This window comes from Musca autumnalis, unplaced genomic scaffold (assembly GCF_047663935.1).
Source record: "Musca autumnalis isolate F117 unplaced genomic scaffold, ASM4766393v1 scaffold_4, whole genome shotgun sequence".
In the NCBI taxonomy this organism is placed as follows: Eukaryota; Metazoa; Arthropoda; class Insecta; order Diptera; family Muscidae; genus Musca; species Musca autumnalis.
Window position 1 is genome coordinate 59,039,015 of NW_027411977.1, and position 60,948 is coordinate 59,099,962.

The 60,948-nt window shown below is 37.5% G+C and overlaps 1 protein-coding gene across 1 annotated transcript; it reads left to right on the forward strand.

The window, feature by feature from the left end:
- Nucleotides 1–20,170: 20,170 nt before the first annotated feature.
- On the forward strand, nt 20,171–60,741 carry Notum (palmitoleoyl-protein carboxylesterase notum). The gene is made up of 4 exons (XM_073987562.1): nt 20,171–20,852; nt 57,646–58,318; nt 58,393–58,899; nt 58,973–60,741. The coding sequence occupies exons 1-4, from the start codon at nt 20,751–20,753 to the stop codon at nt 59,989–59,991; spliced, it is 2,301 nt and encodes a 766-aa protein (XP_073843663.1). The 5' UTR covers nt 20,171–20,750; the 3' UTR covers nt 59,992–60,741.
- Nucleotides 60,742–60,948: the final 207 nt, after the last annotated feature.

The following is a 60,948-nucleotide window of genomic DNA, read 5'->3' on the forward strand; positions in this document are numbered from 1 at the left end:
ATTTAGACCACAAAAAGCTTCCATAGAAGACCTCCTGAGGTCTACTATGGACCAAAGAAAGCCTCTTGAGATCCTTTTGATATCTTTATCTTGGTTTTCTTCTGACAGAAAAATACCCCCAGAGGTGTTCTATAGGCCGAAGTAAACCCCTTGGGATCTTCTATAGACCACAGGAAAACTCTTGAGGTTTTGTTTAAACCACAGAAGAAAGCCTTTTGAGTTCATCTGCAGACAAAAGAAAGTTTCTCTTCTAAAGACAAACGAAGACCTCTTGAGCTATGCTTTGGACAAAAGAAAACTTCTTGAGACGGAGGCAGTCTTCTTAAAAGAGAAAAACCTTTTGAGGTTATGTATAAACAGATGATGCCAAAGAAGACCTCCTGAGGTCTTAAATATACCGAAGAATAGTACTGACTTCTTTTTTAGACAGAAAAAGACCAGCTGAGATCTTCTACAGGCAGAGAAAGACCTATTGAGATCTTCAATAAACAAAAGAAGACATCTTGAGGTATAGTATGGACATAAGAAATCCTCTTGAGGCCTTCTATATATAGAAGAAAGCCTCTTCAATATTTCTGTATACAGAAGAACTCCTATAGACCAAAGAAGACCTATTTAGGTCTTATACAGACAGAAGGAAACATCTTGAGGTATTTTATAGACCTCTTGAGCTTTCTTATAGACCTCCAGAGGTCTTCCTTACGCCAAAGAAAACCTCTAGAGGTCTTCCGTAGACCAAAGAAGAGCTCTGGATGACATATATAGACCGAAGAAGAGTACTAAAATCTTGTTTAGACAGAAAAAGACCAGCTTAGATCTTCCATAAACAAGAGAAGACATCTTTAGGTCTTCTATAGACAGAAGAAGTCCTCTTGAGGTATTCTATAGATAGAAGAAAACCTCATCAGAAATTCTACAGACAGAAGAACCCCTATAGAGCAAAGAAGATCTATTTAGGTCTTCACTAAGCTACCGAAAACCTCCCGAGGCCTTCTGTCAACAGAATTGAGGTTTTTACAGACCAAATAAGACCAATTGAGGTTTTTTATAGACAGAAGAAGACCTCTTAAGGTACACGAAACCCTATTTAGGACTTCTATAGACAGAAGAAGGAAGACCTTTTGAGACTAAAGAAATTTCTTAAGTTGTATAGACCAAAGAAAACCTCTTGAGCTCTTATGTAGACCAAAGAAGACTTTTTGAAATCTACTATAGACGAAGGAAGGCCTCTTCTAAAAACAGAAAAACAACCTTTTGAGGTTATGTATAAACAGAAGAAGACAATTTGAGGTCTTCTATATATAGAAAAGATGTCTGTAGGACTTCTATTGACAGAAGAAGAGCTCTTGAGGAAACCTATTAAGGTCTTCTGAAGAAGACCTCTTGAGGCCTTCCATAGACCAAAGATATCCTCCTAAAATCGTCTATAGACAGAAGAAGAGTTCTTGAGGTCTATAATAAACAAAGAAGACCACTTAATGTCTTCTATATACCGAAGAAAACTTCTTATGGTCTTCTGTAGACCAAAACCGATTTTCTGAGATCTTATATACGGAAGAAGACCTCCCGACGTCTTCAATAGACGTAAGAATACCTCCGAGGTCTCCCTTAGACCGAATAAGACCTCCCGAGGTATTCTATAGAACGAAGAAGACATCTCGAGTAGAGTGGGGCGATTTGAACATCATCACGGGCGCCTGGAGATTCTGATTTTTGGGATTGTACTGAGCAAAAAAGTCAACTAGACCATATGTCTACGGTGAAAATCGAGCCCCCCGGATTTTGACTTGAAGTGTTTTTTCAAGGATTTTTGGACATTTTGGCATATAACAACCAAACCACTGAGATTTTCGATCCAACACAAAGACAACAATTGTAGCCAAGACAATAATAAAGAACTCTCTAGTACATCGCAAAAGCATTGGAACGCTCCTTCAGGTAGTTATGGCCTCGAAAAAGTGCACGTTTTTCGGAAAATATCGATAAAAGACACTGTGCTACAAAAATGGAACTCAAAGTCAGTGGGTGGAAAATTTCTTTTGGAGATGAAAGCCCTTGGTGAGTGTACTGAGAACCCAAAAGGAAATTTTCACCATAGGTCAAGTTTCCGAGATATTGCGTGATTAATGGTTTAATTTTGGCCCCTTAATTTGTGAACAAATAGCTTTATATCTCTCTAAAGCGTTATTGTAGCTTCATTTTGACATTACATGTCTTCAGTCAAATCGAATGGTGAATCTTTTTGTAGAATATTTCATCCCTCTAACTCAATTCCTTTCATGTCCTTTTCGTCCTTTATTTTTTGAACCGTAGTAAAAGTACCACAAGGCGAGATTTTACAGCATCCAAATATTCTACAAAAATGTTGTTCAGAAGATTTTAGGTACGGTTCTCATTGATGACCAGTCAATATTTCCCCGTTTTCATGGTCCCTTTTGACATTTTACCGGTTTTTGTTCAGAAAACTATGTTTTGTTTTTATGTATATTCGTTATTGGTCTGTGGTGCTTCTGAAATACTTACCATAAATAGCTATTGTAATGACGAACACGTTAATAACAAATTTTATTGGAGGAAAGATCCGGTTATCTAAATTTTTGAACCGGATATTCTAATATTAAAACCGATTTTGGAACCGGTTTTAAGTATCCGATTAACCGTATATGTATATCATTAGAAAGCTAATAAAATGGTCAATCAAATGACAGCAAGTAGCTGATTACAACTTTGTTGGTTACGAAGCTTTTCAAAATAAATATTGAACAAAACAAAAAACATTATAGTTTTGAATAAAATGTAGGAAAAATAAGAAATAGACTACTTACTTACTTACTTTACTTTGCATGATAAAAAACAACATAACACAAATTCATCTCGCCATAACTCAGAAGTTTGACCTATGATATAACTGCCTTTCCAGATTTATAATATTATCTTAATCGACTTTCATTGCCAAAAAGAACCCAGTGATATTTTACATCAAAATCGGTTTAAGAACGCGGTTTTTTTGTTCTAGCTTCGTAACCAACAATGTTGTAATCAGCTACTTGCTGTCATTTGATTGACCATTTTATTAGCTTTCTAATGATATACATATACGGTTAATCGGATACTTAAAACCGGTTCCAAAATCGGTTTTAATATTAGAATATCCGGTTCAAAAATTTAGATAACCGGATCTTTCCTCCAATAAAATTTGTTATTAACGTGTTCGTCATTACAATAGCTATTTATGGTAAGTATTTCAGAAGCACCACAGACCAATAACGAATATACATAAAAACAAAACATAGTTTTCTGAACAAAAACCGGTAAAATGTCAAAAGGGACCATGAAAACGGGGAAATATTGACTGGTCATCAATGAGAACCGTACCTAAAATCTTCTGAACAACATTTTTGTAGAATATTTGGATGCTGTAAAATCTCGCCTTGTGGTACTTTTACTACGGTTCAAAAAATAAAGGACGAAAAGGACATGAAAGGGAATTGAGTTAGAGGGATGAAATATTCTACAAAAAGATTCACCATTCGATTTGACTGAAGACATGTAATGTCAAAATGAAGCTACAATAACGCTTTAGAGAGATATAAAGCTATTTGTTCACAAATTAAGGGGCCAAAATTAAACCATTAATCACGCAATATCTCGGAAACTTGACCTATGGTGAAAATTTCCTTTTGGGTTCTCAGTACACTCACCAAGGGCTTTCATCTCCAAAAGAAATTTTCCACCCACTGACTTTGAGTTCCATTTTGTAGCACAGTGTCTTTTATCGATATTTTCCGAAAAACGTGCACTTTTTCGAGGCCATAACTACCTGAAGGAGCGTTCCAATGCTTTTGCGATGTACTAGAGAGTTCTTTATTATTGTCTTGGCTACAATTGTTGTCTTTGTGTTGGATCGAAAATCTCAGTGGTTTGGTTGTTATATGCCAAAATGTCCAAAAATCCTTGAAAAAACACTTCAAGTCAAAATCCGGGGGCTCGATTTTCACCGTAGACATATGGTCTAGTTGACTTTTTTGCTCAGTACAATCCCAAAAATCAGAATCTCCAGGCGCCCGATAACACTTTTTTCCTTCCATACAAATCGCCCCGGCCTAATCTCGAGGTCTTTCATTGACCGAAGAAGACCTCCCGAGGTCTTCTATAGACCGAAGAAGACCTCCTGAAAATAAAAACCACTTGAGGTTTTATAAAGACAGAAGAAAAGGTTTTTTACTGACAAAAAAGATACTTCTTGAGGTCTTCTATAGAACGGAGAAGACCTTTTAAAATATTCTGTAGAAGCTTTTTAGGTCTTGTTTATACCAAAAATAATCTCCTGACGCCTTTTCATTACAGAAGAAAACCTCTAGGAAACTTCAATATACAGTAGAAGACCCTTGAGATACGTAAAATAAGATTTCTAGAACTCTGCTATGGACAGAAGAAAACTTTTTGAGGTCTTCTATACACCAAAGAAGTAATTTAGAGGTATTTTGTAGACCGAAGAAAATCTACTGAAGTCGTGTATTTACAAAAGAAAACATCCTAAGGTATTTTTTATTCAGAGGTCCTCCTGGAGCCTTCCATATACCAAATAAGGCCTCCTGAGGGCTTCCATAGACCAAAAAGGACCTCTTGAGGTATTTTTTTAGACCAAACAAGACCACTTGAGCTCATCTATAGACCAAAAAATACCTCTCAAGGTCTTTTGTAGATCAAACAAGACCTCTTGAGCCATTTAGACCACAAAAACTTCCACAGGAGACCTCCGAGGTCTACTATGGACCAAAGAAAGCCTCTTGAGATCCTTTTGATATCTTTACCTTGGTTTTCTTCTGACAGAAAAATACCCCTTGGGATCTTTTATACACCACAGGAAAACTCTTGAGGTTTTGTTTAAACCACAGAAGAAAGCCTCTTGAGGTCATCTATAGACAAAAGAAATTTTCTCTTCTAAAAACAAACGAAGACCATTGACCTTTGGACAAAAGAAAACTTCTGGAGAAGGAGGCAGTCTTCTTAAAACAGAAAAATCTTTTGAGGTTATGTATAAATAGAAGAAGACAATTTGAGATCTTCTATATATAGAAGAAGACCTCTGAAGGACTTCTATTGACAGAAGAAGACCTCTTGAGGAAACCTATTAAAGCGTTCTACAGACCTCTTGAGGCCTTGGGGAAAGAGTCTTGAGCTTGGTTTTTAGCTGACAGAAAAAGACCCCCAGAGGTGTTCTATAGGCCGAAGAAGACCCTTGAGGTATTCTATAGATAGAAGAAAACCTCATCAGAAATTCTACAGACAGAAGAACCCCTATAGAGCAAAGAAGATCTATTTAGGTCTTCACTAAGCTACCGAAAACCTCCCGAGGCCTTCTGTCAACAGAATTGAGGTTTTTACAGACCAAATAAGACCAATTGAGGTTTTTTATAGACAGAAGAAGACCTCTTAAGGTACACGAAACCCTATTTAGGACTTCTATAGACAGAAGAAGGAAGACCTTTTGAATGTAGACCAAAGAAGACTTTTTGAAATCTACTATAGACGAAGGAAGGCCTCTTCTAAAAACAGAAAAACAACCTTTTGAGGTTATGTATAAACAGAAGAAGACAATTTGAGGTCTTCTATATATAGAAAAGATGTCTGTAGGACTTCTATTGACAGAAGAAGAGCTCTTGAGGAAACCTATTAAGGTCTTCTGAAGAAGACCTCTTGAGGCCTTCCATAGACCAAAGATATCCTCCTAAAATCGTCTATAGACAGAAGAAGAGTTCTTGAGGTCTATAATAAACCAAAGAAGACCACTTAATGTCTTCTATATACCGAAGAAAACTTCTTATGGTCTTCTGTAGACCAAAACCTATTTTCTGAGATCTTATATACGGAAGAAGACCTCCCGACGTCTTCAATAGACGTAAGAATACCTCCCGAGGTCTCCCTTAGACCGAATAAGACCTCCCGAGGTATTCTATAGAATGAAGAAGACATCTCGAGGTCTTTCATTGACCGAAGAAGACCTCCCGAGGTCTTCTATAGACCGAAGAAGACCTCCTGAAAATAAAAACCACTTGAGGTTTTATAAAGACAGAAGAAAAGGTTTTTTACTGACAAAAAAGATACTTCTTGAGGTCTTCTATAGAACGGAGAAGACCTTTTAAAATATTCTGTAGAAGCTTTTTAGGTCTTGTTTATACCAAAAATAATCTCCTGACGCCTTTTCCTTACAGAAGAAAACCTCTAGGAAACTTCAATATACAGTAGAAGACCCTTGAGATACGTAAAATAAGATTTCTAGAACTCTGCTATGGACAGAAGAAAACTTTTTGAGGTCTTCTATACACCAAAGAAGTAATTTTGAGGTATTTTGTAGACCGAAGAAAATCTACTGAAGTCGTGTATTTACAAAAGAAAACATCCTAAGGTATTTTTTATTCAGAGGTCCTCCTGGAGCCTTCCATATACCAAATAAGGCCTCCTGAGGGCTTCCATAGACCAAAAAGGACCTCTTGAGGTATTTTTTTAGACCAAACAAGACCACTTGAGCTCATCTATAGACCAAAAAATACCTCTCAAGGTCTTTTGTAGATCAAACAAGACCTCTTGAGCCATTTAGACCACAAAAACTTCCACAGGAGACCTCCGAGGTCTACTATGGACCAAAGAAAGCCTCTTGAGATCCTTTTGATATCTTTACCTTGGTTTTCTTCTGACAGAAAAATACCCCTTGGGATCTTTTATACACCACAGGAAAACTCTTGAGGTTTTGTTTAAACCACAGAAGAAAGCCTCTTGAGGTCATCTATAGACAGAAGAAATTTTCTCTTCTAAAAACAAACGAAGACCTCTCGAGGTATGCTTTGGACAAAAGAAAACTTCTGGAGAAAGAGGCAGTCTTCTTAAAACAGACAAATCTTTTGAGGTTATGTATAAATATAAGAAGACAATTTGAGGTCTTCTATATATAGAAGAAGACCTCTGAAGGACTTCTATTGACAGAAGAAGACCTCTTGAGGAAACCTATTAAAGCGTTCTACAGACCTCTTGGGGCCTTCCATAGACCAAAGATAAACTCTTAAAAACTTTTATAGACATAAGATGAGTTCTTGAGGTCTTCCATAGACCAAAGAAGACCTCTTAATGTCTTCTATATACAGAAGAAAACTTCTTATGGTCATCTGTAGAACAAAGACGGTCTTCTGTGCTCTCATATACCGAAGAAGACCTCTCAAAAGCTTCTTGAGATCCTTTTGATATCTTGATCTTGGTTTTCTACTGACAGAAAAAGAACCCCAGATGTGTTCTATAGGACGAAGAAGACCCCTTGAGTTTTTCTATAGATCACTGGAAAGCTTTTGAAGTTTTGTTTAAACCAAAGAAGAAAGAGTCTTGAGCTTGGTTTTCAGCTGACAGAAAAAGACCCCCAGAGGTGTTCTATAGGCCGAAGAAGACCCCTTGAGATCTTCTATACATTACTGGAAAGCTTTTGAGGTTTTGTTTAAACCAAAGAAGAAAGCGTCTTGAGCTATGCTTTGGACAAAAGAAACTTCTCTTGAAGTTTATCATAGGGCGAAGATGACCTACTGAAATTTTCTATAGACCGATGAAGACATCTTTAGGTCTTCTTTAAACCAAATAAAATTTTTTAAGACCTCCCATAGACAAAAGACGACTTCCTGAGGTCTTCTATCGACCGACTAAGATTTTTTGAGGTATTTTTATACCTCTTGAGACCTTCTATAGGCAGAAAAAGATCTCTTTAAATCTTCTATAGGCAGAAGAAAACCTGATAAGATCTTCTTTGGACCGAAGAAAACCTCTTGATGCCTTTCGTAGACTCGTATTGAGCTCTTCTATAGACAGAAGAAAGCGTTTTTTCTGGTATTTTATAGACCAAATATGACCTCTTGAGCTCTTTTATAGACTAAAGAAGAGCTCTTAGAGTCTTCTATAGACCAAAGGGAACCCCCTAATGTCTTTTTCAGACCACAGAAGACCACCCTGAGGCCTTCCATAGACAAAAGAAGACTTTCTGGGGTGTTTTATATACTGAAAAAGGCCTTCTCTCGAGGCTTTCCCTTGTAGACTACTCTTGTATCGACATTTCGGTATTTTGGTTTTTTCTCGTTTAATCTAAGTCTATTAAAATCGGCTTCCTGATCGATTTTAGGGATTTTTATAAATATTGTTGCCAACAGAGGACGTCATTCTAAAACATGTCCTATGAAAAATAGTTCATGAGGACAACAGAACAGCATCGATCTTGGAAAGTCGAGCCTTGGTTTTTCTGCATCTACATATATTGATTTTTAGGTTACCCCAAAAAGGCTTAATGGATTAATTGAAAGTCGACTTCCCCAACTCTACTTCTTACCGCTCTTCCCTTATACTGTGCATTTATAATTTGCTGAAATTTATTTTTATTTCTTCTTCTGATTAGAGCAACTCTCTTCAAAGGAATTGTGGGAATCCCTACCGCCCACAACATTTCACTTTTCCTCCACTGATATCTTTGAATTGCTCCTTTATTGTGTGTTTTTCACACAATTAGGCATTTCTTTATCGTTGTTTCGTTTCACATTGTACTTCCTAATTTTATGGCCTTTGTTTTGTGTATGTTCGTTGTTTTAATGTTATTACTGCTGCTGCTGCTGTTTGTTGCAGCGGCTTTGTCTTTTTTTTTTTTTTGGGGCAAATGAGAAATGAGGCAAAAGATGGAATGGCACATGAATCAATGGCTTGATTTTAGTTGCTTCAGCTGGGCTATCAATTCGAGTTTCGGTTTTGTTTCGTTTCAAATCGTTTGTCTGGTGATGTGTTGTGCTGTTATTATTTCGATACCGGCGGCTATTACTTTTGATCCTGGCATTCTATTGTTCCGTTTCAAAGACCACTATTATGTAAACAATCGGCTTCTTTGATGTTGTGGGCTTCAAAGTGTTGCCGACACGTTTCATTTAAGCCGCTCTTCTCTACGGAATACTACGACTTTACTACGCTACTCTACGCTGCTGCTGCTACATGCCAACATACATGTGTACATACGTAGATTCATACTACTTTTGGGCAAAAGATGAAGAGTCCAAGACCATGTCCAAGGCAATGGCAAAAACGGGGGATCCCAGGGGGGCTGGGACAATTGTCAGCACTGCGCCACTGTGAACGATGATGATCATGACGATTGCTGGCTATGACGATGAAGAAGAAAATCCATTGACGAGTCGTTGATGAAACGCCAACAAAACAGAAGAAAAAATAAGAGGAACGAACATCCATCCATCCAATTCAAGACGTCTGTCCGTTTACCAACATTTCTTTTGGCTTTATTGCTTCAATGTTTTTCAGAGTTTTTCTGTTTTTGTTTTTTGGTTATTTGCTCTCTGCCTTGGCTGTCATGTCTGTCTGTCCGTCTGTCTAGCTTTATGGAATTACTGTTGACTGGATGACTAACTGTCCATTGTCTGTGTGTCTCAGTGCTCGTCCGTCCGTCTATCTGTCTGTCTGCATGTCTCTTACAACGTTACGGTTCCAGTTTTACAATGTTTGTATTTATTTTTCGCAGTCAAATAACATCTGTGCGCGTGTCTCTTGTTATTGAATTTATTTATGGATGTATGTACGCTGAGGATAGGCTACGACGCTCAGAAACCACCAGAGTACGCATGCGCCGCTCAACGCTTTGGCGGCATACCACTTTGAAATGTTGGCATTGGAAATAACGGTGGGAATTCTCCTAGTTTCCATGGAGATCGACAAAGGAAAAACTTCACTGGGATGCCGAATCATAATAACTTATACGGAAGACAATTTAACAGATTTATTCTATAGAAAAAATGCAATGAAAGATATGAAAAGGGAATTGATAATCATATGTGTACTAAAGAAGAGATTTGAGGTTGAATATTGGATTGTTGTGCAAATGGAACTCTAGTAATATAACAATTTTTGGAGAGAGGAAGGGTCTATCGAAACACCCTTTCCTTCAGAACGGGTCTATTGAAGCACCCTTCTTTCAGAAAGATTCTATTGAAGCACCCCTTCTTTCAGAAAGATTCTATTGAAGCACCCCTTCTATCAGAAAGATTCTATTGACCCCTTCTTCCAGAAAGATTCTACTGAAGCACTCTTTCTTTCAGACAAGGTCTATCGAAGCACCCCTTCTATCAGAAAGATTTTATTGACCCCTTCTTCCAGAAAGATTCTACTGAAGCACTCTTTCTTTCAGACAAGGTATATCGATGCACCCTTCCTTTCAGAAAAAGTCCATCGAAGCACCCTTTCTTTTAGAAAGGGTCTCTCGAAGCCCGCTTCCTTTCAGAAAGGGTCTATCGAAGCGCCCTTTCTTTAGGAAAGGTTATATCGAAGCGCCCTTTCTTTCAGAAATAGTCTATTGAAGCACATTTTCTTTCAGAAAGGGTCTATCAAAGATCCCTTTCTTTCAGAAAGGGTCTATCGAAGCACTCTATCTTTTAGAAAGGGTCTATCCAAGCATCCTTTCTTTCAGAAAGGGTCTATCGATGCAACCTTTCTTTAAGAAAGGTTCTATCGAAGCACCCTCTCTTTAAGAAAGGGGCTCTCGAAGTACCCATTTTTCAGAAAGGGTCTATCACCCTTTCGGGAAGCACCTTTTCTTTCAGATAGGGTCTATCGAAGCACCCCTTCTTTCAGAAAGATTCTATCGAAGCACCCCTTCTTTCAGAAAGATTCTATTGAAGCACCCATTCTTTCAGAAAGGTTCTATCGAAGTACTGTTTCATAAAGGGTCTATCGAAGTACTGTTTCATAAAGGGTCTATCGAAGCACCCTTTCTTTCAAAAAGGTTCAATCGAAGCACCCCTTCTTTCAGAAAGATTCTTTTGAAGCACCCATTCTTTCAGAAAGGTTCTATCGAAGTACTGTTTCATAAAGGGTCTATCGAAGCACCCTTTCTTTCAAAAAGGTTCAATCGAAGCACCCTTTCTTTCAAAAAGGTTCAATCGAAGCACACTTTCTTTCAAAAAGGTTCAATCGAAGCACCCTTTCTTTCAAAAAGGTTCAATCGAAGCACCCTTTCTTTCAAAAAGGTTCAATCGAAGCGCCCTTTCTTTCAAAAAGGTTCAATCGAAGCACCCTTTCTTTCAAAAAGGTTCAATCGAAGCACCCTTTCTTTCAAAAAGGTTCAATCGAAGCACCCTTTCTTTCAAAAAGGCTCAATCGAAGCACCCTTTCTTTCAAAAAGGTTCAATCGAAGCGCCCTTTCTTTCAAAAAGGTTCAATCGAAGCACCCTTTCTTTCAAAAAGGTTCAATCGAAGCACCCTTGCTTTCAAAAAGGTTCAATCGAAGCGCCCTTTCTTTCAAAAAGGTTCAATCGAAGCACCCTTTCTTTCAAAAGGGTTCAATCGTAGCACCCTTTCATTAAGAAAGAGTCTATCGAAGCACCTTTTCTTTCATAAAGGGTCTATCAAAGCACCCTTTCATTCAGAAAGGTCTATCGAAGCACACTTTCTATCATAAAGGGTCCATCGGAGCACCCTTTTATCAGAAAGGGTCTATCGAAGTACCCTTTCTTTCAGAAAGGGTCTATCGAAGCACTCTTTCTTTCAGAAAGGGTCCATCGAAGCACTCTTTCTTTCAGAAAGGGTCCATCGAAACATATCTTCTCTAAGAAAGGGTCCATCGAAGCATGCATGAGGGCAGCTGCCCCTCCCGTTTGTCCTCATCGGCTAATCTATTGACTCTCAATGTCAGCTCTCTCACTGGAATCTGGAATAAACGAATCTCATCACCCGTCGCCTTTGCTGGAAAATCTTATTTCAGGTATTCGACTAGCAGGAATATGGCGAGCGGCTGCAGCAGTGATAATGTCTTGGAAATTCATCTCTGCTACCCGAACATGAAAGGGGTTGTACAGTTCTCTAATTGGCTTCCCCACGGTTAATGAAAGTACGACGTCCTTAATCAGCCCAGGTGGGAAAGTCCTCGTTCATAGTGCAAAATGTGGGGTTATCTAGCCGCTCAGACAACGATATGCAGTTCCGGCAATTTCCGACAATTTAATTCCATTCATTAAAAACTCCTAGTACCAGTCGGTAATCACCGTTCAATAATGACCTGATGTCAGGCGAATAACGCGGGGTTCCACACTTGGCCGCTACCAACATACATATCAACTATGGGTCACTAGAGTCAAGCTCAAGCGACTGTACTTGGCATATTGGTGCAATAGGATTGCAATTCCACAATTTCCACTTCTCGTACGATTCAAGCGTCTTGTTCAGTTTCGTTCGTTTCCTGAATCATCGCATCGATCTTCGAAGAGTACTTACTTACTTAGCTGGCCCATTACAGAACATTTGTTCCATAAGCCGAACTAAGAAAAGATCTCCAATTCTCTCTGTTTTACGCTTCGGTTCTGCAATACCGCGCCTTTTCATCTCTTCATCCACTTGTTTGCTCCATCTAAGCTTAGGCCTGCCAATTCAGCGAGCACCGGCATGTGGCGCGTATTTATACGCCTTTTTAGCGGGTTCATCGCTCATTGTTATGATATGGCCTAGCCCACGCAATCGTTGCATCTCAATACGTTTATCTATTCGGATGTCGCTGTATAGCAGATACAGCTCATGGTTTACATGACGTCGATATTCACCATCAACGCAGATTTATCCATAGATAATTCGAAGAATTTTACTCTCAAACACACCAAGCACTGTCTTGTCTGCTTGCGCAAGTACCCAGGCTTCGGAACCATACATTAGCACGGGTAGTATCAGTGAGATGGGGCTTTACTCCTAAACTGCTTCTCAGACTGAAGTAACATCTGTTGGCCAACACTATTCTTCTTCGTATTTCACAACTGGTGTTGTTGGTTATGTTTACGGCGGTGACGAGGAAGACGAAGTCCTTTACTACCTCAAAATTATAGGAACCAACGTCAACAGTTGGACCGATCTCTATGGACGTATTGCGCGTAGACACCATCAACTTGGTCTTCTCGCCGTTTACCGCCAAACCCACTTTAGCAGATTCCCTTACGACTTTTTCAAAGGTATCAGTTACTTCCTTTACCGATCGACCTATGATGTCAATGTCACCGGCATAAGCAAGTAACATGTGACTATTGGTGTAGATTGTGCAACTTCTTTTGACCTTCGCATCTCGTATAACCTTTTCCAGCAGAATGTAGAATAAGTCACACGAGAGGCCGTCTCCTTGCCTGAAACCTCTTTTGGTACTAAACTCTTCGGATAGGTTCTTTCCTATTTTAACTGAGGACCAAGTATCAGATAATATCAGGACAGGTCACAGGATGCTAAGGTTCCAATCGTCGGGTACTCGTTCATCCTGCCAGATGGGTACACCTTATCAACATGTCGCCTCCGGTTTTGAACAGCTCGGCTAGTAAGCCATCGGCTCCTACTGCCTTATTATTCTTCAGCCGGTTTATTGCTGTCTTTACCTCATCTTGGCTGGGCGGTATACATTCAATACCATCTTCTGGGATTGGATCTGTGGTATTTTCTTCGTCATCCCTACTATCGGATACCAACAGGTTGGAAAAATGCTCTTTCCATATCCTGAGCACAGTATCAGTATCAGTTACCAAATTATCTTTTTGGTCTCTACAGGAGGATGTTCCAGTACCAAAGCCAACAGTTTGATGTTTCACTCTTCGGTAGAACTTTCGGACTTCATTCACTTCATTCTGGCTCCTGTACATCTCGGTTTTTTCACATCCCCGCCTTTCCATTTCTCTCTTTTTCCTGCGGAAAAGACGTTTCTCTTCTCTCATTTACTCCCAATACCTCTCTCACTCTCGTGCGCTACGCGTTGCTACTGATTGTTGAGTAGCCCTATATGCCGCATTTTTTCTTTTCGGTAGCAGCACGACACTCCTGGTCATACCATGGATTCCTTCGCGAAGGTCTCTGGTATCCAAATATGGATTTTTCGGTTGTTTGCATCGAGTGGGCAATATTTTGCCATTGTGCTAATATGTTATCGGGACGAGGAATGCCTTCATTAAGCAATTGGGCTAGTTGAAAGGAATGTATTGTGGCTATCTGTTGTGCGTTCACACGCTCAGAATTTCTTCCATTTATCACAACATTATCAATTTGATTTCTTGTTTTCCGATCTGACTTTCTCTATAAAGAGCGCGAACACTCCAGGTGCAGGCTCACAGATCATGGTCCTTAAAACGTTTGCGGGGGTTCTCAACTTCGGAATCATACCTATGCTTTTAATTTTTTTGTAAAAATCAAATTTAAAACAAATTCGCTTTGTTACGAAACATTCGTTTCAAAAACAATTTTTTACAAAAATACCCTTCACCACGAGTTGTATTAAAGTAAAACTGAACAATTAGTTTCCTTTCGTTTATGAAGAAGACTAAATACTAAATTTCAGCAATTTCGGTAAAACAATGTGGCTAACCTTCAAAATACCGAAATTCGGGTGCTACCGGTCTATGGGCGCTTTCAGGTGGAAAGTTTTGCACCCACAACGAAGACTAAACACCGAATTTCAGCCATTTCGTTGAAATATTGAGTCCAAAACCTTCAAAATACCGAACATTTGGATAAAGCGTTCTATGGGGGCTATACGAAGACCTATACCGACATATTAAAAGGGGAAAACTGAATACCCCCAACGAAGACAAAATACCAAATTTGATACATTTTGATGGATTATTGTGGCCATAACCTTGAAAACACTGAAAATCGGGAGGTACCGTACAGTAAAGTTTTATACCACCAACGAAGGCTAAATAAAACGTTTCACCCATTTCGGAGGAATATTGAGGCCACAACCTTCAAAATACCGGAAATCGGGAGGCACCATTCTATGGGTGCTGTATGAAGGCGTTGACCTACACCGAAAAATTTCATATGGAAAGTTTTACAACCAAATGAAAACTAAATACCAAATTTCAGCCATTTCGGAGGAATGTTGAGGCCACAACCTTCAAAATACCGCAAGTCTGGAGGTACCGTTATATGGGGACTATATGAACCCAGCAAAATAAATTGGAAGTAGTGCAATGTAGATTTGTTCTTTCACGGCATGTTTTTATGCAGTTTAAACCGAGTCGTGAAAAAGGCACTCCATTCCTCACATTTTAACCGCATTTGGATGCAATCCAAAGAATCACATCCATTTGTCACATTTTAACAACATCCGGGGGCAGTTCAACGGAGTCGTGAAAAAGGCACTCCAATTCCTCACAATTTAACAGCATCCGGATGCAGTGCAAACGGAGTCGTGAAAAAGGCACTCCGTTCACTACATTTTATTAGCAGTTGTTAGAGATCCCTACATGTACATAAATCAGTTTGTACATCTCTACAGGCAGCGGAATACATTTCCAAAAAGAGATAAATGGGAATGGGATGAATGGGATAATGGGAAGACAAATAATAAAATTATTAATATTTTTGTTTTACACAAATAATAAATACATTTTATTTTGTTATTCAAAACACGTGCTCTGGACTGCCTCCTATTCTACCCCAAAGGGTCAGTTAAAATGCAATGCCAAAGGGACAGTTAAAATGCAGTGCCAAAGGTTCAGTTAAAATGCAATACCAAAGGGTTAGTTAAAATGCGGTGCAATGGAGTGCCTCTTTCCGGGGTCACTCCCTTGTAAAAATCATGAGTGAAAATGCATAATTTGATGCACTTCCAAATCACTTGTACATATCATTTAACTGCCTCTTTGGAGGCAAACTTTTCGCTGGGAATGCGTGTGCCAATACCGACAAATTTCATATGAAAAATTTTGTACCCCAAATGACTAAATGCCAAAATTTCAGCCATTTCGGAGGAAGGCCACAACCTTCAAAATACCGCAAGTCGGGAGGTACCGTTCTATGGGACAGTATAAAGTCGTGGACCTATACCGACAAATATCATATGGAAAGTTTTATACCCTAAGTGGCTAAATACCAAATTTCAGCCATTTCGGAGGAAGGCCACAACCTTCAAAATACCGCAAGGCGGGAGGTACTGTTCTATAGGACAGTATAAAGTCGTGGACCTATACCGACAAATATCATATGGAAAGTTTTATACCCTAAGTGACTAAATACCAAATTTCAGCCATTACGGAGGAATATTGAGGTCACAAACTTCAAATACCGAAAATCGGGAGGCGCCGTTCTATGGGGGCTGTATGAAGGCGTGGACCTATACCGACAAATTTCATATGGAAAGTTTTATACCCCACGTGAAGACTAAATACCAAATTTCAGCCACTTCGGGGGAATATTGAGGCCATAACCTTCAAAATACCGCAAGTCGCGGAGTACCGTTCTATGGGGGCGATATGAAGGCGTGTGCATATACCGGCAAATTTCATATGAAAAGTTTTGTACCCCAAGTGACTAAATACCAAATTTCAGCCATTTCGGAGGAATATTGAGACCACAACCTTCACAATACCGAAAATCGGGAGGTACAGTTCTGTGGGGGTAATATGAACCACCTTCAAAATACCGAAAAGCGGGAGGTACAGTTCTATGGGGGCGATATGAAGGCGTGTGCCTATACCTACAAATTTCAAATGACAAATTGTATACCCCAAATGAAGACTAAGTACCAAATTTCAGCAATTTCGCTTAATGGGGGCTATATGAAGGCGTGAACCTATACCGACAAATTTCATATGGAACGTTTTATATAAGACTAAATACCAAATGTCAGTCATTTAAGAGGAATATTGAGGTCACAACCTTCAAAATACCGCAAATCGGGATGTACCGTTCAATGGGGGCTATATCAAAACGTGGACCGATATAGCCCATTTGCAATACCAAACATCCTAGGAGTAATAGAAACTTCTTTACCAAATTATAAAACTCTATCTTAACAAGTGAAAAAGTATCAGTCGGCTTTGCCGACAGAGATATACCCTCAAAATCTTTTTCCCCAATAATTATGTATTAGCAGGTTGCAGATATTGTGGCCTTTTGGGCGTATGAACTAAAGCTCGTTAATAATTCGCAGGAAGTACCTGAAGGAATGGATCGACATACTCCATTTTGGAAGTAGATCTTTTTAAACTTTGGACCAAATCGGTTGATCATTTCGAGAGTTATTGCGCTCCCCAGTCACTACATATGGTGCCATAGGGTTTTTTACGCCTTTCGGGCTGTTTTTTCAAGAAGTATGGACTTGCCCCTGACAACGCTTTTACCGTCGTTATTGCGGCAGCGAATGCAAGTTGCTTCAATAAAAATCAAAGTGATTCGAGAGCAGGGCTTAAGGTGAACTTGTCCAAAATTTTCTGTGGTTGGTACCCGAAGGAGTAGACAAATATAGTCCATATTCGATCTTGATCTATATCTGATAGATATATTAGGATGTGTAAAGTATGGAACAAATCGGTCACTCCCTTCAAGAGTTATAGTGAGCACAATTGTTACCGAAAATTTTTGAACCTTTGTGCGGGAGGTACCTGAAGGAGTGGACCAATATGGCTTATCTTCGAACTTATGCTAAGTTTGGACTAAATATTACGAAAGCCAAATTTTATCCCGAATCGCCAGATCCGTTCGATAGTTATCTTGCGCACTAACCACTACACACGGTGTCATAGGGGTTTTTCGCAGCTTTCAGGTTATTTTCTTATGAAGTATGGACTTGCCCTTAATAAAACTTGTACTGTCGTATAGGGGACAGTGAATACAATTTGCTACAACAAAAATCAAAGAGATTCGAGAGACGGTCCTAAACCGAACTTTTCCCAAATTTTTTGTGGGAGGTACCAGAAGGAGTGGACCGATTGAGTCCATATTATAACCACATCTAAGTCTGGTAGAAATTTCACGATGTGCAACGTATGGACCAATTCTCTTACTCCTTTCAAAAGTTATCGTGCGTTCAAATTTTCCGAACATTTTTGAAATTTTGTGGGGGAGGTACCGGAAGGAGTGCACCGATATAACCCATATTCGAACTTAAACTAAGTTTCGACAAAATATTACTAAAGCCAAATTTTAGACCGAATCGGTTGATCTGTTCGAGAGTTATCGTGCGCTCCAGCCAGCCAGACAGACAGACGCACGGACATTGCTAAATCGATTCCAAATTGTCTGAAACACATTTCGTCCAAACATACCTGGGGTCTAAAACCATTATTTCGATGAGGCACATTTTGCCCGTATGAAAGTGTATCGTTAGCATAAATGCTGAGGGTATAAAAATTGCGAGCTTTATCTTGATTTCACGGACGGAGGTACGGACAGGCGGACATGGTTATATCGACTTAGAATTTTACCCTGATCAAGAACATATATATTTTATAGGGTCTCCGATGAATATATCGATGTGTTACAAACGGAATGACAAATTTTATTTTACCCTCCATATTATGGTGGAGGCTATAAACAAGCTGTATGTGAAATGTAAATAGTTTTAAAGGGTACGTATACTTTTCTGTGTTGTGAAAATTGAATTTCTTTAATTGTAATAAATATACGTATTATATTAAAATAAAGAAAAGGGGTTTATCACCTAGGAACCACACAGTTCAGTTGTTGCTTTAAAAAAACAAACGATGTAGCCTGAAATTCATTTTTGAAATTCATTTTTGTATACTTATTTGTGCCACTGTACACATTCAAACTTTTTCTACAGTGCTTCCAAAGTGGCCTTATAGCACAAACAGTACATCGTCGGCATATGTTAGAAGCAGTTCTTCTTCATTGTTCCCTCTGATTCATTGTCGATTATGTTGTATTACCACCCTGTGGTAAGGGCATTATGCGTTATTACATTTGTATGTAACATGCCTAGAGAAAAGATATAGACCCATAGTTCCTTCTAGGGATATGCATAGAATCACTTTCTGAGTCGATTAAATGAAGAACGGTATTGCTTTTGGTGAAAATCGACTCAGATTTGGATATAGCTCCCATATATATTTTCGGCCGATTTGAGGTATTTGATGCACCAACCCCGCTGTATCTGTTAAATTTTTATGAAATTTGGAATGTGTGATGGAATTAGGTCTATAGATAAATGTGCCAAATTATATTAAAATCGATTCAGATTTGGATATAGCTCACATATAAATTTTCGGCCGATTTTTGGTATTTGGTGCACGAAAGACGTTATACATATATGTCCGATCTCAATGAAATTTGGAATGTGTGATGAAATTTGGTATAGAAATAAGTATGCCAAATTATATCAAAACCGTTTTAGATTTGGATTTAGCTCCCATATATATTTTCGCCCGATTTAAGGTATTTGATGCACCAAAGACGCTATGTATGTCTAATTTTGATGAAATTTGGAATGTGTAACGGTGTTTGGTCTAGAAATATATGTGCCAAATTATATCGTAATCTGTTCACATTTGGATTTAGCTCCCATATATATTTTACCTATTCACAGTGGTGTAGGGTATCATATAGTCGGCCCCGCCCGAATTTGATCCTTTCCTTACTGGTTTTATAATTTTTAGTGGCTTTTAAAAAGACGGTTTCAAAAATTTAGGTTAAAAGAAATTCAATTATTGAAAATTTTGATGCCCACGAAGTCTGTTTGACCATTTTAATTTTTTTTTGTGGTTCAAGATTCCAAACATATTCATATTGTTAAATCTGCTCAGATATACATAGAGCAGATAACAACTTTTTCCTCTTTTTATAAAAATAGAGAACTACAAACATTTTTCTTTCCTTAGTTTTCCTACAGGAACGAAACATCTACGCATTACAGCCACCCACAAACCGCCACCATGCATAGCAGTAGTACTACAACTACCCATCATTTTCGTAATCAAATACTATTTTTTCTCCATTTCTCTTTTAGCATTCAATTATTATTTTTGTTATTATTTCGCTCATTCTAAACAAATCGTTTGACCGACCTGGTGTGAGTGTGAGAAAAACTGAAGGAAATGGAGGCAAAAAGAAGTGCAACAGATTTGTTTGAGAATGAGTATGAACAGTGTTTCATTTACCATTTTATTTTCTGTGAGATGTTTCCATTTCCAATAATTCCCTGCATTCTTCATTCCTAATCTCTCTATCTCCCTGTTGTCGTTTCCAATGAACCAAACAATCTCACACTTTACCTGTGACGGCTTGAAGTCGACGACAACGATTTTCTTGCTGTTGGCATGAAATGAAAAGATTACCGATCAATGCCGCCTTCGTTTTTGTCTGATCTTTTGGGGTACTTTGGTTGTTTGTTATTCGAACGTGCGTCGTCGTCGTTGGTAGACAACTGCACGAAGCTACCAGTGTCTTTCATTCCGTAACGATTGATCGAGCTGAACGGATGTGTGTTCGGTAGAAATTGTTCTGCAAAAAAAAACGTTAACTTTTTTCCATAAACAAAACAAGAAAAACGCTTTCGATTCGCCATAACGTATTCGCTTCGCGGCAACGGAAAATAAATCGTTTGATGTTAAAGTGTTAATTGATCTACTTTCAAACAAAGCAAATAACAACAACAAAAAAACGTCTACTAATTTGCAATGTAAAGAAGAAAAGTGAACCAAGAAAAAAAAACAAAACAACAACTTCAAAGGAAAATTTGAAATTTTGTCGAGATTTAATGTGCAAAAAATAAATGAAAGGCATCTGAAGAAAATAAATCAAATAAAAAAATTGATTGTTTTATAAAATGAAATTATGTCGTTTGAATTGAATTACTAAAATGTTAAATTGGTGGTGATCATGTCTGAAATATTTTGAAAATAAAATTGAAAAATTTTATTTGAGTTAAAAAAAATTATATCACAAGAAAAAGGAATATTCACGGAGAAATTATGACAAATTTAAAAGAATTTAATAACACATCAACTCGCAATTGTAACGAGATGAATCCCGACACTTGCAAATGGATTAAACAGCATAAAAATAATTTAAAGGTAAGAATGGTTATACGATTATGATGGGTTATATTAATTGCTATATTGAAATAAAGATTACTTTGAATGATCATTTGGATTATTTTCTTATAAGAAAACGTGACATAGAACCATATATGGAATTGGCGCCATAATTTTAGGTCTTCGAAATCAAGAAAATTTCTTAAAGAATGTAACATTCAAAGACCTTAACAATAGTAGATACTTTCCAAAAAAGTCTAAAAACATTTTTGATTTTAAAATAAAAACATTGAGATTTAATTGATTTATTTCTCAAAAAAATGATATGACATTGTCGACCTACTTCATATCTAGAGATGGGAAATGGGTAAATACCCAAATGGTAAATACCCATTAAAATGTGTAAATTGGGTAAAAACCGAGGTATTTACCCAATATGTGGATAAACTACAGAAACTTAAATCATCCAATTAGATGCGAAAACACAGTGTTTTAGCAAATTTTAACTATGAATAAAATTGCCTTTTTTGGATATGGGGCAAGTTAAAATATGTCCAATTTTGGTCCAAATATTGGTAAATCTTTCATGTATTGTGAAAGAATAATTTTTGATATTTGAGAGCTTTTAGAGCGTTTTGTTGCTGTTCTCCTAGCAGGATCGAGATCTAAATTTTATCATTTATCAGATGGATTAACCCATGATTTCAGTGGATAATCTTGAGATTTAAGTCCTCCTCGACAAAGCTATAGTTTTTAAAATTTTGTCTTTTTGGAATATTCAGATGAAAATATTTAAGTATTCTTAATTGTCGACAATTTTAGAAGCTACTAGGCAAAAAAATCCGTACCAATTCGGACTTAAAAACGTATGGGTAAACAAGAAATAATTGCATGGTAGAACAAATAATGTAAAATAAATACTACAACAGATACAAATCAATAATTTTTGTTTTTTTGGTAACGTTAGTGTCGCCGATATATGTAAACAAAAAAGAAATGTCTATACATTATTGGAATTTAAAAAAAAAACTAATATTTTGGCTTAAATGTCGTTTAGGGGCACCTCTCGGATTGGGCTGAAATTTTTACAGTAGATAGCCATTGGCATCCTGAATACAACGATATGTAATTTTCCGGGGGGAAGTCCATACTTCCCGAGATATGGGTCTTGACATTTCGGAAATTTCGTACTTTCACACCTTTAGGTTGTTTATGGGCACCTCTCGGATCGGGCTGACATTTTTACAGTAGATAGCCCTTGGCATCCTGAATACAACGATATATAATCCATCCCTCCCGAGATATGGGTCTTGACATTTTACAATTCTAACGTGGGCAATATGGGCATCGCTTTAAAGCTTACGGAGAGTACTTTTATGCACGCGACCTATTTTTACACCTGTTTATAGGAGAATGTATTAAATTCCTGTTCAAAGCCGGCTACTTAGGAAACTTTAAATTTACAAGAAATGCATAATTTCATAAAGTAGAATTCTTGCAAAAATGTTTGGGATTGCTGGAAAATCATTGAAAAAGAAGAAGTTGTTTGAATATCCCATGTTTATTAGGGCTTTAGTTTTTTTTTTAATTTTACAGAATACCACACATATTAACAAATGTTGTCCCGCCTCCATAAGCGGTGTTTTAGTGTGCGGCACGTCGTTCAGACTTGGAGGAGGTTACATGGCATTAATATGAAAAAGTCATTATGGGAAATAGTTTTTATCTGAATGATATATTTTTTTCTCAAAAAATATACATTCATATATCCCTAATATAAGTTGAACATAGAAATAAATATATGTATATGTAAACTGTCGTATGGAATTTGACACTAACATTACAGCACAGTTCAGTCAGCTGGGTATTGCTGTTACCTTATATTGTTCTATCATGAAATGATTGTAAGCATTGTTAATGCAATTTGTGGAGTTATTGATTTTAACTTTTCCGATCTATATCATATATCCTATCCTATATTTATATAAAAAAGTGAGTCACTTGTGCGATTTGAGTTTTCAAAATTTGGTAGTAAGGTTTCTTTGAATTGTCATTAACAGGTAATAGGTCTGTACGATAACCGAAAAGTTTGTACAAATTTGCACAAACTTTTACAAGATGCTGTTCGATAACAAAATTGTAAAGTAAAAGAGAGCGAATTTGGAGACAATTGTGAGAGAATTTTGGAGAGTTTTGTTGAATTTTGTTTACAAGTTTTTGCAAGGAAAATTTTTCTTGTAAGAATTTGCAAGTTTGATCAGCTGATTTAAATTCGAATGTATTGCGGTGGACTTCTTGGCAAAAATATAAACAAACGTTTGTTTACAAAATAAATAGAAATAAAAAAGGGAAAAATTAATAAATTATAGAAAACGATAGCGTAAGTAAAATAACTTAAGGCCTGGGACATAAGCGGCTCGGCTTTCTTGCTTAATACATTTCTGGTAAAAGACCAAAGACCAAATTCGACCTAATTGAAATGTGATTCTGACATTTCTTTATTTCTTTACCAGAAATGAATTAAGCAAGAAAGCCGAGCGGCTTGTGTCCCAGGCCTTTATTTTGTAGTTTGTGGTGACTATTTTTTTATTTTAAAGGTATTAAATCCCAGCAAACAGCGGTGCATCCATGTAGTAGGAGATATACAATGTAGACGGCCATGTATTCCCAACGATATCAATTGGTCTGTTCCTTTACTTTTGAGTTTTTACTTTTAAAAGTTGTAAACTGCTCCCATATGAATTGTATGGTGTCAAAAGTAAAGGAACACTTTTCGAGTAAAAAGTGGTCAAACTTGAGGATTTTTGCACGTAAAGGAACAGAGCTAATAAATATATGTATATGCCAAACATCGCACTGCGTTCCATTTTCCTCTTATTGCTCATATTTTTCTAATTTTAAATGGAAAAAAAAATTGGTAAACACCTTTAATTGTTGAATTTAATCTTTTCCGCCAACTTCTTCTTCTTCTTCTTGTTTATCAAATCAGCTGACTTCTTACAAATATTAGCAAATTGCTGTTCGATAACAATCTGCAAATTCTTAGTTTCGAGAGAGTAAAATTAGTGGAGAGAGGTTACTGAGGACTTGCTGAGTATTTGCAAGTACTTTTCACTTGCGAAGTTATCGTACAGACCTAATGAAAAGCAATAATCGATTTTTCGACTTTCCCATAGTTCCAAATATTTCCGAAACCGAAATAGTTCACCGAATCTTTCTCTATCATCGTTCTTTTTATTTCCTTCGTTCCAAATAGTACCGAGACCGAAATGTTTTGATGGTTTCGTGGATGAATTGACATAAAAATAAATACATTGTAGCGAATAAACAGCAACGACGAAAGATCGACGTAGGCGTTAAATTTAAGGAACGAGAAGAACGAAAGGAACCATATAAACGCATGAGCTGGATATAGTTCCAATAGTTCCTTTTCCGGAATAGTTCCTTTGAACTAGTTCGTTCCGGAACTTCAAAACTCTGGTAATGACATCAGTTGAGAACGACTGGACCGATTTGGATAATTCTCTTTGTGAAATGTTCGCCATAAACCGACTTAGGTTTTTATGCAAAGAACATTTAACCACACCCACTTTTTCAATTTTCAATTGTTATTTTTTCTAGAAAAATTACTGAACCAACTTTTTGTAAAATTATCAAAAATTAATATGGACTACAAATTTTGTTGAATTTAGGATCTTTAAATAAATAAATATCAAATGTCGTTCGTTCGTAATGGCATCAGTTGAGAACGGTTGGAACGATTCCGATAATTATTTTTGTGAAATGTTCGTCATAACCCGACTTATTTGACCACACTGTTTTCAATTTTTATCTTTCCTACAAAAAACTACGGAACCTATTTCTCTGCAATTGTCAGAGAATGTACAAGGGTGACCCTCGGTTTAAATGAGCTAATAATTTTGTTGAATTTCGGAAGAGGCGAGGTACTTCCCCTATACCATATTTCGTTAAAAATGCTATATTTAAAATAGAGACAATTGTGGTTGTGTCATCTACCTTACCTACTTTTTTAGGACCCAAAGACTTGACCACGCCTACTTTTCAAAATAAGTTACTTACTTACTTACTTAGTTGGCCCATTACAGAACATTTGTTCCATAGACCGAACTAAGAAAAGATCTCCATTCCTCTCTGTTTTTCGCTTGACTTTTTGGAATACCGCGCCTTTTCATTTCTTCATCCACTTGTATGCTCCATCGAAGCTTAGGCCTGCCGATTCTGCGTGCACCGCCATGTGGCATGTATTCATACGCCTTTTTAGCGGGTTCATCATCGCTCATTCTCATGATATGGCCTAGCCAACGCAATCGTTGCATCTCGATACGTTTAACTATATTCATTTCTTTGTATAGCTTATATAGCTCGTGGTTCATACGACGTCGATATTCACCGTCAACGCAAATCGGCCCGTAGATCTTTCGAAAAATTTTCCTCTCAAACACACCAAGCACTGCCTTATCTGCTTGCGCAAGTACCCACGCTTCGGAGCCATACATTAGCACGGGTAGTATCAGCGTTTTGTATAGTGTTATTTTTGTTTGACGAGATGTGGCTTTGTTTTTAAATTACTTGCTTAGACCATAGTAGCATCTGTTGGCCAATACAATTCTTCTTATTTCACAACTGATGTTGTTTGTTGTGTTTATGGCAGTGCCGAGGTACACGAAGTCTTTAACTACCTCAAAATTGTAGGTACCAACTTCCACAGTTGGTCCGAGCTCTATGGACGCTTTGCGCGTCGACACCATCAATTTGGTCTTTTCGCCGTTTACCGCCAGACCCACTTTCGCAGATTCTGCTTCGACCTTCCTAAAGGTATCAGTTACTTCCTTTACTGATCGTCCCATGATGTCTATGTCATCAGCATAGGCAAGTAACATGTGGCTATTGGTGTAAATTGTGCCATTTCCTTTGACATTTGCATCTCGTATTACCTTTTCCAGCAAAATGTTGAATAGGTCACACGAAAGGCTGTCTCCTTGTCTGAAACCTCTTTTGGTACAAAATTCTTCGGAGAGGTTCTTTCCAATTTTAACTGAGGACCTAGTATCAGTTAAAGTCATCTTACAAAGCCGGATGAGCTTTGCGGGGATACCAAATTCAGACATTGCATGGAATACCTTTGATCGGGGGGACTGTCGAATGCTGCTTTATAATCGACAAAAAGGTGAAATGTGTCGATCTGCATCTCTTGGGTCTTCTCTAGGATTTGCCTCAGGGTAAATATCTGGTCAATGGTGGACTTGCCAGGTCTAAAGCCACATTGGTATTAGAGATGTACAGTTCATGAACGAACTAGTTCAATTGAACGATTCATTGAAAAGAGCGTATGAACTAGATCAGTCGATATAGTTCATTATAGTTCAATACTTCACTGAACTATAATCAGTCGGTGACCGTACGATCAACGAACGATTCACAATCTAGTTCAACATGTCGCTCACAAATACATAAAGTGACGGCGTCGTCTATGTTAAGGGATGCCTTCGTAATGTGATCAGTTTGTTTATGTTTTGGATCAAGGTACATGGAATAGCTGTCCGAAAAAAAAAAGATTTCTACAAAAACATACGAGACATAACATATTACAATATGTCGAATCCATTAACTATTGAATCTTCCTTTTTGGATAGAAAAAAGGGGGAAAAAGAAACACACAATTTCTACACACACACAACATACGATTTTTTGCCAGCCACCTAAATGAATGATGTTTTTCTAAAATTAATTAATCTTTCTTTAAGAATGCAATAAAACTATGCAAATGTAATATTTTTGTTATGGAGTAGTTAAATTATATTAGTCTTTTGTTTGTTTGTATTTGGTGTATGTATGCGTTTACATCAAACGACCGATTAAGAGCCGGTGAACGATTTGGATCCGAATGATTGAACTGGACAGTGAACTATGAACTAGATTACTGACCTAGTTCAGTTTAAAGAGCTGAGCTATTGAACTAGATCTTTAAAATGAACTAGATTGCACAACTCTAATTGGTATGGTCCAATTATTTCGTTGACCATTGGCTTTAGTCGTTCGCACAATATCCCTGACACTATCTTAAAGGCAATAGGGAGAAGACTTATGCCCCTATAGTTGGAGCATACAGTCTTATCTCCTTTCTTGTGGACGGGACATAGGATGCTCAGGTTCCAATCGTCGAGTACGCGTTCTTCCTGCCAGATGGTGTTAACTAGCTGATGCATACACCTTATCAGCGCGTCGCCTGACCAAACTGGTCACTTCAATTCACAATTTTTCCGAACATTTTTGAACTTTTGTAGGGGAGGTACCTGAAGGAGTGGGCCGATATGGCTTATCATCGAACCTAAATTAAGTTTGGACAAAATATTACGAATCCACATTTTGGACCGAATCGGCAGATCCGTTCGACCACTACACATGGTTTCATATGGGTTTTTTACATCTTTTTTACATCTAGCTATTTTTCAAGAAGTATGGACTTGCCCCTGATGAAACTTGTACCGTCGTATGGGAGGCAGTGAATACAAGTTGTTACAACAAAAATCAAAGTGATTCGAGAGCAGGTCCTAAACTGAACTTTTCCGAAATTTTGTGTGGTAGGAACCCGAAGGAGTGGACCGATTGAGTCCATATTGGAACCTTATCTATGGAACCTTAGTATGGACCAAATCGGTTACTCGCTTCAAGAGTTATTGTGCGCAAAAATTTTCCGAACATTTTCGAAATTTTGTGGGGGTGGTACCGGAAGGAGTGGACCGCTTAAAGAGTTATCGTGCGCACAAAGTTTCCGAACATTTTCGAACTTTTGAGGGGAGTTACCGGAAAGAGTGGACCGATTTAACCAATCTTCATATTTTAAACTAAGTTTGGACAAAATATTACGAAGCCAGATTTTGGATCGAAACCGTTGATTCGTTTGAGAGTTATCTTGCGCTCTGGTTAGACAGAGAGACATACGGACATGTTCGTCTAAATCAACTCCAAATTGTCTGAAACGGATTTCGTTCAATCATACTTGGGGTCTAAAACCATTATTTCGATGAGTCACATAAATGCTAAGGGTATAAAAACACCGAATAACAACAGTTTCTTAGTCAGGGATGAGCAATGTATCATACGACTGATAAAACAGACCGTTCCTTAGTGTTCCCAAACTCGCAGTAATTGCAGAAAAGTATTTGGAAAACAATAATGTCCTCATACTATAAAAAAATGTAATGTATGAAGCTAAAATCAAAAGGCTAAGCTGGGAATCAAAAGAGAGCATTAATTCAAGGACTTTTTCATTTTGAAGAAACAAAAACGTGTTATTCATAGATGATTTTAAAATATCCTCTACCAGCTTGTAGAGAACAGTTGGGTCTACAAAATTGTCTGCACTTTTACCAGGACAGCTATCCTAAACATGAAGGTTGTACAACGCAGTCATGGCTATCACATAAGCTTTGTTCCTTTACGTTAAAGTTTCTCCATTTTTACCATTTTACCATTTTTAACTCGGAAAGCGTTCCTTAACACAAAAAAAGTAAAACTTGAAGCAAACTTTAAGAGAGAGCATGACAAAATGGATTTCACCTTAAATACTTCCTCCTCGACAAATTTCGTGGTGTAAAAAGCGAAAAATCTGTCAAACTGCTGATTTGACATTTATTTGACAATTAAGGCAAAAGAAAAAAAGCGCACTGTCAAATCAAAATAAAAAGAAATAAAATAAATTAAATATAAATAATAAACAATTTAAACCACTGAAATTAATTTAGTTTGTTGTAATTTTTTAAGCAGCCATGTTTGTTTATCTGTCATTGCTGCCAGATCTACTATTTTTCCGTTCCTTTACTTTTGTGCAAGACTTGTTACGTTAGAACAATTTTCACAGTTCTCTCTTTTGCTACTAAAAAGTAAAGGAACAAAGCTGAAAGCTAAAAGATGACTTCTGAGAGCAATCAAAATCCAAAATTGTCACAATTGAAATGTAATATTGCCTCTGTCATATCTCTGTCACATTAGCTAATAGAATTATAAAAATTGGTATCATAATTTTCAACCATATATCAAATAGTTCAATAGCAGTTGTTACGTTTTTTGTTTTTAATTTTCCAGCTAAAAAGCATTTACCGCAACAACAACAACAACAACAACAAATACAACTGCTGCTGGTTGTTGCTATTCACTAACGATCATATTTCAGCTGTCATGGAATTTATGAATATAAATATAGACAACTTAATTTGAAACTATTATTAAAAAGCTTATAGGCATCAATAGTTTTCATAGATTAAGCGAGTGGTTTTCTGCTTCAAAGGCTTTCAAATGACGCCGCCACCGCCGCCAATAACTTTGAAAAATCAAAGCTAACGATTTAGAGGTGCGCGGCGGTATGGTAGACAACCAAACAGGCAACTATCAGATTGTACATATAGACAGACGACCATAATAGATTGAAGGCAAGTGGTTGGTGGGTTGTTCGCCTGCTTGTCGGCTTGTTTTGGGCTTACTTGAATGTTTGCAGTCACGGGGCCAATAGAGAAAACCACAAATTGTATAGATTTCCTTTAAAAAATAATGACAGCAGCCGTCACCGCAGCTACATTGCAATGATATTATCTCGAGAGCAGTCAGCATGCTTTCATTCACCAAGCTAGCAGCAGCAGCAGAGAAACAAAAAATTAGGTAGCAAATCCCTTAAATTATAATCAATTTAAAGGAATCCGCGCATACTAAATATTTTGCGTGCAACTTTATTATAAACAACTCAACTTGGCGGCAAATAACAAATCAACTGACCGGCAAAATACAAAGTGGAAGCCGCAGCAATAACCTCAAAACAATACTGATAACAACAACAAAGTATTGGGTATCAGAAACGAACAGAACAACAAGAAAAAAAACCAACGACAACGAAACCTAGCAGAAGGTTGGTTGGTTGGTTGGTGGAAAGAAGAACCCTCATCACAGCAGCCAGCCAGCCAGCCAGTCAAACAAACCAAAATACCTAAGGATGTTAAGCAGCAACAGCAGTAAGCCAGAAGTCTCATAAACCAAGTCAAAGCCATAATAATAATAAGAAAAACAATAAAAACAACAACACAAAACTCGCTTGCGCTGAAAGTCAGACAAACGTCCAACAATATCGCCAAGTCTTGATGTTGAAGTTTATTTGTCTCGTTGGACGATTTTATGTCTGCATAAAAGCACACACACAAAAAAAGGTTAAAGCCAAAAAGGCAAAAGGAAGGAATAAAAGTTATGATGGTATGGAGCAAAAAACAAAACACGAAAACAAAACCCTTCCAAAAGGAAAACAACAGATACACCGACCATCCGACTAACGTGTGTAGAGCAACTGAACCTAACCTTCTCCAAAGCCACCGACCGAACGACCGACCGTCTGAACGATGATGATTCGTACAAACAACCAACCAACCGGCCATCCAGCCATTCAGCCGACAGCGATAGCAGCTACTGTTTACCGCCAAAGAAAAGATCAATGGGCGCATGCGCCCATTGATATATACGACAACCGTAAAGATGAGGATGGCGATTACAATGACGAGATGTTTTCTCGTTTTATTTCTTTCCTGCTGTTGCAGCCGCATGCTGGCTGGCTGGATGGCATGCAGGCCAAGCACTCTTGTAGTCTTTGCCGCTTATACATTTTTTCCACTCTTGTCCACTTGACTTTCTTTTAATAATAATACAGCATTGCATTGCATTTTAAGCGGCAGTTGTAAATGTGCGCAAAAATGGCAGTCCTCTAAAGGAATGCCATCGCGTTATGGATGAGTGAGAAAAATCGCTAACAAAAGGGTTTGTATTGGCATACGAAGCCTTCTTATGGTGATAGCAAAGATAAATTCGGACTTCTAGTATGCAGATTCTTCTCTGAAATATATTTTTTTCTTTTGGAAATTGAATTGGTGTATATTCTTTCTCAATGTGAATATCGTAAGACTGTTAATGTCTGATTCTTGGGGTCGGACGCCAACTTGGGCGCCACTCAGATTTTTTTTCTGAAATATATTTTTTTCTTTTGGAAATTGAATTGGTAGATATTCTATGTCAATGTGAAGATCGTAGGATTGTTTATGTCTGATTGGTGGGGTCGGACCCCACCTTGGGCGCCACTTTATGACGCAAATATAAATTCTTCCTTTCCGCATGAAGATTTTTCTCTGAAATATATTTTTTTCTTTTAGAAATTGAGTTCGCAAATATTCTATCTGAAGATCGTAAGACTGTTAATGTCTAATTTGTGGGGTCGGACCCCACCTTGGGCGCCACTTTATGACGCAAATATAAATTCTTCCTTTCCGCATGAAGATTTTTCTCTGAATATATTTTTCTTTTAGAAATTGAATTGTTGGATATTCTATCTCAATGTGAAATCACAAGATTGTTTATGTCTGATTGGTGGGGTCGGTCCACACCTTGGGCGCCACTTTATAGCGCAAAGATAAATTCATCCTTCCCGCCTGCATATTTTTCTCTGAAATATATTTTTTCTTTTGGAAATTGAATTGGTGTATATTCTTTCTCAATGTGAATATCGTAAGACTGTTTATGTCTGATTGTTGAGGTCGTGTCTCACCTTGGGCGCCACTTTATGGGGAAGACCCGAAAGTATAACAAGGACAGATTATCGTTTATGCCTGCAGGTTTTTCTTCAAAATATTATTTATCTTTGACAAATTTAATTGGTATATATGCCCAATGTGAAGACCATAACACTATTAATGTCAGGTTCTTGGGCGCCACTTCATGGTGAAGATCCGAAAGTATAACAAGGATAAGTCATTTCTTCTCGTCTGCAGATTTTTTCTCTGATATATAAAATTTCGGGAAATTTAAATTAATCCACCTCAATGTGAAGATCGTAAGATTGTTTATATCTGATTCTTGGGGTCGAGCCCCACGTTGGGCGCCACTTTATGGTGAAGACCCGAAGGTATAACAAGGGCAGATTCTCGTTTATAATTACAAGCTATTTCTTCTCGTCAGCAGATTTTTTTCTCGGATATACGTATATAGTTTTCGGAAATTTAAAGTAATCTATCTCGATGTGCAGATCGTAAGACTGTTTATGTCTGATTGTTGAGGTCGTGTCTCACCTTGGGCGCCACTTTATGGGGAAGACCCGAAAGTATAACAAGGACAGATTATCGTTTATGCCTGCAGGTTTTTCTTCAAAATATTATTTATCTTTGACAAATTTAATTGGTATATATTTAAGCACAATGTGAAGGGCATACGACTGTTAATGTCAGGGTCTTGGGCGCCACTTTATGGTGAAGATCCGAAAGTATATCACAGATAAGTTATTTCTTGTCGTCTGTAGATTTTTTCTCCGATATATAAAGTTTCGGGGAATTTAAATTAATCTATCTCAATGTGAAGACTGTTTATTTCTGATTCTTGGGGTCGGACCCCACCTTGGGTGCCACCTTATACTGAAGAGCCGAATGTATAATAAGAACAGATTCTCATTTATGCCTGCTGATTTTTTCTCAAAATATAATTTCTCCTTGGAAAATTTAATTGGTAGGTATTCTTGCTCAATGTGAATACCATTTGACTGTTAATGACAGGATATTGGGCGCCACTTTATGATAAAGAGCCGAAAGTATAATAAAGATACATTATTTCTTCTCGCCTGCAGATTTTTTTCTCTGATATATGTATGCATAATATTTCGGGAAATTAAAATTAATCTATAGTAAGACTGTTAATGTCATGGTTTTGAGCGCTACTTTAAGGTAAGACCCGAACATTTTACAAGGATAAGTTATTTCTTCTTGTCCGCAGATTTTTTCTCTGATATATAAAGTTTCCGCAAATTTAATTGGTAGATATTCTCGCTCATGTGAAGACATTAAGGCTCTTTATGTGAAGGTCATACGTTCGGGCATCACGTTGGGCGCCACTTTATGCTAAAGACCCGAAAGAACAAATTCGTCCCTCTCGTCTTTAGTTTTTTTTCTGCCTTCCTATTTGGGAAATTTAGGTCATAAGACTGTTAATGTCAAAGTGCTGTGTTCGGGTATCACGTTGGTGAAGACCCACAAAAATAATAGTAAATCTAAGGTTCAGTATATAATAAAGCGATATAAAGTGAAAACGCCTTAAAATAAAAAAGGCTTACAGCACAATGTTCTCAGTTAGTGATCAGCAATATATTTGGTGATTGGCCAGAACCGTTCCTTAGTGCTTCTAAACTCGCAGTAATGGCTGAAAAATATTTGCGGAAATGTTGCCCTGAAACTATGAGAAGTGTACTATATAAAGCTGATGTAGATGGTAGATAAGCCAGAAAAAACCCACAAGCGACATCAAAAGGCTAGGATGCGAATCACTAGAGACCATAAATTCAAAGACTTTTCATTTTAGAAAAACCTGTTATTCACGATTCAAATCTGTTTAGTTCCGATGATAAATCATACGTATGGAGAAAACCAAATAAAGAGCTCCTACTTAGTTCCATCGTCAAAGCGGTCAGTTAGTGGCCCACATTGGGCGCCACTTTATGGTGAAAAACCATAAGTAAAACAAGGACACAAATCTTGCACATTTTTTTCTCTGTTCAATATTTTAGCTGCGGGAAATTAAATCTCTTGGGTTTAGTCGATACGTTGGGCGCCACTTCCTTTTCGTCTGGAGATTTTCCCCTAACATATATTTATTCTTTGGAAATTGAATTGGTTGATATTTAGGCTCAATGTGAAGACCATAAGGTTGTTAATGTCAAGGTCTTGAGTTCGGGCCTCACATTGGGCGGCATAAATTGAAGACCCGAAAATATAACAAGGACAAAGGCATCATTTTTCGTCTACAGATTTTTTCTTTGATAAATAATTTCTATTTGGGAAATATAATGGGTAGATATTCATGTGTATGGAAAAACCAAATAGAGAGCCCCTACTTAGTTCCACCGTCAAAGTCTTGAGTTCGGAGCCCACATTGGGCGCCACTATATGGTAAAGAACCAAAGGTAAAACAAGTACACAAATTCTGCAGATTTTCCCTTTGTTCAATACTTTGTCTAAGGGAAATTAAATTGGTGGATACTCTAGCCCTTAAGATCGGACCTCACGTTGGGCGCCACTTTCTTTTCGTCTGGTGATTTTTCCCTCATTATGTTTTTTCTTTTTTGCAAATTTAATTGGTTGATATTTAGTCTCAGTGTAAAGACTATAAGACTGTTATTGTCAAGGTCTTCAGCTCGGGCGCTACAAATTGAAGACCCGAAATTATAACAAGGACAAAAGCATTCCTTTTCATCTGCAGATTTGTTTCTCTGATGTACATTTTATCTTTAGAAAATTTAATTGGTTGATTTTCGGTTAATGTGAAGACCATAAGAATGTTAATGTCAAAGTGTTGAGTTCGAGGCCCACATTGGGCGCCACTTTAATGTGAAGACCCAAAAATAATGGTAAATCTAAGTCGATTTACTGTTCAATATGTAATAATGGGGTATCCAAGTGATAAACTCGTTGAAAATAGAAAAAATTTTCAACAACATATCAGGCCACAGATCAGAACTTTTGCTTAGTGCTTCTATGCTCGCAGTACCAGCAGAAAAGTTTTTGGCGAAAAAGTTCCCCTCAGACTATTAGAAATGTACTGTATAAAGCTGATTTACGTGGTAAAAGAACCAGACAAAAAATCCTACATTAGTAAGCGATATCAGAACGCAAGGCTGCGAATCGCTAGAGATCATACAAATCTTTCAGAAAACCCCCTCTTATTTACAGATGAAAGCAAATTTAATCTGTTTAGTTCCAATGATAAATCATATGTATGGCGAAAACCAAATAAGTAGGTCATACTTAAACCCACCGTGAAAGTCTTCAGTTCGTGGCCCACATTGGGCGCCACTTTATGGTGAAGAACCAGAAGTAAAACAAGGATAAAAATTCTGCAGGATTTTTTATCTGTGAAGTAGTTTATTTGGGGGAAATTAAATTGTTAGATATTCTAGCTCTTGGGTTCAGGCCCCACGTTGGGCGCCATTCAAAAATAAACAAACTAATATTGTCAACAAGTGTATAATATCGAAAACATGACCCATTCAAAATAGTTTGTCGTTGAAAATCAATATAAACATACATGAAAAAGAACTGGCTTCGATTTTCATGGGTTTCAACAATAATGCGCTCTGGAAAATCGGTCCGTTGTGAGTAGCGTCACGCGCTAAAAACAACAACAACATGAAAACTTCAAACGAAAACTTGACATTACTTCCACTTTTTTCGTGTGGTTGTTGTAACGCGGCACTCAATGTAACCATTGGGCCGAAACCTAAGGGCTTTGAAAAATCGACTACTAAGAAAATGGACTCAAACCTTCCTTCTTGACCCACTTTTAATTTTGAAAGTATTGCCCTAATGTTTTCATTCCTTTCAAACTCTGAGCCCTGATTCAACAACATTGAAGATCGTAAAGTTAAATCTTAAATGTTTTACGAGACCATGTCATTTTCTTCTTCTTTTCTACACACACGTCCCAAAGGCCAGCCAGCGCACTAACAAAGAACAACACCAAACAGAATACAATGGCAACAACAACAGCAGCAGCAACAACAACATTCTGTGCAATCATCATGCTCGTAATGTAGCACATACTACCGGTAAACATTTGAAATTTGCCAAAAGCGGACAGTAGGTAACCGCATGGAGAGATATGTTAGATCAGAAACCTTTAAAAATTGGATACGGTTTGAAACGGTTTAAAATTAGTAAAAATGTGGTTCCTAACTGAAAATTTTTCTAACATAGGGCAGATTATGAGGAGTAATTGCTGGGTATGATGACCACAAGGATCCCACAGGATTGGTCCCATAGGGAACTTTCAACAGACTGTTCCTTTAAAAACTTGATCACTGTAGGAAAAAAACTCCGAAGAATATAAAGATTTGCGAAACCCAATACCAAAAGCAACACCTAAACAACAACAACATTGTCCACTTTGTTTTGGGACACCAGTGCCCACAATGGACAATATTTAGCTGTAGCCGCTTTTTGGATTTCCAGTTCAAGTTGTGGCGATGATGATGCTCTTGTTGTTGTTAGTTATTTTCTGTTATTATTGTTGTGTTACGTCCATATAACTCAATGTGTCTGGCTTTCGTTTGCCATTTTCATTTTTGTTGTTTTGTTTTTGTTCTTTTTCTTTGTGCAACATGCCGCCAAACAGGCGGTATAATACAAAGTAGAAAAACGGCACGGGTTTAGCGCGTTCAGCTTAAGTTATATCTTTGAACCTCTTAATATTGTGAAGACAAAGAAGAAAAAATCGCGCATGCACACACACACTCGGCTACAAAACGCGTGCGCACACACATTCATGTGGTCTAAACGGTTTTTTCGAGGTTCAAAAATATCTACGGCAGAAGCAAAACAATGGCAAGGCAAATGAACCGAAAAAAAAAAACAAAATAAGATGGAAGGCAAACAAACTGAATTGAATCTCAATGGACGGATGTACTATCCAGGGTATTATGAATGTATAACAACAAACACACACAGGCTTTCATTTTAGAAATGTATCAGCTTCCGAATTACCTGTTCCACAGGGTTTCTTTCCACACTACTAACATGAGCAATGGTAACAACAACAAGAACACCAACGAAAAGGATATGTTGGTGGGTATTTTCTTTTTGCCATAGCCTTGAGCTTTTTGTTGTTGTTTTTTTGCATTTCTAAGGAAACCAAAATAACATCGTTATCTGTTTTTGTTTTCCAGCATTGCGCTCTAAGGGTAACAGGTGTTTTTGTTATGTTGTTGTTATTTAGTCCCATTATTACCTTGTTTCTGGAGAATTTAATTTAAGCCAAAAGCAGCGAGCAAAGAAAACAGATTCAACAGATTCAAAATAAATCTGGAAATTCTATTAAATTTAGGTTAGGTGAAGAAATCTTTAAAGGATGGAAAATGATTCTTTTTCTATCTTCCACCATAGTAGGGAGAGTACCTATATTAAGTTTGTTTTTTCTATTTGTAACACATTGAAATCAACATTTGCAACCCCATAAAGTATATACATATATTCATGATAAGGGTAAAATTCTGAGTCGATCTATACATGTCCGTCTGTAGTAATCACTCTAGCGTTCGCAATAATTGAGATAGAATGCTATCTGTTTGCACCTGAGCTTATTTTTTTCCATAATTCGGTCAAGTTTGAAGTGAACTATATCGATCCATTTCTAGTTATGGCCCCCATATAATGGTGTTTCCGGATTTTAGGTATTTTGAGGATTTTGACTGCATTGTTTTGGTACGAACTAACTGTAATTTGGCATTTGAGGTTCTTAAAGGTCACAAAGTGTCTCCAGCAAAAATTGTCAACATAGATCCATGTTTAGGTATAGCGCCCATATAACGGAACCTCCGGATTTTAAGTATTTTAGAAATTTTGGCTGCACTTTTTGTCCTAACTGGCTGTAATTTGACATTTGAGGTTCCCAGTGGTCCCAAAACTTCTCCACAAAAAAAAGTCAATATAGGTCCATATTTTCATATAGCCCCTTATATAACGGTAACTTCCGATGTTAGGTATTTTGAGGATTTTGGCAGATTTGTTTGTCCGAACTAGCTGTAACTTGAGGTTATCAGTGGCCACAAAACTTCTCCAACAAACATTTTTAACATAGGTTTATGTTTTGGTACATCCTCCTATATAACGGTACCTCCGGATTTTAGGTATTTTGAGGATTTTGGCTACATTTTTTTGTTTGAAATAGCTGTAATTTGACATTTGAGGTTTTCATTGGTGGTAAAACTTTTCCACCAAAAACTGTCTATACCCAGCAAAAATCCTCATTACACACCTCCTTTCCCACCCATTACTTTAACAAGGGCATGTCGCGCGAAATATCTGGTTATTTTGTAACCACTGAAATAAGTAGTCAGAATCTACTCAGTATCTACTTATTTCAGTGGTTACAAAATAACCAGATATTTCGCGCGACATGCCCTTGTTAAAGTAATGGGTGGGAAAGGAGGTTTGTAATGAGGATTTTTGCTGGGTATAGGTCCATGTGTTGACCTATAACAGTACCTCCCGATTTTGGGTATGTTTTTGAGATAATAGCTACATTTTTCGACCGAACTAACTGTAATTTAGAATATAGTCCATATTTACATTAGGCAATTTTCCTTGCGGCCATTGTCAGTTTGTCAGTGAGAGAGGGTGTTGAGATGCAAAGGGTTACCATATTCCTCAACCCTCTCCCACCAAACTGACAATTGCCGCAAGGAAAATTGCCTAATGTAAATATGGACTTAGTTTAAGTTCGACTATGGCCCATATCGGGGGTTCCTCTGTGGTGCAATGGTATGCACACCCGCCTTGCACGCAGAAATTTGTGGGTTCGATTCCCCGGTCAGGCAACATCAAATTTTCAACGGTGGCAAAATACCCCTCTGTAATGTTGGCGATATTTCCTGACTATTTCAGCCATATAAAACTTCTCTACAATTGGTGTCTTAAGACACGCCGTTCGGACTCGGCGAGAAACTGTAGGCCCCTTTTAATTGAGCTAATATGAATCGGGTTGCACTCATTGATATGAGAGAAGTCTCCCTGTCCCGTCTGGGATGTTTGTGGAACAATTATATAATTATTATGGGTCATATCGGTCCTCTCCCCCACAAAAGTTCAAAACTTTTCCTTTAAATGGTTCGCACAATAACTCTCGAAGGCAATAACCGATTAAATCAGTTTCCAATGTGGACTATATCGGTCCACAAAAAATTCCGGAAAAGTACAGTTTAAGACCTCTACTCGACCTGCTTTATTTTTTTTTTTTTTGCTTCAACATTTATTCGCCTCTTCCATTACTACTGTACAAGTTTTTAGGGCAAGTCCATAGTTCCCTCTAAAATGGTTCTAATGCCGGGCATACACTATGGGCATGCAGGACAGCAACCGATGAACCCTTGTGTAAGTGTGTGATTGAATAGTGTGTGGCATTCCTTCAATCCATATTGCAAAAATGATGAATTTTCCTCCAGAACTCGATTTTGGGTTGAAGTTTTCTAAATTTTTAATTTCCTCACAAATAATATTTGTTGTTTTCAAAAATTATTTGTTGGTTACTTCGAAAATAAACAAAATTCATCGGATTGAAAGGGGTTCATTTACAAAATCAAAACTATTTTGATTTCAATCCTGCCAAAACTACTCCCAAATACATTGACAAAAACTTCAAAATTTACTAATACTATTACAAATGCTGTCCTGCATGCCCATAGTGTATGGGCCGCATAAAGCTGTAAAAAAAAACTCTACGATCACCTCCTGTAAAGGCTGGTAAGCCTGACGACCCTCGAATCGTATACTGTGTTGGTCCAAATCAGGGATGCCAACTGTTTCGAAGTAAAAATCGCTACAGCCACATACGCACCATAGGTCTGTAGCGATTTTTTACCTTAAAACAGTTGACATTCCTGATTAAACAGTGGTTTTTGTACGTCAAAAATCACCACAAGTAGCGGGAAAACCACCAGCTTAGCACCGCTGACCGTAATATTTCTGCGTATCTTAGATAAAGTTCCATGATGATGCCATCGGGCCACTCCTTCGGGCACCTCCCACACAAACATTAAAAAATATTCGCTAAAATGCTACGTGCGAAATCTCTTAAACGGAGCAACCGATTTTGTGCAAACTTTGGACCTCGTAATATTATGTCCAAATTTAGTTTAAGTTCGGAAATTGGCCCTACCGGTCCAGTGCAGTTTAAGATCTGTTCGAGGATCCTTTGGAAATGTTTACCGAAGGTACTTGTTATGGTCTTGTTTAAAGCGATATTAAGTTTTTCGTGGGGCGAGTCTCACAGACTGAGGGCATCTCTTGGTCGGCAATACCGACTGATTATTTTTATACCTTACACCACTATGTGGGGGGATGTTATTATAAGTTGATTTTGGCCAAAAAGTTTGTAACGCATCGAAATAATGGCCGTAGACCCATACTTATATATACCAAAATGAATGTCTCGACGAGCTGAGTCGATCTGGCGATGTGTGTCCGTCCGTCTTCCGTCTGTCCATCTAAACCTTGTAATCACGCTACAGGTCGCAATTTTAATCCGATCGCCACCAAATTTTGGGTTTTGATGAAGGTCCCGGAGGGAAGAAGCCTATTGATTTTGGTGATGGTAGGATAATATTCATGGGTCCAAATGGGCAAAAAACTTAGTTGGAGAAAAGGCCCAACGTTTTATTTCAAAGCGATTATCTTCTGTAAGAGGTATATCGAAAGCACCTTTAGAACGATGTGAAGTAGGTTGTCGTAGGTGGTCAAACAACAAATATATCGCAATAATCGGTAAGGCATTACCTTTTCCATACTTACGTAACATACTTTCGTAACAAAAAGAAAATTAATTATTCCATATAAGTTCTGAAATATTCTGATGGAGGGTAAAGTTTGTGCCCGACCGAACTTAACCCCTTTCTACTTGTTTCTTTATTTGCCTAATCATTAAAGGAATGTTGGCCATAATTTAAAAAAAAAAATATTTATTTTTGAGTTTTCTTCGACCTTTTTATTTGGTTCAGCTAAACCTCAAGGTGGAATAAACTTTATTTATCATTAAAAAAAATTAAATAAATGAATTGTGCAAAACCTCACTTTAAAACAGACGAAATCACCCTCTCCAAACCATAACAATTTAAATGTGTTTTATAAATTTCACTTTCATTGATGAAAATCAAATAAATTTATTTCATTTTTTTCTAATTCTTTGAAAAAATTAATTTGAATTCAAAACAACTCTGGGACTACTGGTTTTATTTTCCAACTGTCATCGATTATGATGACGGACGGCATATGTTATTAATGCATATTCACTACCGAATTAAGTATCTACGTTTTGAATGTGGTTCCATAATTAACACGAGTAGCATTTTAGGTTATCACCAAAACCTAATTTAATTTATTTTTTGTTTCATTTTTACCAATAAACATTTATAGGCTTTGATCTTTGTGGGGCATATTTAAATAAAACATTGGAACGCCTTCAATCAAGCGCCATGTATAGTATTATTTAGGAAGGTGGATGAGGGGAAGGTAGTGGGGAATGGGGAGTGGAATGCCTTTATTTATCTGTAAATCTTACGTTACGTCTTGTCACAGTAGTTTCCATATAACATTTACACAAAGTTGTCTTAATTAACTTGGACAAAATGCACAAACACACACACACACAACACATACACATTTCTTCTAAGGCGGCCCATTTTTTTCTAACTTTGATTTTTACCGCCTTTTCTCGCAATTGTTAGGTTAGGTATTGATGGTAATTATTATATTCCAAAACCAAAACAACGAAAAACAATCTCCATACCAGATCAAAAGGCCTACCAAAAATGAAAAGAAAAAAAAATAATTAAAACTATAACAACAATTAAGCAAAGCAAATAGCCCACGCCACAGCCACAAAAGCGCGGGCGATCAGTTTGATCAATATCAAGCAGCCAGCAGTAGCAACAATCAAATACAAAGTAAATATCTGCCCATAATGGGTTTGCCGGCTGGCTTGATTTGACAAGCGTCAGAGTAGCACAATTTCAACGCATCAAATTTAATTTAAATAAAATTCAAATGAACGTCGTCTGCCAGACATTCGAAATTGATTTCATAGCGCCAGTGATTAGGCAGGGTGATAACTCAACAACGACGAAGCCGCCCTTTTTTCTGATTTAACTTTAAAGAGGCCGCTCAATCATCTGGATGAGATGATGGTTTACAGTAGCTTTTTTTGTTGTTCGTAAACGTTTTTGAGCCCTTTGCAAAAAAACTACAACAATAGCAAACGTCAGGGTAGATACGTGATTAGTTTTAATTTTTGTTGTTGTTATTGAAACAAATGTTTTTATTGTTTCTGTTCAGAGGCTAACCTTTGGCTGGCTTTGATGTTAGCCGCCAAAAATAATAATAATTTTTAATAAACCTTGTCAAAAATTATCAGTAACGGAAAGAACATGCAGATCAAGAAGAAAATCATTTGATAAATATGACAATATCCGGTGATTAGAAAGGGCTATATTAGAACTTCCGACTTCAACAAGTAAAAAGGAATCAGTCGTCTTTGCCGACAGAGATATATCCTCAGTCGGTGTGAAACTCTCCTTTCATTTACAAAAAAAAATATATCTATATTTAGGGGGTTTTCAGAATTTTGGACGTATGAACTTGCCGACAAAAACATGTATTTTAATTAAAACTCAAAAGAGTTGCACAGGAGATACCTGAAGGAATGGACCGATATAGTCCATTTGGAATGTGGGTCCTATTTTGGTAGTCACTGCTTTCGATAGATATCGCGCCTTTCAGTTGGCCACCATAAAATTCAGAGTTTTTGGGTCATTATATCTGGAAGCATGGACTTGCCCACAAAAAAAAAACATAATATAGACGTAAACAGGACCACAAGGAGTACCTTTGGTAAAAATGTTCAAATGATCTTCGAACAGCCGTGCAGTTTAAGGGCTGTTCGAAGATCATTTGAACATTTTTACCAAAGGCAAAAATTATATAACCAGATAGAAAATTGTCGCGCGCACCAGCCACTACGGGTTTTTAAAGCCTTCGGGTCATTTTCTCAGGAAGTATGGACGTACCTCTTAAAAAACTTGTACCGTCGTAATGGGGGCAGCGAATACCTGTTGGTGAAAAAAACAACCAAAGCTATTCGAGTGCTGGTCTTAAACTGTGTTATTTTCCAAAATTTTGTATGGGAAGTACCCGAAGAATTGGACCGATATGACCTATCTTCGAACTTGTGGTGGAACAGTTTCGAACTTTTGTGGAGGAGCCACCCGAAAAAGTGAACCAAAATTACCCATCTTAGAACATAAACTGAAGGCGTCCTCTATTCTATAGAAGACCCCCTGAAGGCGTCTTTTATTCTATAGAAGACCCCTTGAAGGCGTCTTCTATTCTATAGAAGACCCCCTGAAGGCGTCTTCTATTCTATAGAAGACCCCTTGAAGGCGTCTTCTATTCTATAGAAGACCCCTTGAAGGCGTCTTCTATTCTATAGAAGATCCCTGAAGACGTCTTCAATTCTATAGGAGACCCCTAAAGGCGTCTTCTATTCTATAGAAGACCCCTTGAAGGCGTCTTCTATTCTATAGAAGACACCTTGAAGGCGTCTTCTATTCTATAGAAGACCCCTTGAAGGCGTCTTCTATTCTATAGAGGACCCCTTGAAGGCGTCCTCTATTCTATAGAGGACCCCTTGAAGGCGTCCTCTATTCTATAGAGGACCCCTTGAAGGCGTCCTCTATTCTATAGAGGACCCCTTGAAGGCGTCCTCTATTCTATAGAGGACCCCTTGAAGGCGTCCTCTATTCTATAGAGGACCCCTTGAAGGCGTCCTCTATTCTATAGAGGACCCCTTGAAGGCGTCCTCTATTCTATAGAGGACCCCTTGAAGGCGTCCTCTATTCTATAGAGGACCCCTTGAAGGCGTCTTCTATTCTATAGAGGACCCCTTGAAGGCGTCTTCTATTCTATAGAAGACCCCTTGAAGGCGTCTTCTATTCTATAGAAAACCCATTGAAAGCGTTTTCTATTCTATAGAAGACCCCTTGAAGGCGTCTTATATTCTATAGAAGATCCTTGAAGGCGTCTTATATTCTATAGAAGATCCTTGAAGGCGTCCTCTATTCTATAGAGGACCCCTTGAAGGCGTCCTCTATTCTATAGAAGACCTCTGAAGGCGTCTTCTATTCTATAGAAGACCCCTGAAGGCGTCTTCTATTCTATAGGAGACCCCTAAAGGCGTCTTCTATTCTATAGAAGACCCCTGAATGCGTCTTCTATTCTATAGGAGACCCCTAAAGGCGTCTTCTATTCTATAGGAGACCCCTAAAGGCGTCTTCTATTCTATAGGAGACCCCTAAAGGCGTCTTCTATTCTATAGGAGACCCCTAAAGGCGTCTTCTATTCTATAGGAGACCCCTAAAGGCGTCTTCTATTCTATAGGAGACCCCTAAAGGCGTCTTCTATTCTATAGGAGACCCCTAAAGGCGTCTTCTATTCTATAGGAGACCCCTAAAGGCGTCTTCTATTCTATAGGAGACCCCTAAAGGCGTCTTCTATTCTATAGGAGACCCCTAAAGGCGTCTTCTATTCTATAGGAGACCCCTAAATGCGTCTTCTATTCTATAGGAGACCCCTAAATGCGTCTTCTATTCTATTGAAGACCCCTGAAGGCGTCTTCTATTCTATTGAAGATCCCTAGTAAGGCGTCTTCTATTCTATAGAAGACCCCTGAAGGCGTCTTCTATTCTATAGAAGACCCCTGAAGGCGTCTTCTATTCTATAGAAGACCCCTGAAGGCGTCTTCTATTCTATAGAAGACCCCTGAAGGCGTCTTCTATTCTATAGAAGACCCCTGAAGGCGTCTTCTATTCTATAGAAGACCCCTGAAGGCGTCTTCTATTCTATAGAAGACCCCTGAAGGCGTCTTCTATTCTATAGAAGACCCCTGAAGGCGTCTTCTATTCTATAGAAGACCCCTGAAGGCGTCTTCTATTCTATAGAAGACCCCTGAAGGCGTCTTCTATTCTATAGAAGACCCCTGAAGGCGTCTTCTATTCTATAGAAGACCCCTGAAGGCGTCTTCTATTCTATAGAAGACCCCTGAAGGCGTCTTCTATTCTATAGAAGACCCCTGAAGGCGTCTTCTATTCTATAGAAGACCCCTGAAGGCGTCTTCTATTCTATAGAAGACCCCTGAAGGCGTCTTCTATTCTATAGAAGACCCCTGAAGGCGTCTTCTATTCTATAGAAGACCCCTGAAGGCGTCTTCTATTGTATAGAAGACCCCTGAAGGCGTCTTCTATTCTATAGAAGATCCCTTGAAAGCATCTTCTATTCTATAGAAGACCCCTTGAAGGCATCTTCTATTCTATAGAAGACCCTCCGAAGGCGTCTTCTATTCTATAGAAGACCCTCTGAAGGCCTCTTCTAGTCTATAGAATACCCCTTGAAGGCGACTTCTACTCTATAGAAGACTCCTTGAAGGCGTCTTCTATTCTATAGAAGACCCCTTGAAGGCGTCTTCTATTCTATAGAAGACCCCTTGAAGGCGTCTTCTATTCTATAGAAGACCCCTTGAAGGCGTCTTCTATTCTAGAAGACCCCTTGAATGCGTCTTCTATTCTTTAGAAGACCCCTGAAGGCGTCTTCTATTCTATAGAAGACCCCTGAAGGCGTCTTCTATTCTATAGAAGACCCCCTGAAGGCGTCGTCTATTCTATAGAAGACCCCCTGAAGGCGTCTTCTATTTTATAGAAGACCCCTTGAAGACGTCATCTATTCTATAGAAGACCCCCTGAAGGCGTCTTCTATTCTATACAAGACACATGAAGGCCTTCTATAGAAGATCCTTTAAGGCGTCTACTATTCTATAGAAGATCCCTTAAGGCGTCTTCTATTCTATAGAAGACCCCTGAAGGCGTCTTCTGTTCTATAAAAGACCCTTGAAGGCGTCTTCTATTGTATAGAAGACCCCTAAAGGCGTCTTCTATTGTATAGAAGACCCCTGAGGGCGTCTTCTATTGTATAGAAGACCCCTAAAGGCGTCTTCTATTGTAAAGAAGAATTCTATTCTATAGAAGACCCCTAAAGGCGTCTTCTATTCTATTCTATAGAAGACCCCTAATAGCGTCTTCTATTCTATAGAAGACCCCTAAAGGCTTCTTATATTCTATATAATACCCCTCAAGGCGTCTTCTATTCTATAGAAGACCCCTAAAGGACCTATAGAAGACTCTAAAGGCGTCTTCTATTCTATAGAAGATCCCTGAAGCCGTCTTCTATTCTTTAGAAGACCCCTGAAGGCGTCTTCTATTCTATAGAAGACTCCTTCTTCTATTCTATAGAAGACCCCAGAAGGCGCCTTCAATTGTATAGGAGACCCCAGAAGGACTCTTCTATTGTATAGAAGACCCCTAAAGTCGTCTTCTCTTGTATAGAAGACCCCTGAAGGCGTATTCTATTGTATAGAAGACCCCTGAAGTCGTCTTCTCTTGTATAGAAGACCCCTGAAGGCGTCTTCTATTGTATAGAATACTCCTGAAGGCGTCTTCTATTCTATAGAAAACCCCTGAGGGCGTCTTCTATTTTATAGAAGACCCCTGAGACCTCAATTTGCACTTTGTAGAGAGTTTTTTTCTCTTTGCGGATATGTGTATGTTGGACTTATAGACCAAACTTCTCCTGACATTTTTTTTATTTTTTGACCACAGATTTATGTGGCCTAGTATATGAACAGATTTCTATTATATAAAACCTCAAAGTGTTAAAGTGTGAATTCTTCAAGTCGTCGGGCAATCTCAAAACAACAAATAAATATTTTATTTATGAGCGGTGTGTTTAATTAAGCGAAAACAAAAACAAAGAAAAGAGATCAATCGAACAATTTGCAGTGACGTTGTTGCTGTTAAACGAAATGAGATGCTGGCGGCGGCTACCAAATGAATGCACTACAACTGTCAGAACCCAACTGGTCCATGTAGTGTGTAATTAATGACACATGGGAGTTGTAGTGGTGGTAGATGGCGCCATCAGGAACAACAAATTGCTTTAATTAAACAAATCACGATTACATTTAAAGCTGCCGCCTTGCTTATGTCTTTGCTTTAAGCCGACGCCGCCACCAGCGTCACTACAAAGCTAGCTAACATTAAAGATCAACAAGCACCCCGTCGATTGGTAAGGGGTACCTACTAAGGTCCAGTTTATTGTATCACATATCAATTATAAATGCTGTACTATAAATTGTTAATAAAATTTTAATTAATATAATTTATTATTAGATTGGTGGGGAAGGAAGGAGAGGAAGAAAGAGGGATAGAAATCCAACAAGACTCTTTGACACATTAAAATCATTTACCATAATCAATAAACAGACTTAGACTTTGTTCTTTGTTTTGTTTTTTTTTTCTTTTCTTGTTGTTGTTGTTTTTGTTGTTGAACAAGCGCCATTTAATTAATACGCCTTAGTTGTCGGCCTGCCAGGGGATCAAAGAGTTTGTGGCGATGACGGTGCTTGCATTCATTCTGTCAGCTAGCTAGCTGGCATGCCAGCCAGTCGGTCAATTATTAAAACAACAATTTAGCCGATCAGTGATTGATGTTGATTGTAAATGTGATCGAGCAAAACAACTTGATATTTTTTTATTATTTATTTTCTCTTTTCTCTCTCTCAGAATCATTTACTACCAATCAACTTTCCATTTAGCTATTTCTCTTAGTTTTATGAAAAAAAATGTAAACATCTAGTAACATGTCAAAATGTCTCTCCACTTGTCCATTTGTCTGTCTGACTGCATGCTTCTACTTCAAAAGAATGTTGTAAATTACCCGGGGAACCTAAGTTCGGTTCGGTTTTTATTGTCAAATGGTAATTAAAATGTCACAATTATGGAACAACTACAATGCAAAGTGAGATAGGGAGGGAAGGAGAGAGAGTGGATATACTTAAGTTTGTTAACATTCAGTCGAGATGACAACCAAGTGGGTGGTTAGTGAATAATGTTCGTTCTCTATTGTGTACGATATCAGCTGTTGACTACTAATGAGTAAGTAAAGCCATAGCTTGATTGTGAGCAAAAATAAATATGAATGACAAGATATGGGTGGCGTTACAAAATCCCTGATTATTTGTTGCATCTTTCACCAAAAGATGGAGGTTATGTTATGTGGCGCCCAACATGGGATCATTACAAAAGCCTAACCTTTTACATTTTCGTCTATAACAAGTTGACATTCTATAACGATCGGTGGAAAATAATATTTAACAATAATATAATAACAGGTCCCGTTTTTGATATATACTGCTTTAAGAAAATTTACTAACATCCTCTGATTCTCAAACCTCCTTAAATACTTACGAACCCATTTGTTCCACAATAAGGTTAATTATTTATTCCACAATAAGGTTAATTATATAGTGGCGTCATTACAACATATTGAAATATTCGTCTAAATTTATATAAATTTGAAGAACTTTAGATTCTGTGTCCATTTGTGGTAAACAATATGAAAATTATAATTTAATAATAATAATTAACAACAATAACTGTTCATAACAGGTCCAAGTTTTGGTACATACAGCTTTAAGAAATCTTAATCCCATTTATCAAATTGTTATGCTGTAAACTAACCTCCTCTAACCCTCAAACCTTCTTAAATGCTCTCGAAGCCATTTGTTCCTCGATAAAGTTAATTATATAGTGGCACCCAACGTGGGGCCAGTACAACACCTCAAAATATTCATCTCAAATTATATTAATTAAATTAAAACAATTTCAGATTCTGTGTTGATCTGTGGTAACCAATATTTACAATAGAAATTTCCGTACCAAAACACGTCGATCACAGGACCATGTTCTGCTCCTTACCGCATTTAAATAACTTCAATTGATTTTTTTAACTGATTACTATGTGATATAGCTTCCTCAAATCTATTTTCAGACATTTGTTCCACGATATGTTTAATAATATAGTGGCGCCCAACGCGGGGCCATTACAACATATTGATCTAAAATTATATTTATTGTATATATTTCAACACCTTGAGATTCTATGTCGATCTGTGGAAACCAATTTGCGCATCACAGGTCCAAGTTTTGGTCCTTATCACATTTATAAAATGTCAATAACGTTTTTTTTTCAACTGATTATGCTGTAATAATGACTCCGCAAATATATTTTGATTCCCGACCCATTAGTTGCACAATATGTTTAATTATATAATGGCGCCCAAAGTGGGGCCAAGCACAAAAACAAACAGCCTAGTACAAAAAATACGCAATGCTTCCTTCGACCGATAAGGGTCACATAATGCTGTTTCATTGACACATCCATCATTTGAGCCTATACGTTCGTAACTTCACCGTACCAAAACTTGTTATTCACAGAACCATACCGCATTGATATAACTTTAATCACGTTTTCAACTGACTAGGCTGTACATATAGTCTTTTCAAAACTATTTGCATTCCGGAACACATTTCTTACACGGTAAAGTTAATTTGAAAATGGCGCCCAACGTGGGACCAGGAACCTTAGAGAACAAAAAAGTGTAAATGATGCTTTCAATCGTCTAACGCGGGTCACGTCCATCTGCTTCATCAACTTATCCATCATTTGAGCAAGTTTTCGTATTTTACTTGGTGTCTTATGAACAGCTTTTTCGTGACTCCGCTATACATACTGAAACTAACTGCGTTTATATAATTTAAATCGCATTCTTCAACTGACTGCTGCTATAATTTAGCCTCAAAACTATTTTCATTTAGGAACTGCTTTGTTCCACGATAAGGTAATGGCGCCCAATGATGGGCCAGGCACAAAAGCATACAGCCGGGAACAAAATATGTACAATGGTGATGTTTCATCAAAACCTCCATCCTTTAAGCAAGTGTCTGTTTTGTACTAGGCATCTTTGAACACCTACGCGTGATTACTCAACAAAACTATTTTCATTCGTGGACCCATTTGTTCCACAACAATGGCGCCCAACGTGGGGCCAGGCACAAAGACAAATTGCCAAAGCAATGATGCATTCGTCCATCTGGTGTTTCCTTCAGGAACTGTTTTGTACCACGATCAGGTTATTTATATAATGGCGCCCAATGAGGGGCCAGGCACAAATTAAAGAGCATAATTAAAGAACAAAATTTGTACAATGATTATTTTTCATCAACAAATCCATCCTTTAAGCAAGTTTTTGTTTTCTACATGGCATCTCGTACGTCTATTCGTGACTCCGCCGTACCAAAACTTGTTCATTACAGGCCCAAGTTTTGACACAAACCGTATTGAAATAACTTTAATCTCAAAACTATTTTCATTCTCGAACAATTTTCATTTGCAAACGATAATGGCGCCCAACGTGGGGCAAGGCACAAAGACAAATAGCCAAGAACAAAAAAGGCCCATTGATGCTTTTGGCAATCTGGTGAGGGTCGCATAATGCTGTTTCATCAACGCATCTAACCTTTGAGCAACATTTTGCATTTTACTTGGCGTCCCGTCTACGGAACTCCATTGTTGTAGAATTTCGGCATATTTTCCTCTAAACAATTTTGTATCTAAAAGTAATTATGGACGACAACATCTCTTTCACATACAAAGTCTTCTGTATTTTTTTTTTTCTTATCAGTAAATTGTAAATTCCAATTCAAACAATATTTCATTCATTCACAACACCATAGAAGGGGAATTCCACATACATTCTTTATGTGACAAAACGAACGGAATAGCGGGGAAAGGTGGGGTATCCAATATAGATTATTTGTTTATTACCCTTCCCAAGACAAATAAATGCCACTACTGTTGTTGCTTCATATTTGTTGTGCCTTTTCATAAACAACGATTATCATAGAGAAAACGAAAATTGTCTATGATTCGTTTAAACCACGAATTACGATCGCGCAAAAATCCTTATCGTTATGTATGTGTAGATACCAACAAACAAAATTGTTTGTAGTAAATTTGGTTACTTCGTCATTGTCAAAGATCATGATGAACAAACAACAACAACAACATTATGATCAACAGTTGTTGTTCAACGACGTCGTCGTCGTCATCATCATCATCATCGTCAACATTGTCGGTTAAATGTCTTTGATCTTATCGTAAAGCTTCTTGCTCGCATTTTGATCAAAGCGAGTTTTTCCGCCAAAGTGGTAGAGTAACAGAAAAGACAATAATAATAACAAATAACAAGAAAACAACAACAGCAGCAATAACAACAAAACGACGACCAACTCACAAAAAACAATAACAACCACCAGCCAGCAGCAGCAGCAACACCATCACCAACCAACCAACCAATACTAGCCCCCACCAACAACATAATGTTGTGGAAAGAAAAAAAGGAAGAATAACCAGAAAACAAAGATACTCATCGCATGCCACATTCATAAACAAAAACAAGTCGTCGTCGTCTTCGTCATACTTGGTACACATTTTTCTTTCATGTAAAATTTGTATGTTAAAGAGAAGAGTAAACGCTTTAAGAGAACACCATTTTATTGGAAGAGAGTTCAGAGTCATTCGCTTAGCCCCAGCACTAGGGACCTTAAACTTGGAAATATGTAAAATCGTTTCCATGATAGCTTAGTTAACTTCCAGGTGAAGTCTGAAAATGGAAGTCCATTCTTGGTCATCGACACATACTAGAATGAGGCCCTCCGACGGCGATAATATTTATCAAAAAAAAAAAACCTAAAATCTGTGGACTTTGAGCTGTTTTTATCGATTTTTGACTGTCCTGCATACAACATGTTCGTGAATGACTGGCAAACATGGATGTTAAGCATGCAAAATGGTCATTCAAAACTGATCGTGTGTTTAGTTTAAATTGGGACATTGACTCCATCGCTTGCTTATAAAACAATGTCATGACTAGCATTTTGTGGAAGCTAGAGCTGGCAAACCATCGATATTCCCAACATTAGATATTTTCGATATAATGTTTTAAAATATCGATTGATATCGATATTATCGTTAAGTTGTCATCGCCATTAATTTGGAGATGAAAATGGCGGAAATGTCAATGATTTTCTTGAAATTATGCAAAAGTAGTTCACAGAAATGTAAAGGATAATAAACAACTGTTTTTATTTTATAAAAAATTTAAAAAAATACATTTTATTTTACCGAAAAATGTGTACGTGTGACTACGGACTTACTTTCTTACACACACATAACCGAAAAGCAGCGAAATTTCTATTTATTTCAATGGATTTCAGGTTTGGGGTTTTTATTCCGATAATATCGACAGGCAAAACTATCTATCGATATTGAATTTTTAAATAATAATTGATATTATCGATAGTGCCATCGATTTTTTGCCCGCTCTAGTGGAAGCAGGTGATGGAGTTAGTGCAATATCCTAATTTGAACTTCTATAACTCAGAAATGGTACATGCTATGAAAAACGTCAATCTTGTAGAGAATTTTCACAGCTATAAGATTTTCTCTAGTCCCATTTCAATAAAACTTGTCGTTTTCAAGAAAAATTCTTAAAATCTAAACACCCTACAAATGTGATTTATTTAAAAATCCATCCGGCGATTTTTTTCTCACATTGCAGTTTCAGAATCCGCAAAAACTCTCCAGGCTTAAGCACATTTCATTTAAGTTTTCAAACATTTCACTAATAACTATTCGCCCAGTATCCTCGTCTTACCATGTCTCCCTGTAGTATTGTGGTGGTTATTGTCTTTGCTAAGTCGTTTTTTAAAGTAGTTTATGACGAGTCACCCAGTATATACGCGCGAAAATTTTTCTGTGAAGTGGTTGTGTCCTTTGAAACTGTAATTTATCAATTAAGTGGTATTTCTGTTTATGAGCAGCATCCCAGCAAAATTAATTGGAATGGGTTCCATGTGATGCAATAATTTCACAGGTTCATCCATGATGAAATTATAAGGTGGCGTAAAACGCCAGCATCGTGGTTTCAATCAAATGTTTTGTTGTTGTGAATAAATTGTATGAAAACGTAAACAAAAATTTGTGCTACTTACGTGACCTGGTAAATAGGTCCTGGGTTCATTTTTATTCTTTATTATTATTACAAAGACGTCGAAAGAAAAAGAATAGCCAAAGCAATGTCAAAGGAATAAGAACATTAAGATGTCATGCTTAGGACCTGAAATTGAAACAAATTTAACAAGTTAGGGATACCGGACTTTACTATAAGATGCGGTATGGGGACTTTACTATAAAATGAGCCGATATAATCGACTTAAAATTTTACGACGATCAAGAAAATATATACTTTGGTTGGTCTAAAATAATTATTTCGAGAGTTGCAGTTTACAAACTTAATATAAAAAGCAAGCGTATTTGTTATTGATGTGTGATTTTCCGACTGTAGACACTTACCATAAGCTCAAATTTGTCCTTCCACAAAGGAATCCACAAGGTCATCTACATAGAAGCTGTTCGGTTGAAGAAGACTTGGTAAGAACGCTTTGTCTGGAGAAGTAGCAAACCATGGTCCTCAAGAAGGAATCTATAGAAATGAAGTTAGCTGCGCTCAAATTTATTGATGGGACGACTCAAACAATTAATGAATGATTGCAGAAAGTGGTAGATATGTTCAACCTGTGGGGATCAATTTTGATGATTGTTGCCGATACAAAAAAAGCATGGATACTAAATAAAAAAGATGTGTTTTGACTGCAGCAAATGTTCGAAGATAAAGGTGACCGAAAACGCAAGTTCGCATTGTCAATCCATGGGTCGACATGGAGAACAATTGAAAGCAGCGTTCACTAATGGTAAAATTGAGATTAAGGAAACAGGCTGGAGAGACGGTAGGAAGTTTCTGTTCCGTCACTGCATTGAGAAGATTCCTTTTGCAAAGTTTAAGCAGATCCCAAACATCTGCAATGCACCCTAAGTCATCCTAGCTCTTCCGATATCTAAAAATTCCGAAAGATTTCGTAAAATCAGTTCATTAATTTATTTGTCATGACCCGATCATTGGCTATTTTAAGAACTATGAGTGACTACTCAAAAATCTAATTTTAAAATCTTTATGTGGGGAAGGATTTTTTAGAATCACCTTATATATGGGTAAATATTGCGAATATACTTGTTTGGGGGTCGGCTGATACTATTTTATAAGACAATTTTATGCATAACTAGCAACGGGCCATGTATATTTAAGGATTTCAAGGATTTTTTCAACACACGGGAATGACATAGACCCACGGAAATGATATTTAAATATTAAATTTTGTACGATTCATTTGTGCTTTCATTGTTTTCATTTTATTTAACTACAGCCTTGACTTTGAAATCGGTCTATTTGGATATAGCTCCCAAGTACAATTTAACATGTTCACAGTGGTGTAGGGTATCATATCGTCGGGCCCGGTAGACATGATCCCTTCCTTATTAACTATTTATTTTTCCTCGACATTTCTACTTTTTTCTTTATGGATCCATGTTGTATTTGATGGTTTGTTTAAAAATCCTATAATAAATTTATTTAATAATTATCATAAATTGAATAATCTCAAATTTACATTAATTATACCCACGGTAATGAGTCCACGGAAATGATGGAAACGTGACTATTCTTGAATTTAAATGTATCTTCAAAATTTGATACCAAATATAATGTAATTCAATGAAGGCTTAACAAGTAAAAAAGTATCAGTCGGCTTTGCCGACAGAGATATACCCTCAGCCTGTGTATATTGAAACAATTTTTTTCCAAAAAACGTATGTATTTAGGGGGTTTTAAAATATTTTGGCGTTTGAACCGACAAAAATGTTGATTAGGATTAAAGATCAAAAGTTCTGAGGGGGAGATACTAAAAGGAATGGATCGAAATTGACCATTATGGAAGTGGATCTCCAGCCACTACATATGGTGCCTATGGGGTTTTTACACCCTTCGGGCTGTTTGCTCAAGAAGTATATACTTGCCCCTGAAAAAAACTTTTACCATCGTAATTGAGGCAGCGAATGCAAGTTGCTTCAACAAAAATCAAAGTGATTCGATTGTAGGTCTTAAAGTGAACTTATCCGAAATTTTGTGTGGGAGGCACCGGATGGAGTGGACAAATATAGTCCATATTCGAACATGATTTATATCTGGTAGATATATTAGGATGTGTAAAGTATGGACAAATTCGGCCACTCCCTTCAAGAGTTACCGTACGAACAATTTTTCCGAACATTTTTGAACTTTTGTGGGGGAGGCACCTGAAGGAGTGGACCGATATGGCTTATCTTCGAACTTAAACCATGTTTGAACAAAATATTACTAAGGCCAAATTTTGGACCGAATCGGCAGATCTGTTCTAGAGTTATCTTGCGCTTCAACCACCTCACACGGTGTCATAGGATTTTTTGCAACTTTCAGGTTATTTTCTCAGGAAGTATGGACTTGCCCTTAATGAAACGTGTACCTTTGTATGGAGGGCAGTGAATACAAGTTGCTAAAACAAAAATCAGAGCGATTCGAGAGATGGCCCTAAACTGAACTTTTCCGAAATTTTGTGTGGGAGGTACCCGAAAGAGTGGGCCGATTGAGTCTATATTGAAGCCTTATTTAAGTCTGGTACACATTTCACGATGTGCAAAGTATGAACCAAATCGGTTACTCCCTTCAAGAGTTATGGTGTGCACAAATTTTCCGAACATTTTCGAACTTTTGTGGGGGATGTACCGGAAGGATTGGACCGATATAGCCCATCTTCGAACTTAGACTAAGGTTGGGTAAAATATTACGAAAGCCGAAATTTGAACCGAATCGGTTTATCCGTTCGAGAGTTATCGTGCGCTCCAGCCAGCCAGACAGACGGACGGACATTGCTCAGTCGACTCCAAATTGTCTGAAACACATTTGGTCCAAACATACTTGGGGTCTAAAACCATTATTTCGATGGGGCACATTTTGCCCGTATGAAAGTGTATATACCCTCGTTAGCATAAATGCTGAGGGTATAAAAAGCCATGTAATATTCTGAGCATATGGAACTTGATTTTATAAGGAATAATTCATTTACTTTCTGTTATGAACTCAATACAAACAATTTTAGGTGGAGAAGTACTGTGTGATCAAAGTTATGCAAGACTTATGCAACTTCTGTCGTTAAGCTGAAAACATATCCAACGTTTCAGTAAAGTTGGGCGTTTTTTATGATAAAAGAATAAAGACAATTTCGATCTATGTTACCCATGCTCTTTTATTTTTTTATCAGAAATGACGCCTAATATGTAAGATTTTATCTAATCTTAAATAAAAACTCATCAACTCAGGAATATTAAAACAATTCGTCGTCCTATTCAACATTTTCGCTTATGTCCTCTTTTGAGGTTGTTAGAGGATGTTTTAAAGCCATAAAAATTACGCAAAAATATATGTAAATACAAATTTTAAAATCTTTTTGTGAAGAAGGATTTTTATAGAATCACCTTATATGTAAAATTTTTTCTAATCTAAAATAAAAACTCAACAAAATATAATGCAGGGATATGAGGCATAATTACTTTTGCTTAGGTTCCGTTTAATGGCTGTTAGAAAAATTTTTACTGTAGTTAGACCTTGTAATTCTGTTTACAGTAATATTATCGTTTTCATGGGCAAGTTCATGCTTCCAGTCTTAATGGACCAAAAGTTCTTAAAATCCTACAGTCACCAACTAAAATGTCTGGTCGGCAAGGTATCTATAGGAAGGAGTTATTGACTACGTTTGCGCATCGTATTATCAAACTTAAATCAAGTTCAAAGATTGACAATATCGGGCAACTGTTTCCGTTACTTCCCCCATAAAAGTTCAATATTTTCGCTTAATTAGAGTTAAAGGGGCATTTGAGGACTCCCAGTAAAATTTGAAGGAATGGGTTTCATGCGATGACGTGATTTTATGGCATCTTTTGCATTGGTTCAAACGAAGTCGTGAAAGATTCGATCTTTTCATCAGCATTTGCACCCATGCAAAGGAAGTCGTGAAAGATCCGATCTTTTCATTAGCATTTGAACCCATTCCATCGATCCAATAGAGAAGAATTTTGTGTTTTTAATTATATAGATTTTTCTAAATAGACAAGATTAATTATTTAGAATATGCTTGATGTTGTCGGGGACTCGAAATCACAACCAACGTTGTTAAAATTCTCGTCGTAATGATAATGTCATTGCAAAGGGTTGGTGAAAATGCCATGCCAAAGCATTGGTGGAAATGACATGCCAAAGCATTGGTGAAAGTGACATGTCAAAGCATTGGTGTAAATGACATGCTTTGGATCCAAAAATGAATAGCATCTTTTGGGGTCCACGCTCATATAAAATTCATCGATGAAGATGCTAAAAAGCTGACATGCCAGATCACTTTCACCCATGGTTGAATGGCATCTTTGGCATCGTACATTTTGCTGGGCTGTTTTGTAGAAGATTATCTCTGTAATTATGACTGCAACGATATATAAAATAGCTGTTTGTGCCTATAACTATCGAAGTAAAGCCAACTTTTCCACATCGTAATATTTCTCTCAAATTTAAATTATGTTCGATGATACTTTCGCCACCAAAGTTAAACATTTTCGTGATGTTAAAGGGCTGTTCAATCATTGTTTCGATATTTCCATCGAAACATTCATTGTGTCACTATTTACAGTAGCAGAATGTTTTTTCGTGGGTAAGTCCATGCTTTCAGGCATAATGCGTGCACGTGGTGGCCCTATGGCTGATATTGTTTTTCATTTGGTCTGTTCATTTACTTCTGAAAATGGTAAAAGCGGCAAAAGTAGTAAATGTTAAAAACTGCTCCCATATGAATTGCATTGTGTCTGAAGTAAAGGGACGCTTTTCGAGTAAAAAGTGGCAATACTTGAAGATTCTTGAACGTAAAGGAAGAATTGCATTGTGTCTGAAGTAAAGGGACGCTTTTCGAGTAAAAAGTGGCAATACATGCAGATTCTTGAACGTAAAGGAACAGAGCTATTATTAGCGGCATATTAACTTACTATTGGAAAACAATTTAAGACGTCGATAATAATAGTTGCTTTCTTTTTTTAATATTTATATAATGGCCTGTTGTTGTACTTTATAAAGTGGTAAAAGTTGTAAAAGTCGTAAACGATTTTCATATAAATTTTGTGTACGGGAACGCAAAATGTGTAAAAGTGGTAAAAATTGTAAAAACTTTTTAGTTCTGGAACTTGATTCATTAAATCCGGCTGAATGTAAACGTACTATTAAAAATTTATGTTTAAATCAAAAATGAAAATTATGACTCATCCTGTACTTTCTTTGTTTATTACAGACACCAACCAAACACAGCGAATCTTCAAGAAAGACACACATCTGCAGTAATAGTGAAACAACAAACCAAGCGGCAGCAAATAACACCATCCAATTCGCCCCTGCTTCACAAATACCACAAATCATTCCAACAATGCCTAAATGTGTGTGTCCGAAATATAATCCACACAGGGTAGCTGTTTGTCACAGGGTGTTCCAAGTGACACAATTATTTATATTATCAACACTTGCCTTCATCTACAGTGGAAACCTTTTGGTTAAAGCTGCACCATCACACCAAAGTCATTTGTTAATGTCATCACATCACACAGCCGTTTCACCCCTCTCACTGCAGAATTCCGTGTTTGCAAATTCGTTGAACTCCACAAACGTAGGTGGCCAGGAGCCGTCAAATATATTTTTGGAAAATAATTCCGTCCATGGACATAATACTCATACAGCGGCACATGGAAGTAGTGTAAGGGCCCTAAAGAAGGCATCGCTTTCGAATCGTAGTATTGTCTGCAACGATGGTTCTGCAATGAGTTTCTATTTGCGTAAAAATCCCAATTCAAAGAAATGGATTGTATTCCTGGAAGGAGGTTGGCATTGTTACGATGTCAAGACATGTCGGGCACGCTGGAATCGTTTGCGACATCTGATGACCTCCACCGATTGGCCCGAGACTAGAGATGGTAAGTTTTGGCTATTAACTACATACTTTATGGGAGTTTATTTTTAATGGTATCCTTCTTTTTTTCAATTACAGTTGGTGGTATTTTGTCCCCCCTACCCGAGGAAAATCCCTATTGGCACAGTGCCAATCATGTTTTGGTACCTTATTGCAGCAGTGATTCATGGTCTGGAACTAATTCTACCATTGATTCTTCAGAATTTCAATTCCGCTTTATGGGGGCCTTAATACTGAAGCAAGTTATTGCCGATCTAATACCCATGGGTTTGGGTCGTATACCAGGTGCTGAACTGCTGTTGGTTGGCTCTTCTGCCGGTGGTTTGGGTGTAATGTTAAATTTGGACCGCATTGCCCATTATCTACAAGTGGAGCGCAAACTACAGGTGACGGTGAGAGGTGTTAGTGATTCTGGCTGGTTTCTGGATCGTGAACCCTATACACCGTCTGCGGTGGCCTCCAGTGAAGCTGTGCGTCAGGGTTGGTCCCTGTGGAAGGGTTTACTACCGGAAGCATGTGTGGAACAATATAAGTCGGAACCATGGAGATGTTATTTTGGTTATAGGCTGTATCCCACCTTGAAAAGTAAGTTGAGAAAATGGGAGGAAATTGTTAATGACAATGACTAACAGTTTTTTTTTTTTTTGTTTTTTTGCAGCTCCCCTCTTTGTGTTCCAATGGTTGTTTGATGAGGCCCAAATGAGGGCGGATAATGTGGCTGCCCCGGTAACACCCCATCAATGGAATTATATTCATGCCATGGGTGGAGCTTTACGCTCTTCTTTGGATAATGTTACGGCCGTATTTGCCCCCTCATGTATTGGCCATGCAGTGCTGTCCAAACGTGAATGGTTATCACTGAAAATCGATGATATTTCTTTACCAACTGCCCTTAGATGTTGGGAACATTCCACAAGACCACGCAAGAAGCGTCATGACAAACTAAAGAGGTCCACCGAGGCCACAATTAACCACAAGGACTCCAAGAGACGTCGTGAAAAACAACATGAGCGCACCAAAAAGAACAATGCCAACAATGTGGAGCGCAAACGTCTAACCAAAGCCGAACGAGAGGAAAGGAAACGTTTGCGTCATGAACAACAGAAACGGAGAGAAGAAAGACGCAATCGTCGCAAGAATAACATGGCCGATCAGGGCACCACCGATCATGAGAGCAACCTCACAAATGCCATACGAATAATTGAAAATAGTACCGATATTCAAAAACAACAGCGGCGAGGAGAGCAAAAACGTAAACGCAATGAACAGGAGAAACAACGAAGAAAGCACAAGAAACGTCAAAGGCGAAAGAAGGAACACAATTCCACCGACAATGCCGATCCTGAACGGGAACTGCAAAAAGAACAACCGGTGAGGGTGGTGATGGAGAAACGTCACAATAATTCCTCGAAAATTAATCGTCGTAGCGGTGTACCCCGGGTTCCGGAACGTTGTTCCCTGCGTTTGCTGGAACGCTGTAGTTGGCCACAATGCAATCACTCCTGCCCAACCCTTACCAATCCTGTTACGGGGGAGGAAATGCGATTTCTCGAACTATTGGCATCCTTTGGTTTGGATATTGAAGCTGTGGCAACAGCTTTGGGCGTGGATATGCAAACTCTCAACAATATGGATCGAACGGAATTGGTAAATTTACTCACCCAGCAAGTCAGTTGATTCGGAAACAAACAACAACTCTATTTTGTAGAGATTGTGCGAGAATAAACCAATCCAAAGTAATTACAACAACAATACAAGAGATTAAACCAGAGATTTTTCGTAAGCCAAAAAGCGGAAATCGAATGGTTGGAAAATGTCAGAATTACCTCAAAGAGCAAACTAAAGAATACTCTACTCTTCACTATGGTGCTGCCACTGGAATTGTGTGGTTGTTAAATGTCGGTCCAGAAATGCCGAACCTGTATAACCTGATAACAAAATCTCTTCCCGAAAGCTTCATTACTTAACAAATCAAAGATAGTGAATATGTTTTTTGCTGTACATATTTTTGTAAATATATAAATATAACCTTAACTTAAGTTCTTAAAAGTTCAAATTAATTCTAAGAGAAACAGATATTTTTTTTTAAATAGAGAGTTGATTGTTTTAAGCAAATTTACTTATTTAAGTTTTGTACAATTGTAAATAACATTTTTTAGATTTTAATATTGATTTAGGACAGATTGGAGTTCTAAGCACTTGGAATTGGGAGAATTTATGTGAGAAATTAAGATTTTGCAGGAATGTAATCCATAAAAAGTTCCTTCTCAATATTTCGTTGAAATTTCAGCACAACTTTTGTATGTGGTTGACCAAAAATATCACCTCTCTCAAACTCCATCACGCTTTAAATTCCAATTGTAAAGTATTAATTATTTATGAACGAAAATCACACACACACGTAACAGAAAAAAGACATACAAAAAATGGCATCCCAGTTAATTAATTTAATCATTAAGTTAATTTATGTTTTATTGTTTTTCTTTTTTTATAATATTTGTTTTATATTTTTATACAAGAATAAAATGTGTTGTATGTAAATTTATATTATTTAAGAAAATAAACAAAAACAAAAAATAGAACCAATATGACAATGTACACTCTCATCACTATTTTTATAACAACCGCCCATAA

Coding starts and splice junctions, on each gene's coding strand:
- Notum (XM_073987562.1), top strand. CDS start 20,751: ATGACAAATTTAAAAGAATTTAATAACACATCAACTCGCAATTGTAAC. Junction 20,853..57,645: donor AGCATAAAAATAATTTAAAG/GTAAGAATGGTT, acceptor TGTTTATTACAG/ACACCAACCAAACACAGCGA. Junction 58,900..58,972: donor GCTGTATCCCACCTTGAAAA/GTAAGTTGAGAA, acceptor GTTTTTTTGCAG/CTCCCCTCTTTGTGTTCCAA.